We start from the raw sequence: 72,089 nt of genomic DNA on the forward strand, positions 1-72,089 counted from the left end.
AAGACAGGAATTGTTCAAGGAACACAAATTTGACATTTCACAGAGAAAACCTTTCCTGCCACTGAAAGAGAACCATTTGGTTTCAAGAATCCTAACTACACAGCAGACTTCAACAGTATGTGAAAGGACATGTTCTTAATCATCCTAGAATATGGCCAGAAAATTCATTTCAGAGTGTTCTAGGCTTTTGTAATGACTTCATTCTACACAAGAAGCTTGTTGAATCTTCTGATTTTGCCATCACCACTCCCAGAGAAGACTCCTCCCTTCTCAACAAAGGCAGGGGTTGCAGGTGATGTAATAACAGTGATAGCAAGAAATCTATTATCTTCTAGATTACACAATGATGCAACTTAATGTTTTCTATCATTTACATTTTTTGAAAGGCAGATTTTCCCCAGAAATATATCTATGTAAATAATTTTTTAAATTTCTAAGAAATGCCTTGCCATTCATAGGACTTACAGACATAGAATATCTTAATTAGCAACATATCCCAAACGTTGACATTCTACCTCATAGGAATATAACCTGAACCCAAATCCAAACTCTTCATTAACTGAGGCTTGTCAGAAACGACAATTTGACACCCATCTAGGTCCCAATTACCAAGCTATTCATAGTCACCAGCTAGTATGTTAGAATATTGTATCAAGGGGGAAATTACTGCATCAAGGAATACTGGACTGGGGATTAAAGTCATCAAGTTCTGCCTGTTTGATTTTTATGACCCTTGTAAATTGCCTTGTAAGTGGTTTTATCTATTCAATGTAAAAATATTTGTTAAATGTTCACAGTGTGCCAGACACTGGTTGAGGGCCTGGGGACATGGTGATGGTGGTTTCACATTGCCCTTAGCTTAGTAAGGGGACTGAGGAGTGAGCCCGTCTTTTCCCGGGGTGCTTCGGGAAAAGACAGAAAGACAACTTCCTATAGGAGAAAATATTTAAGTTGAGCCCTAAATAAGGGAGACCCAGAAGACATGGGAGAGTGAGGACAAGTATTTCAGTTAGAAAGAGCAGTTTATGCCAAGTCCTGTTGGTAGGGATGAAAAGACCAAATTCAGGGATCTGCCAGTGATTCAGGGTGCGGGGTGTGCTGGTGAGCCTGGAGAAGTGAGCAGGAGCCCCAACCCCAAAGGCCTTGTGTTCCATTGTATAGGACAATCTGCAGCACCAATGGGTCAAAGCAGGCAATTCTAGGACATCCACATAGGACGGGACCTCTGTCATCAGGAAGCTGGAGTTCAGAGGAAGGATTTCAGTCAAGATAAAGGGATAACCATGGCAAGCCAGCATTCCAGTCCTAGAAAGCCTGAATTATTATAGTCTTTAGGCAGAAACTAGGGCACAGGGAACAAGATGAGAGAAACACTAAGTAGAGACTGAGGTTCAGGGACAAGGAAGAAGTTCAGAACTCTCTTGCTTCTCCCACATAGGCATTGGCTATAATTTGGAACTAAGTGCTGAGCTAGAGCTTCTCAAATGTCCCTTTCCTAGAGAGAGGGACTGGGTTGGGCGGGAGAGATCATGCTGAGCCTTCAAGAATCAGAGGAAGGGGCCTCAGGCGCAGAGAGAGGAGACAGAGGCAGGAAGTTGGTAGGCCTGTCTCTTGCAGCAGTGTGAGACCATGGAGACCCAGACGCAGACTGGAATCCCAGACCTGAGCTGATTAGCTATGTGCCTTGGAGAAAATTACCTTCTTAATTTCTCTCAGCCACTATTTCCTCACCTACAAAACGGGAATAATAATGCTTTCCTTGCTGGACTGTTGTGTGGCTATACATAATAGAAGCAATGTGTCTGGTATCTGGAAGGCATTCATTCCATGGTTGCGATAACTAGTAGCTTTCATTAAGAGAGTGGGTTAATAGTTATTCTTTGGGAAACCTTCATTAACCTACAGGAAGAAATAACTAATGATTATCTTTACACTAACTTTATCTGGATCTCTTTTAAAGCATATTCATTTCACTTGATGTTAGTTATATTATGATAATTCAGTATTAGTAGGTTTTATATTATGCTCTATCCATTTTGGTATTCCCTAGAGTGAATAGTACAACCTGGCACGTGATAGTGCCTGTCAATAATTGTTGAATGAATAAATAAACCCTTTGGAAATAAAATATGGGTCACAGGGCCATTTCTAAAAGTTGCTTAGATTATTGCTTTCTAGTGTTTAATCACCCAATTATTCAACACACATTTATTGAGTACCCATTTTATTCTTCACATTGTGCCAGGCTGCTCCATCCATTACCAATCCCTAATGCTTTATCAAAGAAGGAAGGATTACTTTTAGTTTACATTTTGTTTGCCTTTCATTAATACAAGAGTTCCAAGGAAAGATCAGTTTGTGGATTTTTTCAGTGTGAAATTGTTAGATTAAACCACAAATGCATCCTGAATCTTGGCTGTTCAAAAGGAGAGTGAGAGAAATCATGGAAGAGTGTCTCCCCAGGGTGCTATCACATGAACCCCAACGGCCTGAGAAACCGGGGGGTGGGGGGGTGGGGGGGATGTCCCAGGACAACTCATGGCCAATAAATTCCTCCCTCTGCCAAGCTCCCTGACCCTCTATCAAAGCATTATCTTTGCTTCACAGTCTTTAAATTTGTTCTAGGAGAAGCTCAAAACATAGCCCAGAATAACTGTAATGAACTGACTTTCCAAATGGTCTTTACAAGAGCAAAAAGCCCCGTAAGACTCAGTAAGAGATTGTGTTTCATTCAATTGTAAAACGGAGATGACTTTCTTGGGAGTAGGGAGCGTCCAAGATTGTTTTTTAATTGCAAAGATTCTCAATAATAAGGTAAAATTTATATAGGCACATACTGATTTAATAATAAACGTCCTAAGTTAAAAAATGATATGAAGTATCCAGGATGATTTTAAGTTTCTTATAATAGTTGAAATTCAAAAAGAAATATAATTACATTTTGCAGAGGTGCCACTGTTATTAATCTGTTTTCCCATCATCTGCAGCAGGGTAATTTTCAGCTCTCCTCAGCTGCTCAGGCTCTTATTTCATACTTTATTTGATCTTCTGTCTTAACTAAATAAACAGATTAACTTGTATTTGAGAAGGAAAAGATGGAGAAACGACAGAGAGAATGATTCAAAAGTCAGCTTTCAATATACAAATTGGATAATTCCTTTACCAGAACACTTCCATTCATAGCTTTGCCAAATTTCACATGCCAAGATATCTGAAATTGCAGTACAAGTTTTTAACTGCTGTGCATGTAATCAACGTCCTGATTTATAGTATCTGTAACAATTAGATATCCAACAAATCCATGGTAAAGTGGATTCTGTATAGCAAAGTCTGTCTCTGACCGCGAAGCAATTAGTAGCCCAAATCTGAGTATTTCTTTTATTTTGAGTTTCTTGTTCTTTTAAAATATCAGATTTGATGAATAAAAGATAAATGCCATGTATTAATGGCATTTTTTGGTAAAATATATCATTCAGTAGAAAAGAAGAAACTTGCTTATTAGTGGTGGTCAAAACCTTAAATTGAAAAGAATCAGTGAATTTAATGTTCTATACTCTAGAGATGGGTAACACATGACAAGCATGTTTAAGATAAACAGCCTCGTAAATTCCACCACATTCAATGCTATAGAAAAAACCTTAGAGTGTATGAAAAGTAACCAAAAAGATAGAAGAGAAGAAGGGAAAGAAGCAAAGGAAGAAAGGAGAAAAAGAGAGAAAGGAAGGAAGGAAGGAAGGAAGGAAAGAAAAAGAAAGAAGGGAGGGAGGAAGAAATCTAACAGAGAATTTTTTTCTAAAAGGAGCTGGACAAAACTGGTCATTTGTCAAATTATCTCCAATTTATTTAATATCACATCTGTCATTTAAATATGCAAAAACGCACACAATTTTTTCTTTCTGGAATAAAAAATATCAGAGTCAATTAGCTAGTGATGCTAATTTAATGCTTTATAAAATATTTAATACTTTATAAAACAGAATGAAAACATGTGTTGTGATTAGCAATGTGCTTATGAAATGATGGCCATTTCTTCCTATCCCCTGTCCCTACTCCTTAAATCACATCTGCTTTCCTTACTGAAGAAATAAGCCTGTGAAACAGTGGCGACTGTACAGCTGAGGAGGAAAAGTGTGTTCCTTTTTATCTGGTGCATCATCAACCAACCTGTCAGCCACATTCCAAATGTAGAATCTTTATTTTGCATGATGATTCTAGAAGGCCATAAGCACAGCTTGGCTGACTGATTCCCAGTGGAGTTTGAAGTGCTGACAGTAAGAGAACTAATGTTTAGATTTATAAACTGAGTGAAGTTGATGTGGAAATCACTGCAAATGAATAAATATAGAGCCTTGCATTATCATTTTTATCAACTCACTTTGCTCACTATAACCCTTTCTATGTAATTACCCGCAATGAATGTGAGTTGTACCTACAGCAGACATATGTACCTACAACTGCCACATATGTATGAAATATGTAGCCTCTTCAAGGGAAAGAAACACACCAATTTATTCAGCATACAGATTGCAAATACAAAAGACAAGCCAGCATCCTGTGTAATAGGAAAGAAAGAGGCCATGGCTTGTATAATTCATATGCTTAAATGAGTCAAGCAGTATTCATAACCAGGAGTGAAGATAAAACCAGTATTTTATTGATGGCATTATATAAATGCTAAAATGTATATATTTTATATACTAAAAAGGGAAGATAAAGAAAAGGTAAATCAAGAAAAATTGTCTTGTTGGTTCAACAGGCCACATTTCATATTGACTGGAGTATATATTAAGCTGGCCTATTGCAATTGCATTGACATAATTATTAAAAGTGGATATATTTGAGCAGAAAGATGTATTAATTGATATTAACAGCTATCAATCTTTTTATCTCATTTATAGCTTTCATTTCCATGAACTAATAGATATTTTATGCTTACAAGATTTCCTTATGAATCAATTTTGTATTGTTTATATCTGGATAACATCACGGGTGGGCAGATTTCACTTACAACCCTTTTGGTGTGAGAATCCAGCCATAGAGGACAATACCACCCCACAGATGCCACTGGATCTCTGCTGTCCACGTCATGCCTTTTTTTTTTTTTTTTCCTGCTCTCACTTTTCGACTGCTGATTTGGGCTGGCATGGCCAGGATGCACGGCGGCATGTGGCTGCAGTTAGGGGCAGATGCTAGGAACGTCTAACTTTGCTGAAAAGGCTGTTTTTAGATTGTTTGAAGGTACATCCAAGGTTACATTTTGCATTATCATCACTAAGTGCATACAATGCAAAAATGCATGTGTAAAAATTACCTTTTCTTTCCAGTGCATGAAAATACTAAGCAAAAGTTAAATATTAACAACAATTTCAATATAAAATTCTATAACTCAGCTAGGATGACATGGGTTTTATATATAGCATAATACCTTATGTATGAAATACATATGCTTTTTCCTGGCACATTATCAAAGCATCTCAATACCTTATGAAAAAGGATAAAAGAGGTAGACAGCTCTTCCTAATTAATTTTTTTTTAAATGCAAGTATATGTTGTTTCCTGGGGCATTGCTTGATGTTTTTAGTTTCTTGTTATGCATATTATTATTCTGTTTCTAACATAAGTTTCACAAGACTTTGTACTTATTAAGAACCAAAACTATAGCAATATAATAATATTAGATTACATTAGAAATCATTTATTTGAAATTAGTAAAAATAATTAATATTCACTTTCTGGATAATGAGAATATTTCTATACTTTTTCCTTAACTAAATTAAACATCTTTCCTGCTTTTCAAACTATAAAATCCTTATGTATTTCATGTTATTGTGTAAAAATAAAAATTAATGTGGTCTCTTAAGGACTTTTTCTGTTCCAAAAGATACAAGTAGAATGGGTTCAATATTTATTTTTATCCAATTCACTCCAGACCTAGACAAAAATCTAGAATGCTTCCCATTAAGATAACTTGAAAAAATTGGTTCACTGGTCGTCCTTAGGTTCTGTCTGATTCTAGAGAAATGTCCAAGATAGAGTAAAGACACAGCAGTAAGGTATAAGGCAAAAAGGATCACTTGCTTGAAAGAAGAGACTGTAGTCCTTCTCTTAATGTGACTTTGGAAAAACACAAACTTTCAGTGTCTGGTTGCCTTGGTATAAACCAGAGAACTGCCCAAACCATGGCTTTCTCCTTCACAAGGCTATGGCAACATTTAACTCAAAATATTATGTAATTATAAAGCATTGGTACCTTTAAGAACTCAGTTTATTTTTCAGCCAAGAGAGTATTATAATAAAACAATTGGTGGTCAATAATTTAACAACATGAAAAATATACTGGCTATACATGAACCAAGAAATTATACAAGTCCATTCTATAAAATTGTGGCTGTATTGTTCGTCCACGGGGGAGGAAAAATATCATAAAATAGTAGATTTTAACTAGAGAACCTAAGTTACACTGCAAATACTCCTAAAATTTTAGAAGAAATCACCAAGGGTAATTTAATAATATCATATATATTTTTTTAATTTTACAAATAATAATTAGAAAAACTGGCACATTCTTGGAGGTTGGTATTATTATATTGTTAATTTTACAATCAAAACCTCTCTCTTTGTCAGTGACCATGACAATTACTAAGACACCAAGTCACAGGCCTCTAGATTAATCAACAATGTTTACATGACATCAAATAGGAGCCAAGGTCTTCTAATGCTGTTGCTGGATGAGGAGAGTTGGGGAAAGTACAGAAGATTAGTACCTATAAAACAGTCACAAAACATGGTCCCTGTCTCCAGGAGTTTACAATCCTGTTGAGTGAATAGAACAGGTTAGTGATAAGCTGTGGCAGCAAGCAAGGCCAGAAAATGCCAGGAAAGCTCAGGAGAAGGAGAGAAGATCTGGTGGGGTGATCAGGTCTACTTCCTCGAAGAGAAGGTGTTGGAGGCAGGCTCTGAATTAGGAAATGGTTGTAGAGGAGTAGGGACAGGAAGGGGATATGACTCAAGATAAATATAGCAGAAATCGGGAAATAGTCTTTTCTGCCATAAAAATGCAAATATTTAAAAATTGAAGCAAACTGGTCAAAGGTGGACAACGATTTCAAGTATGATTTCCATTGTGAAAACATGTTGGGGATTTCCTCTTTCTCCTTGTTCTACCAACTGTGTCCACTCTTTACTGGCTGGTGTTGTCTACTAGTTCCTCTTACTCTAGTACCAGAGTAGAATCCTAAGAGGTTACTATTGTTTTCTTTGTGTTCAATTTTAAGGCAATAAGATAATGTGGGAGCCAGAAACTTGGAAGTTCACTTGATACTTTCTTCCTTTTCCCATGTGTGTTTTACCTTCTCCCCACATATGATCACTCACCAAATCCTGGTGATTCCAGATCTCAAATTCAATCAAATATGTCCAACCCTCTTCATCCCATATCTGCCACTCCAGTCCAAGCCCCATCCTTTTTCACTGTAATGGATTCTTAATAGGTTTCTCACTCCCAACAATTGTACCCCATAAACATATCCTCCTTAAAACTAGCAGAATAGACAGCCTTGCCACCCTCACCTTTCCTGCTCCAGAACAGCTACTGGGGGAGTGGAGACAATACAGAGCAGCTCCCAGAGCCACGACGGAGATCAAGGGGATGGCGTACCCCATCCTGGAACGGCTGACTGTCTGGGAGAACCAGCTCCGGTGAGATCACCGAGGGGCACGGGCTTTCCTGGGTGGGACGGCAAGTGGCCGGAGTCCCTCCCTTCCTCCTTCCCAGGCCAGCTGGCAGAATTGGACAGGCGGTCCCCTTGGGCCGCAGCGGCTGGCACCCCCACCACGCGAGGCCCCCCGGACCAACTGAGAGAGTTCGGTCGGAAATCCCCAGACTGCGGAGAACAGTGACCAGGGGGTCCCTTCCAAACACATGACTCCCCGGTCCAGCTGGGAACAGTGCACTCTCCCAGGCTGTGACAGCTGGAGCCCTCCCGCCATGCTTGGCGCCCTGGGCCGACTAGGTAATTCGGCCAGACGCTCTCCCCTGCTGCGGCGGCGGGCGACCCTCCCTGCGTTCGGAACCCTGGGCCGGCTGGCACTCTTCCAAGATGCTTCGGCTGCCGAACCTCCCCTACGGTGAGAATTTTCCAGAGTTAAAGGACACACAGCAACTTTCACTGGTGGAACCCGGAGACAAACGTGTGCCATGAGCACCACCTACTGGGCAGGATAAGAAAAACAGAACACAGAGATTTCACAGAAAAATCTTTCAACCTGTGGGGTCCAACACCCAGGGAAATCTGACTAAATGCCCAGACGCCAGCAGAAGATAACGGATCACGCTCAGAAAACTGAAAATATGGCCCAGTCAAAGGAACAAACCAATAGTTCAAATGAGATACAGGAGCTGAAACAACTAATGCTGAATATACGAACAGAAATGGAAAACCTCTTCAAAAATGAAATCAATAAATTGAGGGAGGACATGAAAAAGACATGGGCTGATCAAAAAAAAGAAATAGAAAAACTGAAAAAACAAATCACAGAGCTTATGGAAGTGAAGGATAAAGTAGAAAAGATGGAAAAAACAATGGATACCTACAATGACAGATTTAAAGAGACAGAAGATAGAATTAGTGATTTGGAGGATGGAACATCTGAATTCCAAAAAGAAACAGAAAGTATCCAGAAAAGAATGGAAAAACTTGAACAGGGTATCAGGGAACTCAAGGACAATGTGAACCGCACAAATATATGTGTTGTGGGTGTCCCAGAAGGAGAAGAGAAGGGAAAAGGAGGAGAAAAACTAATGGAAGAAATTATCACTGAAAATTTCCCAACTCTTATGAAAGACCTAAAATTACAGATCCAAGAAGTGCAGCGTACCCCAAAGAGATTAGACCCAAATAGGCATTCCCCAAGACACTTACTAGTTAGAATGTCAGAGGTCAAAGAGAAAGAGAGGATCTTGAAAGCAGCGAGAGAGAAGCAATCCATCACATACAAGGGAAACCCAATAAGACTATGTGTAGATTTCTCAGCAGAAACCATGGAAGCTAGAAGACAGTGGGATGATATATTTAAATTACTAAAAGAGAAAAACTGCCAACCAAGACTCCTATATCCAGCAAAATTGTCCTTCAAAAATGAGGGAGAAATTAAAACATTCTCAGACAAAAAGTCACTGAGAGAATTTGTGACCAAGAGACCAGCTCTGCAAGAAATACTAAAGGGAGCACTAGAGTCAGATACAAAAAGACAGAAGAGAGAGGCATGGAGAAGAGTGTAGAAAGAAGGAAAGTCAGATATGATATATATAATACAAAAGGCAAAATGGTAGAGGAAAATATTATCCAAACAGTAATAACTCTAAATGTTAATGGACTGAATTCCCCAATCAAAAGACATAGACTGGCAGAATGGATTAAAAAACAGGATCCTTCTATATGCTGTCTACAGGAAACACATCTTAGACCCAAAGATAAATATAGGTTGAAAGTGAAAGGTTGGGAAAAGATATTTCATGAAAATAACAACCAGAAAAGAGCAGGAGTGGCTATACTAATATCCAACAAATTAGACTTCAAATGTAAAACAGTTAAAAGAGACAAAGAAGGACACTATCTACTAATAAAAGGAACAATTAAACAAGAAGACATAACAATCATAAATATTTACGCACCAAACCAGAATGCCCCAAAATACGTGAGGAATACACTGCAAACACTGAAAAGGGAAATAGACACATATACCATAATAGTTGGAGACTTCAATTCACCACTCTCATCAATGGACAGAACATCTAGACAGAGGATCAATAAAGAAATAGAGAATCTGAATATTACTATAAATGAGCTTGACTTAACAGACATTTATAGGACATTACATCCCACAACAGCAGGATACACCTTTTTTTCAAGTGCTCATGGATCATTCTCAAAGATAGACCATATGCTGGGTCACAAAGCAAGTCTTAACAAATTTAAAAAGATTGAAATCATACACAACACTTTCTCGGATCATAAAGGAATGAAGTTGGAAATCAATAATAGGCGGAGTGCCAGAAAATTCACAAATACATGGAGGCTCAACAACACACTCTTAAACAACGAGTGGGTCAAAGAAGAAATTGCAAGAGAAATTAGTAAATACCTAGAGTTGAATGAAAATGAAGACACAACATATCAAAACTTATGGGACGCAGCAAAGGCAGTGCTAAGAGGGAAATTTATTGCCCTAAATGCCTTTATCAGAAAAGAAGAAAAGGCAAAAATGCAGGAATTAACTGTCTACTTGGAAGAACTGGAGAAAGAACAGCAAACTAATCCCAAAGCAAGCAAAAGGAAAGAACAAAGATTAGAGCAGAAATAAATGAAATTGAAAACATGAAAACAATAGAGAAAATCAATAAGACCAGAAGTTGGTTCTATGAGAAAATCAATAAGATTGATGGGCCCTTAGCAAGATTGACAAAAAGAAGAAGAGAGAGGATGCAAATAAATAAGATCAGAAATGGAAGAGGAGACATAACTACTGACCTCACAGAAATAAAGGAGGCAATAACAGGATATTATGAACAACTTTACACTAATAAATACAACAATTTAGATGAAATGGACGGGTTCCTGGAAAGACATGAACAACCAACTTTGACTCAAGAAGAAATAGATGACCTCAACAAACCAATCACAAGTAAAGAGATTGAATTAGTCATTCAGAAGCTCCCTAAAAAGAAAAGTCCAGGACCAGACGGCTTCACATGTGAATTCTATCAAACATTCCAGAAAGAATTAGTACCAACTCTCCTCAAACTCTTCAAAATAATCAAAGTGGAGGGAAAACTACCTAATTCATTCTATGAAGTCAACATCACCCTCATACCAAAACCAGGCAAAGATATTACAAAAAAAGAAAACTACAGACCAATCTCTCTAATGAATACAGATGCAAAAATCCTCAATAAAATTCTAGCAAATCGTATCCAACAACACTTTAAAAGAATTATACATCATGACCAAGTAGGATTCATCCCAGGTATGCAAGGATGGTTCAACATAAGAAAATCAATTAATGTAATACACCATATCAACAAATCAAAGCAGGAAAATCATGTGATCATCTCAATTGATGCAGAGAAGGCATTTGACAAGATTCAACATCTTTTCCTGTTGAAAACACTTCAAAAGATAGGAATACAAGGGAACTTCCTTAAAATGATAGAGGGAATATATGAAAAACCCACAGCTAATATCATCCTCAATGGGGAAAAATTGAAAACTTTCCCCCTAAGATCAGGAACAAGACAAGGATGTCCACTATCACCACTATTATTCAACATTGTGTTGGAAGTTCTAGCCAGAGCAATTAGACAAGAAAAAGAAATACAAGGCATCAAAATTGGAAAGGAAGAAGTAAAACTATCACTGTTTGCAGATGATATGATACTATACGTAGAAAACCCAGAAAAATCCACAACAAAATTACTATAGCTAATAAATGAGTACAGCAAAGTAGCAGGCTACAAGATCAACATTCAAAAATCTGTAGCCTTTCTATACACTACTAATGAACAAGCTGAGGGGGAAATCAAGAAACAAATCCCATTTACGATTGCAACTAAAAGAATAAAATACCTAGGAATAAATTTAACCAAAGAGACAAAAAACCTATATAAAGAAAACTACAAAAAACTGCTAAAAGAAATCACAGAAGACCTAAATAGATGGAAGGGCATACCGTGTTCATGGATTGGAAGACTAAATATAATTAAGATGTCAATCCTACCTAAACTGATCTACAGATTCAATGCAATACCAATCAAAATCCCAACAACTTATTTTTCAGAAATAGAAAAACCAATAAGCAAATTTATCTGGAAGGGCAGGTTGCCCCGAATTGCTAAAAACATCTTGAGGAAAAAAAGTGAAGCTGGAGGTCTAGCGATGCCGGACTTTAAGGCATATTATGAAGCCACAGTGGTCAAAACAGCATGGTATTGGCATAAAGATAGATATATCGACCAATGGAATCGAATAGAGTGCTCAGATATAGACCCTCTCATCTATGGACATTTGATCTTTGATAAGGCAGTCAAGCCAACTCACCTGGGACAGAACAGTCTCTTCAATAAATGGTGCCTAGAGAACTGGATATCCATATGCAAAAGAATGAAAGAAGACCCATCTCTCACACCCTATACAAAAGTTAACTCAAAATGGATCAAAGATCTAAACATTAGGTCTAAGACCATAAAACAGTTAGAGGAAAATGTAGGGAGATATCTTATGAATCTTACAACTGGAGGCAGTTTTATGGACCTTAAACCTAAAGCAAGAGCACTGAAGAAAGAAAGAAATAAATGGGAGCTCCTCAAAATTAAACACTTTTGTGCATTGAAGAACTTCATCAAGAAAGTAGAAAGACAGCCTACACAATGGGAGACAATATTTGGAAATGACATATCAGATAAAGGTCTAGTATCCAGAATTTATAAAGAGATTATTCAACTCAACAACAAAAAGTCAGCCAACCCAATTACAAAATGGGAAAAAGACTTGAACAGACACCTACCAGAAGAGGAAATACGGATGGCCAAGAGGCACATGAAGAGATGCTCAATGTCCCTGGCCATTAGAGAAATGCAAATCAAAACCACAATGAGATATCATCTCACACCCACCAGAATGGCCATTATCAACAAAACAGAAAATGACAAGTGCTGGAGAGGATGCCGAGAAAGAGACACACTTATCCACTGTTGGTGGGAATGTCAAATGGTGCAACCACTGTGGAAGGTAGTTTGGCAGTTCCTCAAAAAGCTGAATATAGAATTGCCATACAACCCAGCAATACCATTGCTAGGTATCTACTCAAAGGACTTAAGGGCAAAGACACAAACGGACATTTGCACACCAATGTTTACAGTAGCGTTATTTACAATTGCAAAGAGATGGAAACAGCCAAAATGTCCATCAACAGAAGAATGGCTAAACAAACTGTGGTATATACATACGATGGAATATTATGCAGCTTTAAGACAGACTAAACTTATGAAGCATGTAATAACATGGATGGACCTAGAGAACATTATGCTGAGTGAGTCCAGCCAAAAACTAAAGGACAAATACTGTATGGTCCCACTGATGTTAACGGACATTTGAGAATAAACTTGAAATATGTCATTGGTAACAGAGTCCAGCAGGAGTTAGAAACAGGGTAAGACAGTGGGTAATTGGAGCTGAAGGGATACAGACTGTGCAACAGGACTAGATACAAAAACTCAAAAATGGACAGCACAATAATACCTAATTGTAAATTAATCATGTTAAAACACTGAATGAAGCTGCATCTGAGCTATAGGGTTTTTTTTGTGTTTTTTTTTTGTTTGTTTGTTTTTTTACTATTATTACTACTTTTATTTCTTTTCTCTATGTTAACATTTTATATCTTTTTCTGTTGTGTTGCTAGTTCCTCTAAACCGATGCAAATGTACTAAGAAATGATGATCATGCATCTATGTGATGATGTTAAGAATTACTGAGTGCATATGTAGAATGGTATGATTTCTAAAAGTTGTGTTAATTTCTTTTTTTTTCTTTCCATTAATAAAAAAAAAACAAAAAAAAACTAGCAGAATAATAGATTTAAAACATTAATTTGTCAGATAATTTCACTATTCTTAGGGAAAGGATCCAAAATATTGATCCTTGAAATCCTATATGGCCTAACTTTTGCCAACTTTTTTTTTAGAGAAGTTGTGAGTTTACATAACAATCATGCATAAAATCAGGATTCCCATATATGATTCTATTATTAAAACTTGCATTGATGTGGATAAATTTGTTACAATTGATGATAACACGTTTTTATAATTGTACTCCTTTTTTTTTTCACATGGGTAGGCACTGGGAAACAAACCCAAGTCTCTGGCATGGCAGGCGAGAAGTCTGCCTGCCGAGACACTATGGCCTGCCCTGCAATTGTACTCTTAACCGTAGTCCATGGTTTAACTTAGGGTTCATCGTTTGCATAATGTAAACATGGATTTTTTAAATTTTTTATTCTGTTATCATACATACAATCTCACATTTCCCCTTTTAATCACATTCAGATATATACTTCAGTACTGCTAACTATATCCACAATGCTGTGCTACCATCACCAACTTGCCAAATGATAGTAATCCTAAAGCATTGCTATCATTTAGAAAAGGAAACCTGTACATTTGAAGCCTTAACTTCCCATTACCTATCTCCATCCCATCCCCTAGTAACCTATATTCTAGTTTCTGACTCTATGAGTTTGCTTATTCTAATTATTTCAAATCAGTTAGATCACATAACATGTGTCCTTTGGTTTCTGGCTTATTTCACTCAACATGATGCTTCGAGGTCCATCCATGTTACCACCTGCATCGGAACTTTACTCATTTTTACCACTGAATCATATTCCATTGCATGTTTATACCACATTTTGTTTGTTCATATTCAGTTGATGGACACTTCGTTGCTTCCATCTTTTGACAATTGTGAATAATGCTGCTATAAACATCAATCAGTACATCAGTATGAAGATATCTGTTTGATTCTCTGCTTTCAGTTCTTTTGGGCATGTACCTATAAGTGGGATTGCTGGGCCATATGGTAGTTATATACTTAGCTCTCTGAAGAGCTGCCAGACTATCTTCCACAGTGACTGCAGCATTTCATGTTGCCAACAGAAATTAATGAGTGTTCATATTTCTTTGCATCCTCTCCAACATTTATTATACTCTTTTTTTTTTTTTTGAGAATGGCAGCCATTCTAATGGGTATTAAATAGTATCTCACTGTGGTTTTGATTTGCATTTCCCTGTTGGCTAATGATGTTGAGAATCTTTTCATGTGCTTTCTGACCATTTGTATATCTTCTTTGGAGAGAGGTCTATTTAAGCCTTTTGCCATTTTTTAATTGGGTTGTTTGTTTTTTTCACTGTTGAATCCTTAGATTTCTTTTTATATTCTGGACATTATCCTTTATTTGATATGTGATTTCCAAATATTTTCTCCCTTGTGTAGGCTGTCATTTTATTTTCATGATAAAGTCCTTTGAGGCACAATTTTTTTTTTTTGACTTTGAGGAGGTTCCATTTATCTATTTTCTCCTTTATTGCTTGGGCTTTGGATATAAAGTCTAAGAACCATTGCCTAGCCAAAAGTCCTGAAGATGCTTTCTTCTACAAGTTTTATAGTTTTGATTCTGTATTTAAGTCTTTGATCCCTTTTGAGTTGATATTTGTATGAGGCGTGAGGTAGGGGTCCTTCTTTTTCTCAAATGGAGATCCAGTTTTCCCAGCACCATTTGTTGAAGAGACTACTTTCTTCCAATTGAGAAGTCTTTGCCCCATCTCAAAAATCAATTGGTCTTAAATATGAAGGTTGATTGATTGGTATGTCTATCCTTGTGCCAGTACCATACTCTTTTGACTTTGTAATAAGGTTTTTTGTTTTGTTTTGTTTTTTAGAGTAAGCACATAGAAAGTTTATTGAATACACAAGTGAGAAGACATGTAGGCATTTTCACTAGGAAGGAAAGAATGAACGGAGAGTGGCCTCAGTAAGTTCTAATAAGAGGAAGTATGAGTCCTTCAACTTCATTCTTCATTGTCAAAGTGGCTTTAGCTCTTTGGGGCCCTGTACTCTTCCATATAAATTTGATGATTGGATTTTCTATTTCAACAAAGAAGGTTGTTGGAATTTTTATTGGAATTGCATTGCTGTTTTGGGTAGGATTAATTATATTTAGTCTTCCAATCTACGAACATGGGATGTCCTTCCATTTATTTAGGTCTTCCTTAATTTCTTTTAGCAATGTTTTGTAGTTTTCTCTGTATAGGTACTTTACATCCTTGGTTATATTTATTCCTAGATATTTGATACTTTTAGTTGTTATTGTGAGTAGATTTTTTGTGTGTGTCCAACTGCTCATTGCTGGTGTATATAAACATAACTGATATGGGAATGTTGATGTTGTACCCTGCCATTTTCTGATTTTTTTTTTTTGGCATGGGCAGGCTCTGGGAATTGAACCCGGGTCTCCAGCATGGCAGGCAAGAATTCTGCCATTGAGACACCGTTACACCACCCAAAGAAGGTTGGTTTTTGTTTTTTTGGCATGCACAGGGTCCAGCACAGCAGGCAAGAATTCTTCCGCTGAGCTACACTTGCACTGCCCTAGCTGAATTTATTTATTAGCTCTAGGAGCTTTTTGGATTTTTCAGGACTTTCTGAAAATAGGGGAGGTTTTTACTTCTTCCTTTCCAATTTGGATTCCTTTTATTTATTTATTTGCCTAATTGCTCTGGCAAAAACTTCCTGTACAATGTTGAATAACAATGGTGACAGTGGCCATCATGTGGGCTTTCTCACAGGGAAAGCATTCAAAGTCTTTCACCATTAAGTAGGATGTTAGCTGTGGGCTTTCCATATATGTCCTTTACTATGTTAAGAACATGTCCTTCTATTCTAATTGAACACTAGTGTTTCAAGTGTTTTTATCAAGAAAGGGTGCTTGTGTCTTGTCAAATACCTTTTTATATCAATTGAGAGGACAATGTGTTTTTTCCCTTCATTCTGTTAATGTGATGTATTGCATGAATTGATTTTCTTATATTGAACCAACCTTGCATATTAGGGATAAATCACACCTGATCATGTTTTATAATTCTTTTGATACGCTGTTGGATTTGGTTTGCTAGTATTTCTATATCTCTATATTCATATATAAAGATTAAGTATCTCTATTCATAAGAGATATTGGTCTGTAGTCTTCTTTTCTTGAGGTGTCTTTATTCGGCTTTTGTATGAGGTAATGTTGGCCTCATAGAATGAGTTAGGGAGTATTCCTTGCTCTTTAGTATCTTTGAAGACTTTGAGCAGACTTGGAGTTAAGTCTTATTGGAATGTGGTAGAATATCCCTGTAAAGCCATCTGGTCCTGAGCTTCTCTTTCTTGGGGGGTTTTTGATTACTGAGTCAATCTGTTTATGACTAGCTGTAGTTTTGAGATCTTTTATTTCTCCTTGAGTCAATGTAGGTACTTTGGGGGTTTCACAGAAGTTGTCAATTTCATATAGGTTATCTAATCTATTGGCATAAACTTTATCATAGTATCCTCTTAGAGTCCTTTTCATTTCAGTGGAGTCAGTAATAATGACTCCTTTTCATTTCTGATTTTTGTTATTTGTAGTCTCTTTATTTCTTTGTCAGTCTAGCTTAAAAGTTTGTTGATTTCACTGATCTTTAAAAAAAAACACTTTTGGTTTTGTTAATTCTCTATTGCTTTTTTCTGTCTATTTCATCAATTTCTGCTTTGGTTTTTGGTTTTTCCTTCCTTCTATTCCTTTGTGTATAGTTTGGTCTTTTTTTTGAATTTTTCCAGTTTTAATGCTAGGCCTCTGATTTGAAGTCTTTCTTCTTTTTTTAATGCTTGCATTTAGAGCTATAAATTTCCCTCTCAGCACTGCCTTCACTGCATCCCATAAGTTTTGGTATGTGTATTTTCATATTCATTCCCTTCAAGATATTTCCTGATTTTGCTTCTGATTTCCTCTTTAACCCATTTGTCGAGATTATGTTATTTAATTTCAGCATATTTGAAAATCTTTCATCTCCCCCTCTTATTGCTTTCTAGTGGCATTTCATCATAGTCAGAGAATATACATTGTATGATTTAATATTTATTTAATTTATTGAGACTTGTTTGTGACTCAATGTATGTTCGTTCTATCATTGAGAATAATACATGTGCACTAGAGAGAGTGTGTGTTTTGTTTTTGTTGGGGGCACTGTTTATATATATCTATATCTGATAAATCTTGTTGGTTTAGAGCATCACTCAAGTCATGTATTTATTGATCTTCTGACTAAATGTTCTATCCATTGTTGAGAGCTGTATATTAATGCTGCTTACTATTAATGTGGGACCATCTAATTGCTTCATATATTTTGGGACTCTGCTGTCAGGCACATATATGTTTATAATTGTTATTTCGTCCTGTTTAATTGTCCCCTGTATCAATATTTAGTGACCATCTTTTTCACTCATAACTGTTTTTTACTTAAAATCTATTTTACCACATATTTGCACAGTATATTTGTTTCTATCCTTTCACTTTCCACCTGCTTGCATCTTTGAATTTATGGTGAGTCTCTTGCAGACAGCAGATAGTTGGGTCATGCTTTTTTATCCATTCTTCTAATCTCTGTCTTTTGACTGGAGAGTTAACCATTTGCATTTAAAGTAACTAATGATAATGCGGAACTTTTGTTTTAGTTTGTTAAAGGTGCTGAAATGTAATATACCAGAAATGGAATGGATTTTAAAAAGGGAAGTTTACAGTTCTAAGTTCAGGAAAACATCCAAATTAAGGCACCAACAAAAGATTACCTTCACTCAAGGAAGGCTGATGCCATCCAGAACACCTCTGTCAGCTGGGAAGGCACATGGTGATGTGTGCTTTCTCTCCTGGCTTCTTATTTCATAAGGATTCCTCAGGGGTGTTTTTCTTCTGCATCTCCAAAGGTCTCTGGCTGTTTGGGCTCTGTCAGCACTGAAACTTTTTTCAGAATGGTTTCCTCTTAAAGGACTCCAGTAAGCAACCCCACCTTGAATGGGTGGAGACATATCTCCATGGAAACCACCTAATTAAACAGTACCATCCACAATTTGGAGGGTCACATCTCCATGAAAAAAATAAGAAGGATCCTACCCAGCAATATTGAATGAGGGTTAAAGAAAATGGCTTTTCTGGGGTGCACAACAGTTTTAAACCCAGAACAACTTTCTTTTGCCATTTTGCTATTTAACCTTTTTATGTTTATACCTATTTGTCCCTCAATTATTCCGTTAATGCCTAGTTTTACATTTATTTGCTTTTTGTGTTGTACCATATTGAGTGCCTTCTCTTTTCTATCTGGATATATTTTTAATTAATTTTTCTTGTGGTTACCATGGGGTTAAAATTTAACATCCTAAACATACAGCAATTATATCGGGCTTAATACTGTTATTTCAATAGCATGCATATATACTTTTCCTACAAACCTCTGTTGCCCCTCCTTTATTTTGTACTTGTTACCATTTATATCTTTGTACATTTTCTGCCCAAAACCATAGATTTATCATTACTTTTTATACATTTGTATTTTATCACCTATAGAAAGTAAGAAGTGGAGTTGCATACAAAACAATACACTAAAATAATACGGGCACTTATAATTGCCCAAATGAATATATTTACTGCAGGTCTTTCTTTCCTTATGCTGCTTTGAACCACTGTCTAGTGTCTTTTCCTTTCAGTCTAAAGAACTCCCTTTAGCATTGCTTATGGGACAGGTCTAGTGGTGGTGAACTCGCTCCATTAGCTTTCATTTATTTAAGCATTTCTTAATCACCCCCCCATTTTTAATTTTTTTTTTTTTTTTTTTTTTTTTGCATGGCAGATACCCGGAATCGAACCCGGGTCTCCCGCATGGTAGGCGAGAACTCTGCTGAGCCATCGTGGCCCGCTCCACTCCCCCATTTTAAAATGAAAGTCGTACCAGATATAAAATTCCTGGTTGGCAGCTTGGTTTTTTTTTCCAGCACTTTAAATATTTCAACCCACTGCTGTCTTGTCTTCCTGGTTTCTGATGAGAAATTAACACTAAATCTAGTTGGGACTTCCTTGTACATAACACATTACTATTTTTTTGCAGATTTCAGAACTCCCTCATTGTCCTTTACATTAGATAGTGGGATCAATATATGATGGGGTGTATTTTTCTTCATATTTATCCTGTTTGGTAGTTTCTCGGCTTCTTGCATGTGCACATTCATGTCTTTTGCTAAGTTTGGGAAGTTCTCTCTCATTATTTCTCTACCTACTCCTTTGTCCCTTTCTCTTTCTTCTCTTTCTGCAAATCCATAATGTGTATATTAGTATACTTGATGGTGTCCTAGATGTGTCTTAGCTATTTTTACTTTTTACAATTCTTTTTTCTTTCTGCTCCTCAGCCTGACTCGTTTCAAGTGTCTTGTCTTCAAATTCACTGATTCATCAGCCAACTCCAATCTGCTCTTGAAACCCACCTGGGAGATTTTCATTTCCATTATTTTGGTCTTCAGCTCCAATAGTTCTATTTGGTTCCTTTCTAAAATTTCTGTCTTTTTACTAAGATTCTCATGTTGCTCATTCATTATCTTCCCGATATCCTTGAATTCTTTCTCTGTACTTTCCTTCATCTCCTTGAACATTTTTAAGATCATTTTTGTAAAGACCTTGTTCATATGTCCACATTCTCGTCTTCTTCACTGTTTTTTGTTTTTCTGGATTTTTATCCTCTTCCTTTGAACGGACCATCATTCCTGATTCTTTGTTCATCTTGTACTCTTTTGTTACACATTGCAAATTTTAATATTTTTAAATGTTAACTCTGGAATTTATTCCCTGAGATGCCTGTTTCTTGATTTTGTAACCAGCTGGTGTTATAAGACAAATTTTCTTGGCCTGTCAAGGTCTGCTCAAGGTGAATGCAGTGTGCAGTTTTCCCTGTCTTTCCAGCCTGTGCCATGCTATCCCACAGCACATTGCACTTCTCTTTGTCATAAAGCTCATCACATTGCATAATTTCCTAGGTCATGCCTATTTCATTCATTGCTATGTCCCCAGCATTTAATACAGTTCCCAGACCAGAGAAGGCACTTAATAAGGATAGAATGATTAAATGAATGAAAATCTAATTTGAAATACAGATGTTTAAACACTTGGCTAGAATATCAGTAGACTGTATTAAATATACTTGAATATTTCCTATCTTCTTTCTTTCTCCAAGCTATTATCTTCAAAGAAATACTGATAGCACTCACTGATTGGAATTAATGAATTCTCTAATGAACTACAGATATTCTGTTGACAAGCTTTGGAAAAGTTGGAAGTTAGAAGCAATGGGTGGGATTTGCCTTCAGCTGGCCTTGAAGAGAAACAGGAAATGTATAATCTGGGGAGACAGAGCTTGTATGGGGAAAAGAGTCTGATACTGGAATGGAAAAGACATCACTCTGAAATAAAGTGAAGTACCACAGTATATATAAAGTCAAGATGAAGGGACTATAAATAAAAAAAAAAACTAAGAAAACTTATATTAGAAATGGTGTATTTGTGGTGAGGATTAGAAGTGGGTTTCTAACTTGCTTTATTTTTAAAAGAGAAAAAAATAGGTAACTAATACTGTCAATACTCAGCAATTTCTCCTTGGTAGCTCTTTAGAAAAGCTTTGCACAGTGTACTACAAGGTGTGCACATGAATACCTTGTTCAGGGCAGGAAAAATAATGGAAACAAACCAAATATCTATCAACAGGAGAATGGATAAACACATAGTATATATTCATACAATGGAATACTACACATCGGTGAACATGAATAAAGCAATAGGTACCCTTTTGGAGTATACTTACAAAAGTTAAGGGACTGATTTTAAAAATTAGGTTAGCCTTACCTCTTGGGAGAATGCAAAAGGATGATATTCAGGAAGAGTAAGAAGTATATTTCAACACTGTTGGTACTGTCCTATTTCTTCAGTTGAATGGTCAGTTCACAGACATTCATCTCATTGTAATGCTTCATATTTTACACATAAATTACATATATCCTTTTGAAGGCATCAAATACATTAGAATACATGAGGATAATTTAGCAAATACCTCCAGCATATAAAGATTAAAGCAAAGTCTCTGCCGTAAAACATATGAATAAGAAAAACAAACTCAAAATAAAAGAACAGAATATGGTAATTTGAGGAAAGTAGGTTAAAAATGCAGCATAAATTGCAGGTCTATATGTATGAAAGAAGTGGTATTTATCATGATTATTCAACAATATTCATAATTTACTGAAACTCTTTCTCCCCTGGAATATCAAGTTTAAAAATAGAAATGGGATTTCAAAAGAATTAGAAAACACAGAAATAGCTGACCAATAGCATATCTTTAAAGGACAATAGTTTGTTGGGGTTATAGCCCCAACCCCTGGATAAAAATTAACCATTATTATGGTAATCTGTGAAGACAGTAATTGAGCACGTGCTGGAATGAACACAGCTCCTACTGAGGTGGGGGGACTTGGCCTGGAGTGAAGTGGAGTCTAAAATAGAGCCTGGCACATAACCAGACGGTAAATATGTATTGAACGAAAGTTAAAAGAGAGACCAGAGCAGCCCTTCTTGCTATGGTCTCCCCCTCACTGCTCCCCAAGAAGTAGAGGAAGCTTCTAGTAGGCAGTGCCCATCCGTGTGAGTTGTAAACCTCACTCTGGAATTAGATTGAGGATAGCACGACTGGTTCAACACCTTCAAACCTCATTCCCAGGCAGTCACGAGAAGCATGGGAATGAAAATATTCTCCTCCACCCTGTAGAGAAACAGCAGATCAAAATTTTAATATTAATTGATTGTTAAACTCAATACGGATGTAGGTAAAATAAGACAATTTGGAAAACAGATATGTGAAAAAAAAAGAATTAATGATTATGTGCATATACTTAAGATGGTGTTCAGGTCGTAGCAGATTCCAATGATCCATGTTTGCCAAGTAGCTACGATTTTGCTTTCTTTCCCAAGTGAATAGTCATAATTCCTAAAATAAATCACCGAATAAAGGCTCTTTTTTTATTTCCATTAATCAGTCACTCTCCCTTCTCAGTTCTTCCTGCAGACCAGCATAATTAAAAATCAGACACAGTGATAGAGCAAGAAGCTTGCCTTCCTGTGATTTCTGTCTTAAATCATCATCATCATCATCATCATTATCATCATCATCCAAAGCCATCTAGCTGGTCCTTCCTGGAGAAATACTCATGCGTGATACTGTCATTTAAAGCTTCAATTTAATAACAGAAAGAGAAGAGTAGCATAATATCAGAGGCATTAACCAGCAACACTACAATAAGAAGCTCATAAATATATAGGGACCTGCCTTGCATTTATGCAATGTAGAATATTATTTAACTGCTCTGTTTAAGATTTTTGATGAAGGTGGAGATGAATTGAATGAGCTTTTACTGCTGGTTGAAATATGCTGCTAATTACCCGGGATTGATGACTAAAGGAGTTCATTTTGTAGCATAGATTAATACATGCCGTATACACCATATGCCAATGTAATGTAGGCTGTGTCACATGATGAAGAGTAGTCTTTGTGTTCAAAAAAAAAAAAAACCCAAAAATCAAAAAACAAAAAACTACCTCACCCTGTGGCAAATTTTTGGCAAGAATTATTCTGATTCTATCGATAATAAATATGACGACTATCATTTCAAATGTACTGCCATATTTTAAGAAAGTTAAGCTCTTGAACTGCATATTGATACTTTCTTGTACTTTATGCTTCTATAGGTGCCAAAGAAAAGTATTTAAAAACAGAGCCAGATTTAGGGTGGTGCAATGGGGGCTCAGTGGTAGAATTCTCTCCTGTCACGCTGGGGAGCCTGGTTGGGTTCCAGGAGTCAGCCATGCCAAAAAAATAAAGCAAAACAGAGAGGTGGGGCTCTTTCCACAAAACACCACCACGAAGAAATGGATCCCAGGGGACTGCCAACACAGCGATAATTGCATATCATCAGTTTTATTTACCCAGAAAAACAGTTCTCATCCAAACTAGGTATTCCCAAAGGCTTTGAATTAGCTACTCGAGTACAGAAACTGATCCATGAAGGTGTAAAACTTGAAACCCACAAAAGAATGTCAAGGGGGGAAATCTGCCTCCAGCCTCCAGTGCCCAAACCACAGCCCTGAGGCACTGGCCTGTTCAGTCCAAGGCAAACTCCGCTTGGTTCACCCTCAAGTTCCCCAACTGCCAGAGCTCCACCAGTCATGTCTGTTGCTGCCACTTCTGTGACGCTGATTGACAGCCTCTCCCCTCCTGCCCCGCGAGCTCCGGCCAGGCCCTGTAGGCTGTTTTGTCAGCTGCTCGGCCCGGCCCTGGGGCGACCGCCGCGGCGGGCTGCGGGCTGGCTCAGTCGCTCCGCGCCGCGGGTCCCGCCCGGCCGCGACCTCACCCGCTGCTCGGCCTGACACTCTGCCTCCCGTCTGCAAATAACACCGGAGAATTCAAACTAATCGGTTCAGCTTCCCTGAGGCAAAGGAGGAAAAAAAAAGATTTCTTAAAAGGAAAAGGATTAAGAGGGAAAGTGAGCAAAGGCTTTCCCGGTTTCCACTTAGGGAACCTTAAAGAACACGATCAATTGAACAAATGCGTCATCTAATCGGGAAGAAAGCAGGATAGGGGAAGAGTTGCGTTTTGTGGCTTTGTACTCTTGTAAGGTCACGTAACAGAATCATCTAATAGACTGACAACTTCTGAAGAATTAGAAAGTGGAGGACACTTTGTTCACTCTTTCACATCCCCTATCTTGCCATTTTTTCTTTTTCTCAAAAGGTCACTTTTTGTTGTTAGCCACAATCCATCACCCTGCACACATATAAAACAAACAGATGAATTGTACTGCTTTTCCATTCTGCCATTGAAGTAGTTATGATAATAGGCTACCTTAAAATAAAAGAGGGAGCTGGAAAGCCACAGATTGCTTTGATGAAGATAGAATACCATTCGATTCTATCATGAAAGCTCTATATTTCCAAATTGGTAATCCATTTACCAAAACTACATTAGAGAAATGTTGTTGAAAATTCTGACATTCTTTGTTTTGGCCTGTTTTCATGTTAAGTAGGTTTTCCCAACAGTTCTCCAAGCTGTGTTATCTGGGCTTCCCAAGCCCTCTTCCTCAGAATGCTATCTGCTTGGAAATTAGGTAGCCCAATGCAACTGCTTGTCAATTGTAATTTAATTTGAATCTCACTTAAGAAAGTGTTTTCTTTGGCAGGGAGAAATCTTCAAGGAAAAAGATCCTTTCAGGTCTTGATTTGTATAACGAACCCTTTGCACTTGTTGGGTCATTAGATCTCGCTAGTTTGTAATACAATCAGAGTCAGCATTCTACTTTTAAGGGTTGCTTGGTAATTTGCTTGTTAATATATTAGCACACAGCATTGATCAAATGGCTAATCCAATCACACGCTTGTTATTGATTCCTTATTGATTACTCAGCCTGGTGATCACTTTTGTTGGGTTTAGTCAATAGCAGATGCCGAGTAGCCTTTCACACACCTAATTAGCTTATGAAATAAACCAAACATTTTGCTTGCCCCTGAAGGCAAAGATCAATGGAAAGCTTTGGGGCTGAATTCAGATGATTTTTTCATCAACTTTTCTTCTCTTCTGCAGCCACTCAAGTTCACATTAACACTACTTCTCCAGTTTGAAGACATCTGAAAAGCAGCTGCCAAGTCTGAGACAACAAAGCAGCTGTATGCCATAAATCACAAGGGTGAGGGATTCTGGGTTGCACATTGGCATGTGGTCTGTCAGTCCAGAAAAATAGAGACATAAAAGAGCAAAAGGTCAGAGGTACAGAGTTTGCAAGTCTGAACTTGTGCTATATTTCATGCAAGGAAACCTTGGCATTGGTGGCTCTTTCCAAATGCTCTTTAACTTTACCTTGTTGATATGCACTTGATCAGATCCTACTCATCTGATTGGGCTAACCCTAGCTTCCTGCTATTCACCTTGATACCCTTCATTTGACCATGTGCCTCTAGGCCATCATCCAAGGACTGGTCCCTCCAAGGGAAATTGGGTTCAATGACAGCTTTCCAGTTGTATCAAAAGACTCTGACCCTTCTAAGATTACTTGTGCTACTTAAACTTTACAATGAAAGCAGTATCTCAGATTGTTTGGCTATCCGACATGACTCTAAAGAAGGATCCATTCTCCCAATCCTAATCCCCACTTTTCCCATTGCCCAGGTGGACCTCATCATAGAGATATTTTCCCAGGGGCCTGAGTAATAACAACTGTTTTTTGATTCAGAGCAGAAAAATGAATAGAATGGTTTTCCTGGAAGTTCCTAACAGGTAGTTGATTTCTTAGAAATTTAATGTCGCAAATGGTAATGACTACCAGAAATGGGAAGTTCCAAGTTCTAACACTTAGTACCAGGCTGGTGGAGTGTGACCATGTCTCTATTGGCAAGTGAAGTATAGAACTGAAACATGCTCCTAAAAGCAATTCCAGAATGTTCCTGTCTGAATTGCCAGTTCTGGAACAGAGAATTCACCAAATGTCTTTCGTTTTAAAAGAAAGGTAAATTTCCAGAAACCATCATTGGCTTATGTGCCTATATGGCAAATTTTCTTGAGGATTTAGGAAAGCAATAGATTTATGGCCTAAAACAACTGATCAAACAACCAAACCCACAAACCTGGTAGGGCAGACTAAATACTTCATTTTTTGACAGAACATATGGGCCCAACTAATTTTTTCTTAAAAATTATCTAGATAACTTCACCAACTTTTCCTCTTTCCTTGGAGATCCATAAACACAATAAAAATCAAAGGGATCTTTTAAATGTTTACCTGTTTTTCAAGGATCTATATATATGTGTTTTTTTTGTCTTTTTAAAAATTTTCTCCACAGGCTTTTTTTCTTTTAAGTAGTATATTTGGGCTACTTAGCTTTTGTTTGTTTACATCTTAAAAAAAAAATAGTTATCAAAAACAATATAGAATGATTACTTCACATTTAAAAGTATTTATACTCATTTATTTTCTTTTGCAAAACAACTTATTTATTTGTAAATTAAACTGAGGTAGAGAGAAAAGAGATACTTAACCTGAAGTGGCATGATTTAGCAGAGTTTGGAATAAAACACAGATTCGTACTTCTAGGAGAGAGTATGGAATGAAGCCTACCTCCTTTCCAAAACAGATTGTGAAAACTGATCTGAGGCAAAACTGAAATAGGTGATTAGGCTGGTGAAGCCCCATAGATGCTCACTCCCAGATCTTCACTGTTCTCTCTAAGGCACAGGGTGAGCAAATATTATTAAGCTCTGGAGCCACCTACCTGCATGCAAATCCTGACTCTGTCATCTACTGACTGTGTCCCTGGGTATCTTCCTTCACCTCAGTGCCATCTTCTGTAAAAGAAGGACAATGATAGAATCTGCCTCATAAATTTTCTATCAGTACCAGCTGATTCAAAACATGTAAAAAAAAATTAAAACAGTGCCTGGCACATGGCAAACAATACAGAAATTTGGCTATTTGAACCATTATTATCTGTCTGAAAATGTTCCCTTCCTGATATTTCTTCAATCAGTCATATTACCCATCTCAGGACCTCCTCAAGGTAGGAGAACCTCCACTGTGAGTAGTTGGCCACAGAAGAAAGAAGCCTAATAAATACCTTTGCAGATAAGGAAATTATTGACTGATAACACTGTAATGTGTCCTTTCCAGAGTTATTTGTATTTAAAAACAAGCTGCTCAGAGGCAACACAGGAACCCTTTTATAATCCCAAATTTAATGGTTGTGGTTTCAACTATTCAATCCCTGGTTTCAATCTTGGCCCACTGTCAGATTCAAATTTGAAATCAGTATACTGGGGGACTCAACTTAATCCTGCATCTCCACAAAAGACGGCCAAGCACAGGAGCTACTGTTGAGAGTAAAGAGAAAGTCAGAGACCTAAAAAAGTGATGGACTTTTACTCCTCCAAAAATGGTCTTATTGGGGAGATTACTATACTTTAGTCCAGACACCTGATCAGGTGGAGAAGAAAGGCTTGTAAGTTTACTGCTCAAGTATTTATTACTCATAAAAAGAGCCAGGGATGCCACTATACACAGTTTCTTCCACACTGAAATCAGAATATACATAAGCAAATCAAGATATAATCAGTCTGCAGAAATAGAGGGATAAATTATCCTTCTGTGCAGATCTGTAAAAATAGACCACTAATTTCAGGAACATGGATCAGCAGCAAGACACTTAGAAGATCAGTTTCTGGAAGCTTTCTTTCTGTGCTGTAAGTCTATGATTCTGTCATTTTGTGGTTTTATATTTCTAATTTTTTACTCACTGCACTGGTGAATTCAAGCTGGGAAAAAAAGCACATAATTTTTTACAACCAGTTACAACATTTAATCATCCAGCACCTACAATAAATAGTTTTTTCATCTTGTAAGATAACCACAGCCTGCCTATCACTAAAAATAATTGTTGATTCTTTGATAATTGCATATCATATCACTCACATTTAAATAACATTCTTTTATGTTGCAAGCTCCTAGAGTATAAGAACTGTGAGAAATGCGCAAAAAAGACAACAAAATTTAGTGACTCTATCAGAGCTAACAGGATTGTGAAAATCTGAATTTTAGAGCTGAGAACCAAATGCATTGCTTCAAATTAAAGTTCAATTATTTTTTCAAAATACAACTACTTCAAATTTTTAATTAATTCAGATAGCTATGAGTTAAGGAAATCACTTAAATACTCAAAAAATATCAATGGACTTGAAAAGAGTTACATTTAAAATTTTTAAAGTGTACATTTAAAAGAATGAATAAATATTTTTAATCCTAATAGCCAACAATTATATTTTGTATAAACTTTACTTTTAAAATCAGATAATTTACAAGCATGAAATATGTATTCAGCCTACCTAAGAATAATCCTGGCATTGAATGAAGTAATGACTAGAAGAACGTATAAAATACACATATTATGTGTAAAATATACAACTATGTATAAAATACACAGACACAAGTTTTCAAATGATAATAATTGCAATCATTAAAAAAAATTAAGTGACATTTCTTCCATAAATATAAATGAAAGCAAATCGTGTGATAAAAGTGTATACTAACAATTATGAAATGCTTTCCTATTTCATTTTGTGGGAGAGGTGATTTGTTTTGGTTTTGTTTTATTTCTTAATGATTTAGGTTAAAGGATGGAAGACATTTGAAACTATTAATTAAAATGGAAATAGACATTAAAATGTTTTAAAATTGAGTGTAAAACATATTTATTCATTGTAGTGAAACCAAAGTTGTAAGTAGTAAGCTATTTTGTATTTAACAAGATTAAAGTGAACACATTTTAAGCAATAAAAACTGGCTTTTTAGTGGGTAAAACATAAACCTGATGTCTATATGAACCAACCCTTTGATCAAATTGCAGAGTTCTTGCACTCAATGAAATTCAAATAAACTTCCTAAACAAGTTCATTGCAATGAATGGTTTGTGAATTGTAATCTTGTTTTCAGGCATTATTTAAACATATTATGCTAATTAGGAGCTTACTAGTAAATTCTAAGTTCCTGCTGTATCTTATATATTTCAAATATACTTGCAATTTTTAAGAAATCTGAAAGTTTCCCAAATCTGGCTGGAAAAGTGTTTTTATTCCTCTATAGCATTTCCTTTTAGAAAGCACACATTTTAACCAAGAAGGTGACATACAACATCAGGTTTGTCAGAACAAAAAAGTTCATAAAACTGACACATGATCTGGTGGCACTTTCTGGAAAAGTGATTTGGCAGTGAGGTCAGAGTGCTCATCGTAGGGGCCTTGGAAGATGACCTTTGTACCTCAGTCTTCTACCATGGAGAAGGTGGCCAAAGAGAAGGGCCAGAGTTAACAAATAAGCCTTTTCCTTTTTCCCTTTGTCATGCCCTTCTAGGGAAAGAAAGAGAGGGAAGGCAGGAGGGAGACCGAAACAGGCAGTCTAGCTAAGTGCAAGCATTGGTCATCAGCTACCTCTCTGTGGAAAGCCATGCAGTTATCGATGCAGACCAAGGAATTTTTTTAATCCAAAATAGAAATTTTGAATTCATATTCTTGAATCAGCTAACCAGTCTGCCTTACATTTAAATGTGCATTAACCTGGGTGGGCCAAGGTGGCTCAGCAGGCAGAATTCTTGCTTGCCATGCCAGAGACCCAGGTTTGATTCCCAGTACCTGCCAAGGCAAAAAAAAATTTAAAAAGTGCATTAACCTAACCAAGATATTTTACTCTCTTTTAAAGAACTATTACATTTGTTCAATTACATGGACCTTTTACTGTGAGCCTTAAACGAGAGCCAGCACATCACTGTATTTTTTCCTGTGCTACACTGAAACTCTATACAAAATAAAGAGGCAAATGGCAAAGAAACAATTTGGTTTATGTGGTACTTACCCAAAGGAAAGTTATTTTCAAAATATGTGATGAGGTAGGGAAACACTAAAAGTTAAAGAAGCAGTATTAGCAATAGCTAATACTTATTCAGCACTTGTGCAGGGCAGGGCATAGTATCAAGACATTGATAAGAATCAACTCATTAGTTCCTCTCGATATCCTTTTGAGCTATTTACAGATGATGGAACTAAGACTTAGAGAAGAAAATAACTTGTCCAAGGTCATATAGTACCTACTGAAGTTGAACATCAAGGCCAAATCAGAACAGACGCAGGGCTGGTGAGTGGTGGGCAATGGGCTACCAATTTGTACAGCTCTCTTCAAGACCTGCATTCAGATGATGAATCCAACTCCTGAGTGCACTCAGCTATCAACAATTGCATTCCATTCCATGTGCTATGTTTACAAATCATATTTCTAAAAGATTTTTCCAAGACTGAGCCTAAAGGACTTTTTATTAAATCTAAATTAACCAGAATATCGACTTAATCAGAAGTCCCTGTTCCTTGGACGTTCCTCCCAAACAAGATTTTGTTGTGTAAGAACTCAATAGAACACTACTAATTAAAAATCAGGGAGAAATGATGCTTCATGTCATTGGAATACTTTAAAAGTTGTAACTGAAGTTTCAGAAGATAGAGTACCTTAGCCCGTAGTTAGCTGCCACATAGCATTCCCCTACAGAAAATAAAACAAAATGTTTGATACATACAAATGTGCTAAGTACAAGTGAGGCGTACCTTTGCCCTCCAGTACTCTGCTGGAACATCCGTTCTATGCCAGTTTCAGAGGAAGGAGCCCAGTGGGGCAGCTGCTTATAATACCCTCTGTTACATAGAGGCCATTATTTATGAAATCAAATGCAGTTGGAATACGGCACCTAACAGTTCGTCCTTTCTGAAACAAAAGATCAAAGATGCCTATAAATCTGGAGGATAGAAACAAGAGAGGGCTCCCACTATGACCAGTTTTTCATATTTTTAATAAAATTTCTACATCTTTAACCACAGCTATTTCCAGTTTGTAAAAGACAAAGTGCTGGAAAGCTGATCCTCGTTCAGTAATTAGATGCAGCCGCAGCCAAAGCTGGGAGTTTGCAGGCGTCAAGGTCAGGCTGGGCTAGGAGAGCTGAGCGCGGCTTCTCATCCTTGTCATCGTGTTCCCCTCACGGGACCGTCAGCAAGACCTGGCTGACTAACAGAGGACAAATTTCATGCTGGCTTGAACCTAATACCTCTCTGTTTCTACTGCATTTTTATTTACAAAGAGACGTACAAAAAAAAAAAAACAACTAGAATAAGGTTTCAAAGTTTTTTCGGGGGAGTGAGGGTTGGCTACAGGTTATTAGGGGAACATAAAACCAAAAAACACAAGCCTTGGCCTCATTTTGAGTAATTTCAGAAGAAAACAAGCCTTTTCAGAAATGTATGCTCTAAAGGAGCTGATTGCCACACTGGCAATGTGGATTTGCAGTGTGTATAGGGAAGAGGCAAATCTAAATTCACTTCACATTTCTGCTGTTTATTAGTTGTATAGTCTTAGGCAAGCCATGTAATTTTTCTATTCCTTCATTTCCCCAATTTATATTTGGCATACTAAAAGTGATTACCTCATAGAAGAGGAATAATTAATTGAGATACATTATGGAAGGAAGTGCCTGGCATACAGTAAGTGTTCATTAAATGCCAACTGTCATTGCTATCATTGTTTTATATGCTTTGCAATTGGGTTGAATTTCACTGAGATGCCAGAGGATCCTCCATCCCTCCCTATCTCCCTTTCTCTTATCTATTCCAGCTCTATTCCAGCTCTATTCTTTCCTACCATATTTGGAATTTTACGAGCACCTGATTCCAAAATATCTCACAAATGGATATGCAAGTGATTCTGGTAAGCTAAAATGGTAATCTGATCAGTATTGGCCTGTTGCCTCAGAAAATGCAAAGTTGAAAAGATAAGAGATTTGGAGAAAGTATGCAATGGAATTTGAATTCTCACTGGATCAAGCCATTGCGAATGTTTTCATAAGCCATGTTCAGAGTCAATTAGAGAAACTGTAAAGACAAATTTAAGAAAGCTAAGAGAATGGGTAATATGTACCATTTACAGAAAGTCTTTTATACTTTGGGACATTTTAAGTGATCCTACAAAAAGATCTCTGGATTTGACATTAAGTTATTGCTTACTAATTTGCAAGGTAAAGAGGAGATGGGATGAAGATATCATTAGCTACAGAGTGAAAATGAACGCAAATTAAAGAGTTATATTCTTAGGTTGGGAAATGTGCTTGACTTCAAAAAGTGTTGTGGGATTCACGCATATGCCTGCCTTTATTTAACGAAATATAACATGCTACTGAAGCGTTGCTTTCCACCAATACTTTATGCCAGAGTCCAAGAAAAGCTGAGGATTAATAGCAGAGAAAACGGTGTCTGGCTGAATAAACATTGCACAAACACTGAACTCTGTGTGGGATCATTAGGTTTTTTTTATCATACTATTTCTAGAATTGAAAAATCATAAATCCCCTTCCAGCTTAATTCTTCTATGAAACAAAAGCATTACTCAGACCAGTTGAGATGTATTCTTCGGGATTTGGACATCTCTTGAATGTCAAACAGGTTCAGTAGACACCAAATACAGATTCTCCCCTTCATGTGGAAAGGTTAAGTAAGAAAAGACTTCATGTGGGGATACTGCCCCATAATTCATGGTTCTTTTAATTTAATCCGAGTGTGCTTCAATTTACATATAGACTGAAATGCAGACTCAGAGAAAATAATCTATTTTTGAGTAAATCAGCATTTGGTGGGAATAAAACTAACCATTTTAAAAAGTAATGAACATTTTCTAAATATATATGCATTTGAGAGAAGTTGGCTTGATCATAAGATTAACGTTATTTGAAAATGTGCTATACATATAAACATTATAAATATATTCTTTTATTTTAAAATATTCTCTACAGCCTTCTGAAATTTTGAAAGACTTATGGTCTTTAATACCCTATAGCTTTTAACCAGACAAGCATGTTTTTCTGGAAGATATTCCTTCAGTAGAATATAAATTAACCACAGACATGATGAAATGGTCAGAGCTGGCAGGAATGAGAGAGAGCTGGATGATATTAGGAAATTAAATGAATAAAATATGGTGAACCTTTATCAACAAATACTTAAGCTGAGAGTTATTTTTATTGTAACCTTGAAAGAGGAGAATGTGATTGATAAATAACATTTGAATATCTGTTACTTGTTAATTATGACTATGTATCCTCAATCTGATTGATTTATAAGAATGCTTATAACACTATTATTTTCTTGTCCCTTTTCAAGAAATGATTGTAGTCACTTTGCTCAAAAGTTTAATTCAAACCCTAATTCTTTCAGTCCCCTTGAGAAGTCCTTAAACAACTGTACTTAATTTAAACTTCAGCACAATTTATGCTGATTAACCTTAAGCATAAATACAGAGAAGTAGTACAACTAATATTTAAGACAAAGAATTGTAGAAGGAGAAGATTTGTATTTTTTTTCACAAAATCTAAAGTCATCTTTGCCCACAGATTAGTTTGGTGCCCACTTTCATGAATCAGATCTGGAAAGAACCATCCCAATTTCTCCCCCAGAACTTCTTACTTATGTCTGAAACTCTGTCATTTAAACTTTATTTTCTTTCTGTATTTTCAAATAACTTAATTGTCTATGTAGAAAATCATAAGGTGTATACAGAAATGCTACTAAAACTAATAAGTGAGTTTAGCAAGATCACATGGTCCAAGGTCAGCATCAAAATTAATTGTATTTCTACATATTAGCAATGAACAATTGAAAATTGGAACAAAAATACTATTAATGACAACATTAGAAAATATGAACTATTTATGCAACATTTTAAAAATATGTACAAGACCTGTACATTGAAAACCTTCAAAGCATTGTGAGATAAATTAGGGAAGAATTAAATATGGAGAGATACACGATATTCATATACTGCAAACTCATTACCATCATTTCTTGAAAGAGCGGTCTATAGATTCAGTGCATTTTCAATAAAAATCCCTATGGGTTTTTGGTAGAAACTGGCAAGCTTATTCTTGAATTTATATGGAAGTGCAAAGGACCTAGGAAAGCCGAAATCACTTTAGTGAGGGTCAGGAGAATAAAAACAAACCAAGTTGGGAGGCTTCCTACATCTGATTTAAAGAAATCACTGCAGTGAGAAAGTTAAATATAGTATTGGCATAAGGATAAACATATAGTTCAATGAAAGACAAACTGCCTGTCTCAAAATTTTCCTCTGTTAGGCCTAACCCACTTCAGCTGATTATATCTTCTTTGATCAAATATTGATCAACTCGCTGCCTCAGTTTCCTCATCTACAATATAGTACCAATTCATGACTCCAGTAATATATTTGAGTAAAAATAACAGAAGTTTCACAGTGATACTGTGAAACACAGTGATTAGGTGTAGTAAACCTCACCATAACACTATAAATAAACAGGATCCAAAATTTCAGTCAAGTAAAATTTGGTGTTATTATTGCAAGACTAATAAACCGAGTAGGGCAAGTCTGCTATGGAGGACACGACCCAATTGTCACTTGTGTTATAGCCAAATTTGTGTTATCACAGGACATATTATCATAGGGATTCCTCGTACATAGAAGAAATCAATATTACCATTCATTTTTGTTGGGAAAAGTTAGTCTGTGAAGGGCTAGTCTCTGGTATCATATTTTTGGGTACATTTACTTAGAACAAACCATGAGATGTGGCATTATACAAACTATCTCCATGCAAATTCAATTCAAATGATTAACTATCAATAAGCTTAGTGTTTCAATTCCATAGCAAACTTTTATTGAGTATTTATTAAAGGGCAGGCATTATAGTAAATGCGCACGTGTGTTATCTCATTTAAACTCTCTAACAACTCTTTGAATTAGGCATTATTATATCTTTTTTTTTAACTGACATAACTGAAGCTCAAATAAATATTTGCCAATAGCTGAGAATAGCAGAGACAAGATTTGAAACCAGGTCTTCTAGCCCCTGCACACCCTCTACTACAAGTCTCAGTTGAAATAACTAAAAATTCTTTCTTCTTTAATAGCCTCTTTTAACCTTACTGTTTTGTTCTCAAGTTTTACTAAACTGCATATCTGTAAGTATCAGTAGCTGAGAGAAGTATAGTGGGGTACATTGGAACAGGTGTAATGGGGTACAATGTATGCACTAGCTTCATTGTAAGGTATATTTCCCACAAAATGGGTACTGTGAGCCCATTTTGCAGAGGAGGGAACCCAAGGCTCTGAGAAATTAAGTGGCTCACCTAAGGTTACAGTTATTACATACTGTAGACAATCTGTCTGGTCCAATCCCAATTCATAGTGCCAGCACCTTTCTAATTGTAGATAAAGACAAAGGCAACAGCCTATAGATACCGCACTTGTGTATTTGAGAGTCATCTCTAGAATAAGTTAAATTTTATAACGACAAAATTAACTAAAATGACTTGCAATCTCATGCAAGAAATTCCGTAATATCCATTCCTTATACCAACACGTTTGAACAGGACGCAAACAAAACAAGAATGTAAATTAGAGCTAAATTGTACTTAATCGATCAAATATAAAAATATTCACATAATCATTATAATAAAAAGAAAAGCATCTTTAATAGATGAATATTAACAGAATATTCTATTAGCATTCATCAAATGTTCCTAAAACATATAAGGTTATACATGTTTTACAAAAGAATATCAGCCAGAGATGAGGTCATGCCAGCAATTGACTTCTCTTCGCGTCAGACTGACCTGGCCTTAGCTATAATTTCTGGTGAAAGAGCCAGAATCATATCCAGTCATTTAGATATGTGGATATCCAGTCCAGTCACTAAGGATAATCACAGCAGCCAGATGAACACTGGGCAGGATGCTTCTGAGAAGTGCGGTGCACTGCTCCTCTTTCTCAGTACTCTGTGAAGGACTCATTAGGGGAGCCAGCCAGGGCAGCTCCAGAATTTCCATGCAGGAGAGCAGAGGGGCAAGAGGGGTCTTGATCTGCTGCCTTGGCATTTGCCTACACTTCATATTAGGCTGAAGAACTATAAATTGTCCACATCAGAGGTGGGGTGGAGTGGAGGACCCAGTCTTGTGGAGATAATGAAAGGAGGAGGTGTGAGTTTCCCAGCAGCACATTTCTCTCCTGCCTCAGAACAGAGACTACCTGCTGGGTTTCCTGACGCCCTGCTATGGCAGCAAATGAGTTCATGCCCCTCTGGGGCTTTGCCTAAGAGGTATTGCCTGCAGTATTTGCAGAACTTGTAGCTCGGAGCAAGAGACAACTCGGCAGAAATCGAAGGGACCAACTATGGAGGACAGACTGGACTGAGAATAATTCAGTGGATGTCATTGTGGAAAGATAAACCTTCAGTAGATTCCCAGGACCGCGCCCTGATCCCCACCCCTGTACCCTGCCCACTATCGTACCACCTGGAACTCATGCCAACTCTGGAGAAAGAGGTGGATTCTCTGAACTGACTGAGAGTTTTTGCAATAGAGCAGGGGATCATCATAGAAAAATTTAAAATTTTATCTTAAAAATAATAATAAAGCTAGCTCTCTTACACATTTTAATTCATTCAGTGAGTTTTGTCTCCCACACCTGTAATGTCCTGACTGCCTGTCTGTCAGACACCTGGAATTGACTGTTCCCAGGTTCTGTTTACTCTTGTCTGCTCATCCCTTCCTTTGCCATTCCTGTAAATCCAATTCACTGTTCCATCACTAACATGCTGTGTAACTAAAAATGAGAGCTAACTTTTCTGTCTCTGTTTCCTTATCTGAAAAATGTGAATAGTAATATGTCCCCATTATCCTGAAAATCAAATGCCATTGTTCACACTGACTCCAGCTCTCTAAGCCAGTCCTAGCCATCTACACCCCATGAAGGCCCCTCCAGAAAGGCAAGGGCTGACCTCCACTGTGTTTCCAAGAACTCAGCCTCAGCCTCACTTCCAGCCCTCCTCATTCTTAACCCATTTGCCCCTGGCCTGCCTTTGATTCAATCTCATCCCCATCTGGTCTCAAACTCTTGATCTCTGACCCTGCCCTCGCTCCTACCTTTGGCCCCATAGACTTGATGTTTATGCATGGTCTCCCCGGGCTTGGCCTTTGATGCTCTCCTATGGACTTTGACTTGACTTGTACGGCTGGCTCTCAGGTCTTATTCTGCCTTGGGTATAAAATTCCCTGTCCCAAGTTCAGCCCTATTAAATGCAAGTTCTCATCCTGGAAGTTCATCAAATGTCTTAGTCTGGCCACCCTGACCTCACTGTAAATGGTGAAGTTGGGAAGATAAAATGGAAGGGAAAGCTCATTGAAAGGCTTTAAATAAAAAGCATGCTGTTGGTGATCACCACTCCTCTAATTAAACATCCTGTCCCTAAAAACGGTCCACAGCTGTTCCTGCCCATTGCCACCTAAAATCCTCTGACTGATACCATCACACCCTCCCCCACCCTCCTGATAACAATCCAGTCTCTGTGGTGTAGCCCAAAAAAGGCATTTTTAGGCTTAGCTATTTTGTGACAGCGTGTCATAGAAAAAGTCAGACATGTGGCTATGGAGTCAACCAAAGTTCAAATACTATCTCCACAGCTTACCAGTTATGAGCCACAGCGTCACTCATAGGGTTGCGCTGAGGCTTAACATAGGCAAAAACACTGAGCCCAGAGCCTGGTACTTAGAAGAGGCTCAATATTAGTTTTTCCCTAACCTACCTTGCCTTACTTAGTCTTACTGGACAGGCAATGTGGTACCTGAGGAACACACCCTGCGACCTTCGGTATTTAGAGAGAATACAGCTGGATGGGCAATGTTAATGAGCAGTTTAGGACGCCACCTCCCATTGCTTCACTGTGTCCTCGTTAGCAATCCCCTACTCTCTGCCTGAAAGCTGCCTCTTGGGTTGCTGACAGGCATCATATGTTGATGACTGCAAAGATAGGATACCAATCACTTGTGTGTTCCAACTCTGGGATAGTTACTTGGGAAGAAAGTAACCACTTTGCACATCTTGGTGCTCAGGTTTAGGTGGGCTTTTGCATTACTCATTAATTTGGCCTCTCAGCTTTCCCTCCAAACTGAATAATTTGAAACTCAAATCAAATAGGCTATTGGACCTCTTCCACACCCAGAAAGCAGGAGTAGGGGGTGATGTGCTTAATACTCTTTCAAGGTCAAGTTAACAACATCCCTACTGTGCGCCTGCAAGGGGATTCCTTGCATTTATGGGATCAAAAATGTGGTAGGTGGAGAAAGGTAAAGGTTGACCTATTAGCCCCCAAATAAATTAAGAGGCAGCCATGGTGTTCCTGACCATTCAAAGTGAAGCATCCCTTCTAGTTTCTCCAGTTAGGGGCCAGGAGGTCAACGCTCTTTCCCATCTCTTGGGACTGGAGTGTTTGCCTTTCGCAAACACAAAGAGTCACCTCTGAGGTCATTATTATCACATTCTTATCACCTCCAACAGCTGCTTGCTGCTTAAGGAGCAGGACTCTCTAAGAACTACAAAGAGCAGGGCCATCATAGAGAAGGAATTTGAGATGAAGGATGGATGAGAAGATTAAAATTACATCCACACCTATATAGTTAAAGTAAAAAGAAAACTCTGAAAAGGTTTCTTGCTGCTCTTGTTCTAAACCTGTGTATTCAACTTTTACCTTGTTTCTGTTTGATTGTTGTTTTTTAAACAGAATTTACAACTTTCAAGGATGGAAAAAAACAACTACACAATGCCTGAATCTGAGCATGTAAAAGATGAATCAGTATAAAATGCCCTTAAAAACATACTATTTGGGCAGGCCACAGTGGCTCAGCAGGCAAGAATGCTCGCCTGCCATGCCAGAGGACCCGGGTTTGATTCCCGGTGCCTGCCCATGTAAAAAATAAAAAATAAAAACAAAAAACACACTATTTGATTCATAAAGTCAGAAACTAGAATATAGGTTATCAGCGACCTAGGCAGGGTGGGAAATGGGGAGTTAATGTTTAATTGGTAGGAATTTTCTGTTTGGAGTGATGGAAAAGTTTTAGCAATGGATGGTGATGGTAACACAACATTATGAATTTAACACCACCGAATTATATATGTTGATGTGGTTAAAAGGTGAAAGTTTAGATCGTACATATGTTACTAGAATAAAGATTTTTCAAGAATGTAGGAATGTGCAGCACAAACAGTGAAGACTAGTATAAACAATGGACATAGTTAATAATACAATCATGATAATATTCTTTCAACAATTGTAACAAAGACACCACACTAATGCAAAGTATTAATAATGGGGAGAACTTTGGGGTGGGAGGTGGTGTAGATGGCAACTCTGTATTTTCTGCAAGATTTTTCTCTAAACGTACAACTTCTCTAATTAAAAAAAACATGCTAAGTGTAACAAAAAATAGTGTGAAGTATTGAAAAGTTACCGTAGTTGTGTCTTGAAAGGATGGAATAACCTAAATTATAAAGTGATAGAGGTCTCTACCGAGATTAGGTAATTTATGGTGTTTGTACAGGGAGAGACATTAGCCAACTACAATTCATGCTAAGGAAGATTTTGAACAAAGTCCAGATGGTGTTTCAGCAGTAAAATGTAGTTATCCTGGGACTATCTGGTAAACTACAAAATCACTGAAGTCAAGCTCACTGTCCTTTGTAAGAATCAAGTTCAACAGAAGCAGAACCAAAAACAATGGAAAACAGTTGTACAATATTTTTATGTTAGGAATGACATTGTTATCTTTATTTTATTGCCTAATTTTTATTTAATGTACAAATCACATTTTTATTGCATTAAAGGGAACAAAAGGGGGAAATTCCACTTTCTCAGCATCCTAATACACACAATTACATGCACACATAATTCAACACAATTGAAATCAAAGCGTAGCTTCAATTTGCATTCTGTTTCTTTAACTAAATTTTAAATAATTATTTGTTACTGTCATTTCGGGTGGTGTCCATAGCATTCTAATTTAAATACCATAATCTAGAATTCAAGTTCTCTCTGAACTGGCCATTAGGAAGCCTCTAGTTTTTAAATTCTATTCCCAAATTAAAGTACAAAGAATAGCTCAGGAAAATGCTATTATCTCTTCTTGAAATTTTTTCTTAGACTCCATAGTCTTTCTAAAATGTGATGATATAATTACAATATTCCCTTCAAATAAATTTTGGAATTTCTAAAGAAAAACAAATTGTTTTTATGTGTAGCATTTCTCCACATCTGTGTTTACATCGCCACCTTAAAATTTTCCATTTCATAAAACTGTCAACAAATCCTATTGGGCTCAGATGACTGCTCACAGTAAGTTCCATTTAACTTGGCTCCAATCAATTACGGGAATATAGATGATTTACAATCCAAATCATTTGAGCTCATACATTTCACATAGGGTAAAACAGAGTTGACAACCTCACTTGAAAATGTTAAAAGGGTGGTCCATGTTTTCATGCACTAGTAAGTGATTTCTCAGTTAAATCTGAATGAATTTGAATATGTAATAGAGCCAAAATAGCACACAAGTCTGGATTTGGTGGAATACACAGCATGGGATCATTTCTATACCTAGATTAAGCATTTCATTAATTAGCTAAGTCTCCACTCCAATTTTCCCTTTTTGTTCTTTATTCAGAAACTTCCTTCATGCTACAGTTCTCTTTTCTATTAATAGAGGTATAAAAACATTCTTTTTAGAACCTATAGAAGTTTTCATTTTAGAACTGCCAACAGAAATATGCTTGTGACAATTTTGTATGGTTTCTAAATTGTCTAAAAGCTCACTCTATCCTTCAGTTGCTTTTCCCTCCTTTTGTTCTCCTTTTCAGCGGTTGTTCACTGAAGGAGGGCACAGACAGGCAGAGCACACACGCCTTGTCATACGAGACAGGACCCGAGGATATGCGGCCTGACACAAGAGAACAAACTTCGAATTGTCCTCTTCAGTAGTAATTGGTGAGCTGACTCAATTCATGAGCATTAAAGAGGGATTGGTACTGATAACCTTATGGAGAGATTCACCTTTGAATTGTTATAAAGATCAAGGGGTTGGGTGGTAGGGATAGAGGTATGGGTCTAAATTTGGAACTAAAAACAGAAAGAGAACTCAATTAATTTTCACAGAAATTAAGCTTATAGTTCAAAATCAGTCATTAGAATAATATTCACTACAATTAGAGAGAAAAAAAGATAGACACATAATGCTATGCATCCCATAGCTAGATGGGGATATAAATTTACTATTGCAGATACTGTTAAGCTAATCATTATGCTTTTGTTCTCTAAGATTTATCTCATGTGAAATAGAAGAGACAATGAAATCAGATTTAGGAAAGAAATTTGCCTGGCAGATTAATCACTTTAGAAAAGAAATATCATTTCACATTTAAAAATAAAATTCTTGGGCGGGCCGCGGTGGCTCAGCGGGCAAAGTGCTTGCCTGCTATGCCGGAGGACCTCGGTTCGATTCCCGGCCCCACCCCATGTAACAAAAACGGAGAAACAGAATACAATAAAACAAGAAAATGTTTAAAAATGTTTCCCTTTCCTCCTTCCTTCCTTCCTTCTATCCTTCCTTCCTTCTCTCTGTCTTTCCTTTAAAAAAAAAAAAAAAAAAAAAAAAAAAAAAAAAATAAAAATATAATAAATAAAGCATCAAAAGAAAATGGGGGCGGGCCGCGGTGGCTCAGCGGGCAAAGTGCTTGCCTGCTATGCCGGAGGACCTCGGTTCGATTCCCGGCCCCAGCCCATGTAACAAAAACGGAGAAACAGAATACAATAAAACAAGAAAATGTTTAAAAATGTTTCCCTTTCTTCCTTCCTTCCTTCCTTCTATCCTTCCTTCCTTCTCTCTGTCTTTCCTTTAAAAAAAAAAAAAAAAAAAAAAGAAAATGGCTGTTTCCATCTCTTTGCAATTGTAAATAATGCTGCTATAAACATTGGTGTGCAAATGTCCGTTTGTGTCTTTGCCCTTAAGTCCTTTGAGTAGATACCTAGCAATGGTATTGCTGGGTCATATGGCAATTCTATATTCAGCTTTTTGAGGAACCGCCAAATTGCCTTCCACAGTGGTTGCACCATTTGACATTCCCACCAACAGTGGATAAGTGTGCCTCTTTCTCCGCATCCTCTCCAGCACTTGTCATTTTCTGTTTTGTTGATAATGGCCATTCTGGTGGGTGTGAGATGATATCTCATTGTGGTTTTGATTTGCATTTCTCTAATGGCCAGGGACATTGAGCATCTCTTCATGTGCCTGTTGGCCATCCGTATTTCCTCTTCTGGTAGGGTCTGTTCAAGTCTTTTTCCCATTTTGTAATTGGGTTGGCTGTCTTTTTGTTGTTGAGTTGAACAATCTCTTTATATATTCTGGATACTAGACCTTTATCTGATATGTCATTTCCAAATATTATCTCCCATTGTGTAGGCTGTCTTTCTACTTTCTTGATGAAGTTCTTTGATGCACAAAAGTGTTTAATTTTGAGGAGTTCCCATTTATTTATTTCTTTCTTCAGTGCTCTTGCTTTAGGTTTAAGGTCCATAAAACCACCTCCAGTTGTAAGATTCATAAGATATCTCCCTACATTTTCCTCTAACTGTTTTATGGTCTTAGACCTAAATGTCCATCAACAGAAGAATGGCTAAATGAACTGTGGTATATACATACGATGGAATATTATGCAGCTTTAAGACAAGATAAACTTATGAAGCATGTAATAACATGGATGGACCTAGAGAATATTATGCTGAGTGAGTCCAGCCAAAAACTAAAGGACAAATACTGTATGGCCCCACTAATGTGAACGGACATTCGAGAATAAACTTGAAATATGTCACTGGTAACAGAGTCCAGCAGGAGTTAGAAACAGGGTAAGATCATGGGTAATTGGAGCAGAAGGGATACAGACTGTGCAACAGGACTAGATACAAAAACTCAAAAATGGACAGCACAATAATACCTAATTGTAAAATAATCATGTTAAAACACTGAATAAAGCTGCATCTGAGCTATAGGGTTTTTTTGTTTGTTTGTTTTTTACTATTATTACTACTTTTATTTCTTTTCTCTATATTAACATTTTATATCTTTTTCTGTTGTGTTGCTAGTTCCTCTAAACCGATGCAAATGTACTAAGAAACGATGATCATGCATCTATGTGATGATGTTAAGAATTACTGAGTGCATATGTAGAATGGTATGATTTCTAAATGTTGTGTTAATTTCTTTTTTTTTCTTTCTTTCTTTCCGTTAATAAAAAAAAAAAGAAAAGAAAATGGAAACAATTGGCTTCACTTAGGAGTATGTTAGCAAATACCTATGAGGGCATTAGAGACTTAAAAAAAAATAGTGCCTTAGAGATGACTAAAAAACAAGACTACACTCTGAAAAAGAAGGTGCTGTGGTTAAGTGCCACTCAAGGGTTTCAACTGATGTTGAGTAAAACGTTTGAGTCTTATATGATTTTCTGTATTTTTAAAAGAAAAAACTATTGAGAATTCATCACAATTATATTTATGTGCTGGCCTATAATGATTTCTAAGAGTTACTGGTCATATTCAGATTATATTCAGATACTACTATATCAAGCTATATCCCCCTCTTTTTTTGTTAAGGTTTATATTTTTTGTTTTTCTTCTAGTATATACTTTTTAAACTACGATATTTTTAAGGAAACACATGGTATAGTTTATAAATAAATTTGCTAAGGAAAGATAACCTGATTAAACTGATTTAAAAGGCTCATCTTGGTCTTAGAGAGTTCCAACAAATTTAATGACTTCTAATATGATTTAAAGATTGACAGGTGCTTATTGATTTCAAGCGTATGTACAGAAAGCATGATGCTGGATTTGTGGAAATCTTCCATGTTTCTAGGAATGGCAAAACCACTTGGAAAGGTGGGATGGAAATTTTGGTTAATGCAGTGGCTGGAAGGAGAAAGGAAGTGGCATTTAAAGCCCAGGAGCCAGAGATATTCAAAGTCCACGATGCTCCAAACAGTTCTGAGCACCAGAGAAATACCTAACACAAAACACCAACTGCCCCATCACCCACCTGAGAAACACTCCATGGAGTAACCAAAGAATTTGAACGTGGAACTACAGATCCTGGATTCACTCATTAACATATCACTGTGGAGAACTAACTATATGGCAGATACAACATTAGGGATGGCAGAGAAACACAAATGAATAAGATTCAGGCCTACCCTCAGGAACTCACAGTGTACTGGGGAAAAATGATATGAAAATCAGCAGTCATACTCTGGAATAATGATTGTTGTGGTAGAGTACAGAAAGAAGGAAGAAAGGTGTTCCAAGGGGAACCCAGAATACAGGATGGCAGGAATTATTAGGAAATACCTCCAAGAAGAGACAACATCTAAACCACATACTCATTAAGTGTTCATTTGTTCACAAATATTTATGGAGTGTAGGTACTGCACTACATGCTGTAATTAGACTGCTGAACGAGACAGGTATTGCCCCATCCTTCATGGAACATATATTCTAGAAGAGGTGATAGTCATTAAACCAAATATTGATAATGTGATAAGGCCATGAAAGAAATGGATTGTTCTGGTGGAAAATAATAGAGTGGTAGGGGAATGATTGTGTGGTTAGAAAAGTTCTCTCTAAAAAGTTGATAGTTGAGTTATGACATGAAGGATGAGGAGGAAGACAAATGAAGTAGTAAAGGAGCGTAAAGAGGATCCCAGGAAGAAGCAACTGCAGGTATCAAAAAACAGCTTGTCATGCTTTAGGAAACTGAAGGGCAATGTGAATGAAGTATAGCACACAATTGGGCGAGGAGAGTAAGGGAAGTTTGGAGAGAGGGGCAGGAGCCAGATTCTTTAGGGCATTGGAGGCCATTGCAAGAATTTTTAACTTTACTGAAAGTCTAAAAAAATGGGCTCTGAGGGGGTGAGCAATGGTGGTTCAGTGGCAGAATTCTTGCTTGCCATGCCAGAGACCCAGAGTTTGATTCCTGGAGCCTGCCCATGCAAATAATAATAATAATAATAATAATAATAATAATAATAATAATAATAATAAATGTTTTGAGGGATTTTAAGAGGAAAAAATGGCTTGATCTGATATACTTTTCTAAAATGCTATTTTAACTGCTATTTGGAGATTGAAGTTTAAAGGGGCTGAAATGGGACCAGGGAAGCTAGCTATTTCAATTATCCATATGAAAGCAGATTGGAATTGATCTAGGTTGGCAGCAGTTGAGATGTAGAGAATTGAGAGGTACTTTGAAGGTAAAATAGATGGGATCTGTGGATGAATTAGAAATGGAAAGTAAGAAATGGCTCAAAACCTAGCTTATTCCTGGTCTAAAACCTGTGTGGTTGGTGGTTTTAGTTATTGAGATGGTGAAGAAAACAGGAGGAGCCAAGAATAGATGGGGGAAATGTCAGACATTCCTTTTTGGACTTGTTAAGGTTGAGAAGCTTGACACATCCAAGTGGGAACAAAAGAGAGAGTTCGGCTGGAGATAAATGTAGCTGCTATCAGGTTATAAATAGTATTTAAGACTATGGACCTGGATGAGATACCCAAAAGAGAGAGTTTAAAGAGTAAAAAAGGGTCTGGGATCAAGCCTTGAAGAGGCTTGAGATTAATTAGAGGGAAGAGGGAGCAAAGAAGCTGGAGAAAGACAATCAAGGGAGTCTGAGAAAATTCAATGAGGTGCCATAGAAAATTCAGTGAGGTGCAGTCTGAGAGAGACAATCAGGGAAGTTTGAGGAAAAGAAAGGTAATGGAGAGGAGTAGGAATGGGGGAAGAAAATTTTGGGCAGCGATATGAGACATGAGTGAGAGAACACAGGCAGGTTTGCGGATACAAACTAGTCAGTCTGGACTGAAGTAAAGGAAATATCTGAGGAGCTGGTGGATGGATATCATTTGGGAAGGTAATTAGGAATCAGATTATGATGGACTGTATTTTCATTCTAAAGAGTTTAACTATGTCATGAAAGCATTAGGGATCCAACAGAGGATTTAAGGTAACATAGTTCTATGTGTTTTAGAACAAATCTTCTAAACACACCAAGGAAGAGAGGGAAGGAAACCAATTATAGAAATTCAGTTCAGTGACTTCTCAGTAGCAGAAGGAATGGGGATAGAGAGGAGGAAATAGATTGAAGAAGTATTTAAGAGGTTTTGGAAACGGGAGGGATGAGTAAAATCTAGGATGATTTCCAAGTTTACCCTTTCTGTGATTCCAAGATTTCTGGTACCATTAACCTAAGTAAGGAAAACAAAGGTTTGAAGAGGAAGAGAATGTATTTGAGTTTGAAGTGTCTGTTCAAATGCACCTGGAAATATGGCCTGCAGCAAAGGTAGGTGGCCTACAGTAGAAATGTATTTGGGAATTCTAGGTTCATGGATAGTAGTTTATAACCATAGAAGAGGATGAGAAAGAAAAAGATTCAGAATTTAGCACAAAGGAATCCTGCACTCAAAGGGTGAGCTAAGGAAGGACTAGTCAGTAAAATTGGAAAAAAATCAAGGAAAGGATGTGTGCATGTGCATGTTTATCTAAATATTAATAGTCTATATCTATATTGTGCTTTTATTCATATACATTCATGCATTTTCTTTCTTGATGTCTCTGTAACATCTGATACTATTAACCACACCCTTTTTTTCTCATTCTTTGACTTCTGTGACATCCTTTCCTTGATTTGAAGTCAAAGAATGAGAAAAAAAAGGGTGTGGTTAATAGTATCAGATGTTACAGAGACATCAAGAAAGAAAATGCATGAATGTATATGGATAAAAGCACAATATAGATATAGATTATTAATATTTGAATAAACATGCACATGCACATCTACATTTCTCCATTGTTCTATTAATAAAATGATTTTCTAAGTTTTAAAAATTAAACTGAGAAGCATAAAAAAGAAAATTTCAATTATGGACAAGGGAAAGTAAAGACACCATTTCGGAATTTTTTTTGTATGCTGTATGGCAGGGGTCACATTTCATTCCTTTTCCATGTGAATATCCCCTTATTGCAGCCATTTTCTAAATTTTTGTTTGTTTGGTTTTTCATTTGTTTGCTTCCTTGTTTGCGTCTTTGGGAAGTACATGGGCCAGGACTCGAACCCAGGTCTCCCACATGGCAGGCGAGAATTCTACCACTGAACTACCCATGCACTCCTGGTAATCAGCTTTCTATATTGTTGTAATTTAATCTACATGAGTGTATGAGTTTTTGAGTATGTGATATGAATATTACGTATTGTGGTAGTTAGATTTAGTTGTCAACTTGGCCAGGTAATGATACTCTATTGTTCTGTCTCTGTGGACTTAAGTCATCAGTGTGTGAAATTCATATATGGTTGATTGCATTTGCAGTCTTGGGGAGGGCCTTCCACAATGAGTGAGATTTAATTTAATTAGCTGGAGGCTTAAAAGAGAGAGCTCAGAAGGGAGCTCAGTGCAGCACAGCCCAAGGAGTTCATCATATCTTAGCACTTGCAACTCAGCCCAGACATTTGGAGATGCCAAAAGGAAATCACCCAAGTGAAGGCCGTTCAAACCCAGAAGACAGGACAGTAGGCCAACAGGCATCATTGTGAGTCCATGTCACAGAGAGCCTCAGATGAAAGCTAGCTGCCATTCCTCTGAAGAACTATAAATTTTTAACTAAATAAATCCCCATGTTAAAAGTTGATCCATCTCTGGTATGTTGCACTCTAATAGCGTTAGCAAATTAAAACATGTATAGTATCAAGAAAAACTAAATGATGATGCCAGATATAAGTACTGAATGAATAAAAAAGAAAGAAGAGAGATGCTACAGAAATTGCATTCATTGTCACCTGCTAACATTTAGGCTAATTTATAATTCTATTTCATTTGGTAATTATGCATGCTATGACATAAGTACAAGAATTTTTATGTAAAATCATTTATAAATATCATATATAAAAATCATTTATTGAACTCTATTCTTGAAGCTCTATGCTTGATGGCTATGTAGAATTATCTGCTATGCCTAGCTTCAGAGAATTAGTGAGACCAATTGTCAGAAAAAAAGCCACTCCTTCAACCAAGTAAACCCTGAAAGCTTATAAACTAAGTCCTGAAATAAGAGATTCCAGAATGAGGGAGCAGCTGGGTTCTAATTGGGATTGTCTCATATCAGTCACCTCAGAGGCCACCAGGCAAAATGGCAGAAGTAAGTCCTGCATTGTTAGTATTTACTTTAAATGTAAATGGATTAAACTTTCAAGCCAAATGGCAGAGATTGGCAGAATGGATAAAAAAGCATGACACAACTCTATGCTGCCTGCAAGAGACTCATCTGAAATTCAAAGGCACAAGTAGATTGAAAGTGAAAGGATAGAAGCAAGTATATCATGCCTGTAGTAACCAAAAGACATCTGTGGTAGCTGATAAAATAGACTTTAAGTCAAAATGATAAACAAAGAAGATCAGTATATAGTGATAAAAGGGTCAATTCAACACAAGACTTTAAATATGTATGCACCTAACAGTAGAGCCACAAAATATATGAAGCAAATATTGACAGACAGGAAGAGAGAAACAGACAGTTTTATATTAATAGTAGCAGACTTCAATATACCATTTTCAATAATGGATAGAACATTTAGACAGAATATCAATTGGAAATAGAATACTTGAATGATACTTTAAACCAAGTAGACCAAACAGACATATATAGACTATTTCTCCCAACAGCAGCAGAATATGTATTCATCTCTAGTGTGCATGGATCATTCACCACGATAGATCATAGTTAGGTAAAAAAAAAAAAAAAAAAAAAAGTCTCCATAATTCAAAAATATTGAAATCATACAATTTATATTCTCCAACCACAAAGGAATGAAACTAGAAATCAATATTCAGAGAGAGAGAACAAGAAAATTCACAAATAATGTGGAAATTAAGCAGACACTCTTAAACAAACAGTGGGTCAAAGAAGAAATCAAAGGGGAATTTAGGAAATATCTTGAGGCAAATGAAAATGAAAACAAAATATCCAAACTTATGGAATGCTGCAATAGTAGTGCTGAGAGGGAAATTTATAGTGCTAAGTGTTTACATTAAAAAAGAAGTGGGAAGATGGCAGAGTAGGAGGCCTTAGGAAAGAGTCCCTCCAACATGATAGTTACTGAACAGACATGAACTGTCTGAATAAACTATTTTGAAACTTTGGAGTTAAGTGAAACACTTGCAGCCTCAAAAGAAGAGCTGGATGAAAAGGCTGGTAAATTGTGGTAAATATCAGTGAATCTCATGCTTCTTACAGTGGCAAAAATTCCCTATCCCTAGTGGCAGTTAGCAGGGAGAGCCACAGTTTTGCTCCTGGTACAGCTTACTGGTGGCAGGGTGGGATGTAAAGACCTAGCCTTCCAAACTCTGTGGAGGTGTTGACTGATTACTACACACTGCTTTTGATCAGCTACCTCAAATCACTAGAGGCTGGCTTTGAGGGTTGCCATTCTTCAAATCCCCCTCAGGTAAATGCAGAAGAGGAATCTTAAAGACAGTACTCTTCTTCAACACTATAGTTAAGGGCTATAGTAACTGCACAAGTGCTGAGTCAGGAAAACATAGTTCAAAAGATATAGGAGAAGCTTCAGATACTCTTGCTGGTACTTCCACCACACCCTCCCATCATGGTGTGGAGCAGCCTGCCCACCCATTATGGGTCCATGGCCTTGTTCCACAGGGATAAGAGTAACTTCTCCATGCATTCTGGGGCACCTGTTTGTCAATGCCAATCTAGTCTGAAAGGCTGAAGCAGGAAACTTTTCTCATGCTCACTCTCCCACAATTTGTCCTGAATGCAAAGAAGCAACTTGCATAGAAAAAAATCAGTAAGTCAAAGTGGCCTGGAATAAAGGTTTATCTGCTTTAAGTAACACAATAGAGCATCCAAGAGAGGGCAAAAGTCTATTTCAAAAGCCTATTTCAAAAGGCATTTTAACACCTATAAACCATTACAAGGGAAATTCAAAAGCCTCCATAAAGCAAAAACCCAGGAAAGGAATCAGGCTCAAAAGAGGAACAGGACCTTCTATTTGGCATTTGCCTTAGGATGATCCCTTCAAAAGGAGGGCTAAACTCTGAAGGAGACCATTAGCTGAAGCAAAACCAATTTGCAAAGACTGTGAAAACTGCTATTTGCTTTGGTTTGTTTGTTTTGATAACCTACTGGCACTCAAGAAAATCTCTATCATAACACTAACTGGACACAAACTTAAGGAACAAACAGCATAGGGATGAAATCCTAGGGTTAACACTTTGAAATATTAAAATGTACAGTGTACAACAAAAGATTACAAGACAAACAAAGAAACAGGAAATGGTGGCCTATTCAAATGAGCAAGATAAAAATCCAGAAAATATCAACGAAGAGGACCAGACTTTGGACATATTGGACAAACCCTTTTATAAAATGATCCTTAATATACTCAAGGAGATAAAGGAAAACAGAGAAAAATGATACTATATGAGGAAAATAATTAATGAACAATATTGAATTTCTTAGAGATTCTCAGTAAGAACCAAACAGAAATACTGGAGTTGAAGACCATAATAACTGAAATGAAAAATGCCCCATACGCTTTCAATAGCAATTTGCAGCTGGTGAAAGAAAGAATCAGTGATTTCAAAGCCAAGACAACTGAAATGGTTCAGGCTGAGGATCAGAAAAAGAAAGGATGTGAAAAAGAGTGAACAGAACCTAAGAGACCTATGGGATACCATCACGCAAACCAACAAAATCATTATGGCCATTGCAGAAAGAAAAGAAAGAGGGAAAGGGGCAGAAGTAATATTCAGTGAAATAACGGCAGAAAACTTTCCATATTTAATGAATAATATGGTTATGCATAATCAATAAGTCTAACAAACCCCAAAGAGGATAAACTCAAAGAGAACTATACCCAGACATATAGTAGTCAAACTGTCCAAGGACCAGGACAAGGAGAGAGTTCTGAAAGGTGCAAGAGAAAAGCAACAAGTTATATACAAGGAAATTTGAATATGATTAAGTTCCAGTTTCTCATTAGAAATCATGGAGGCAAGAAGGCAATTATATAAAATATTGAAACTGCTGAAGAAAAATATAATAATTTCCATCAAGAATTATATGTCAGTGAGACACTCAAAAGGAAGGAGAGGTTAAAACATTCCCAGATAAACAAAAGCTGACAGAGTTCATCACCAGTAGACCTGCCCTATAAACAATGTTAAAGGGAGAAAAAGGAAAAGGAAAAGACACCAGCCAGTGGAGTGGAGTGACATAAAGATATAAAAAACTCTACTAAAGTTAACCATTTAGGTAATTACAAATGTCAGTACTATTATAATGTATTTTTTTTTAATTTTTATTTTTTTTATTTATTTATTTTTATTAATTAAAAAAAGAATTAACAAAACAATTAGAAATCATTCCAATCTACATGTACAATCAGTAATTCTTAATAACATCACATAGTTGCATATTCATCATTTCTTAGTACATTTGCATCGATTTAGAAAAAGAAATAAAAAGACAACAGAATAAGAATTAAAGCAATAATAGAAAGAAAAAAAAACAAAAAAAACAAAAACAAAAAACCTATACCTCACATGCAGCTTCATTCAGTGTTTTAACATAATTGCATTACAATTGGGTAGTATTGTGCTGTCCATTTCTGAGTTTTTATATCCAGTCCCGTTGTACAGTCTGTATCCCTTCATCTCCAATTATCCCTTCTCTTTTTTTTTTTTTTTAATTAACGGAAAAAAAAGAAATTAACCCAACATTTAGAGATCATACCATTCTACACATGCAATCATTAATTCTTAACATCATCACATAGATGCATGATCATCATTTCTTACTACATTTGCATTGGTTTAGAAGAACTAGCAACATAACCGAAAAAGATATAGAATGTTAATATAGAGAAAAAATAAAAGTAATAATAGTAAAATCAAAACAAAACAAAACAAAACAAAACAAAAACCTATAGCTCAGATGCAGCTTCATTCAGTGTTTTAACATGATTACTTTACAATTAGGTATTATTGTGCTGTCCATTTTTGAGTTTTTGTATCTAGTCCTGTTGCACAGTCTGTATCCCTTCAGCTTCAATTACCCATTGTCTTACCCTGTTTCTAACTCCTGCTGAACTCTGTTACCAATGACATATTTCAAGTTTATTCTCGAATGTCCGTTCACATCAGTGGGACCATACAGTATTTGTCCTTTAGTTTTTGGCTGGATTCACTCAGCATAATATTCTCTAGGTCCATCCATGTTATTACATGGTTCATAAGTTTATCTTGTCTTAAAGCTGCATAATATTCCATTGTATGTATATACCACAGTTTGTTTAGCCACTCTTCTGTTGATGGAGATTTTGGCTGTTTCCATCTCTTTGCAATTGTAAATAATGCTGCTATAAACATTGGTGTGCAAATGTCCGTTTGTGTCTTTGCCCTTAAGTCCTTTGAGTAGATACCTAGCGATGGTATTGCTGGGTCGTATGGCAATTCTATATTCAGCTTTTTGAGGAACCGCCAAACTGCCTTCCACAGTGGTTGCACCCTTTGACATTCCCACCAACAGTGGATAAGTGTGCCTCTTTCTCCGCATCCTCTCCAGCACTTGTCATTTTCTGTTTTGTTGATAATGGCCATTCTGGTGGGTGTGAGATGATATCTCATTGTGGTTTTGATTTGCATTTCTCTAATGGCCAGGGACATTGAGCATCTCTTCATGTGCCTCTTGGCCATCCGTATTTCCTCTTCTGAGAGGTGTCTGTTCAAGTCTTTTTCCCATTTTGTAATTGGGTTGGCTGTCTTTTTGTTGTTGAGATGAACAATCTCTTTATAAATTCTGGATACTAGACCTTTATCTGATATATCATTTCCAAATATTGTCTCCCATTGTGAAGGCTGTCTTTCTACTTTCTTGATGAAGTTCTTTGATGCACAAAAGTGTTTAATTTTGAGGAGTTCCCATTTATTTATTTCCTTCTTCAGTGCTCTTGCTTTAGGTTTAAGGTCCATAAAACCGCCTCCAGTTGTAAGATCCATAAGATATCTCCCAACATTTTCCTCTAACTGTTTTATGGTCTTAGACCTAATGTTTAGATCTTTGATCCATTTTGAGTTGACTTTTGTATAGGGTGTGAGAGATGGGTCTTCTTTCATTCTTTTGCATATGGATATCCAGTTCTCTAGGCACCATTTATTGAAGAGACTGCTCTGTCCCAGGTGAGTTGGCTTGACTGCCTTATCAAAGATCAAATGTCCATAGATGAGAGGGTCTATATCTGAGCACTCTATTCGATTCCATTGGTCGATATATCTATCTTTATGCCAATACCATGCTGTTTTGACCACTGTGGCTTCATAATATGCCTTAAAGTCAGGCAGCGCGAGACCTCCAGCTTCGTTTTTTTTCCTCAAGATGTTTTTAGCAATTCGGGGCACCCTGCCCTTCCAGATAAATTTGCTTATTGGTTTTTCTATTTCTGAAAAATAAGTTGTTGGGATTTTGATTGGTATTGCATTGAATCTGTAAATCAATTTAGGTAGGATTGACATCTTAACTATATTTAGTCTTCCAATCCATGAACACGGTATGCCCTTCCATCTATTTAGGTCTTCTGTGATTTCTTTTAGCAGTTTTTTGTAGTTTTCTTTATATAGGTTTTTTGTCTCTTTAGTTAAATTTATTCCTAGGTATTTTATTCTTTTAGTTGCAATTGTAAATGGGATTCGTTTCTTGATTTCCCCCTCCGCTTGTTCATTACTAGTGTATAGAAATGCTACAGATTTTTGAATGTTGATCTTGTAACCTGCTACTTTGCTGTACTCATTTATTAGCTCTAGTAGTTTTGTTGTGGATTTTTCCGGGTTTTCGACGTATAGTATCCTATCGTCTGCAAACAGTGATAGTTTTACTTCTTCCTTTCCAATTTTGATGCCTTGTATTTCTTTTTCTTGTCTAATTGCTCTGGCTAGAACCTCCAACACAATGTTGAATAATAGTGGTGATAGTGGACATCCTTGTCTTGTTCCTGATCTTAGGGGGAAAGTTTTCAATTTTTCCCCATTGAGGATGATATTAGCTGTGGGTTTTTCATATATTCCCTCTATCATTTTAAGGAAGTTCCCTTGTATTCCTATCTTTTGAAGTGTTTTCAACAGGAAAGGATGTTGAATCTTGTTGAATGCCTTCTCTGCATCAATTGAGATGATCATGTGATTTTTCTGCTTTGATTTGTTGATATGGTGTATTACATTAATTGATTTTCTTATGTTGAACCATCCTTGCATACCTGGGATGAATCCTACTTGGTCATGATGTATGATTCTTTTAATGTGCTGTTGGATACGATTTGCTAGAATTTTATTGAGGATTTTTGCATCTGTATTCATTAGAGAGATTGGTCTGTAGTTTTCTTTTTTGTAATATCTTTGCCTGGTTTTGGTATGAGGGTGATGTTGGCTTCATAGAATGAATGAGGTAGTTTTCCCTCCACTTCGATTTTTTGGAAGAGTTTGAAGAGAATTGGTACTAATTCTTTCTGGAACGTTTGGTAGAATTCACATGTGAAGCCATCTGGTCCTGGACTTTTCTTTTTAGGAAGCTTTTGAATGACTAATTCAATTTCTTTACTTGTGATTGGTTTGTTGAGGTCATCTATGTCTTCTTGAGTCAAAGTTGGTTGTTCATGTCTTTCCAGGAACCCGTCCATTTCCTCTAAATTGTTGTATTTATTAGCGTAAAGTTGTTCATAGTATCCTGTTATTACCTCCTTTATTTCTGTGAGGTCAGTAGTTATGTCTCCTCTTCCATTTCTGATCTTATTTATTTGCATCCTCTCTCTTCTTCTTTTTGTCAATCTTGCTAAGGGCCCATCAATCTTATTGATTTTCTCATAGAACCAACTTCTGGCCTTATTGATTTTCTCTATTGTTTTCATGTTTTCAATTTCATTTATTTGTGCTCTAATCTTTGTTATTTCTTTCCTTTTGCTTGCTTTGGGGTTAGCTTGCTGTTCTTTCTCCAGTTCTTCCAAATGGATAGTTAATTCCTGAATTTTTGCCTTTTCTTCTTTTCTGATATAGGCATTTAGAGCAATAAATTTCCCTCTTAGCACTGCCTTTGCTGCGTCCCATAAGTTTTGATATGTTGTGTCTTCATTTTCATTCGCCTCGAGGTATTTGCTAATTTCTCTTGCAATTTCTTCTTTGACCCAGTCGTTGTTTAGGAGTGTGTTGTTGAGCCTCCACGTATTTGTGAATTTTCTGGCACTCTGCCTATTATTGATTTCCAACATCATTCCTTTATGGTCCGAGAAAGTGTTGTGTAAGATTTCAATCTTTTTAAATTTGTTAAGACTTGCTTTGTGACCCAGCATATGGTCTATTTTTGAGAATGATCCATGAGCACTTGAGAAAAAGGTGTATCCTGCTGTTGTGGGATGTAATGTCCTATAAATGTCTATTAAGTCTAGTTCATTTAAAGTAATATTCAGATTCTCTATTTCTTTGTTGATCCTCTGTCTAGATGTTCTGTCCCTTGATGAGAGTGGTGAGTTGAAGTCTCCAACTATTATGGTGTATGAGTCTATTTCCCTTTTCAGTGTTTGCAGTATATTCCTCACGTATTTTGGGGCATTCTGATTCGGTGCGTAAATATTTATGATTGTTATGTCTTCTTGTTTAATTGTTCCTTTTATTAGTAGATAGTGTCCTTCTTTGTCTCTTTTAACTGTTTTACATTTGAAGTCTAATTTGTTGGATATTAGTATAGCCACTCCTGCTCTTTTCTGGTTGTTATTTGCATGAAATATCTTTTCCCAACCTTTCACTTTCAACCTATGTTTATCTTTGGGTCTAAGATGTGTTTCCTGTAGACAGCATATAGAAGGATCCTGTTTTTTAATCCATTCTGCCAATCTATGTCTTTTGATTGGGGAATTCAGTCCATTGACATTTAGTGTTATTACTGTTTGGATAATATTTTCCCCTAACATTTTGCCTTTTGTATTATATATATCATATCTGATTTTCCTTCTTTCTACACTCTTTTCCATATCTCTCTCTTCTGTCTTTTTGTATCTGACTCTAGTGCTCCCTTTAGTATTTCTTGCAGAGCTGCTCTCTTGGTCACAAATTCTTTCAGTGACTTTTTGTCTGAGAATGTTTTAATTTCTCCCTCATTTTTGAAGGATAATTTTGCTGGATATAGGAGTCTTGGTTGGCAGTTTTTCTCTTTTAGTATTTTAAATATATCATCCCACTGTCTTCTAGCTTCCATGGTTTCTGCTGAGAAATCTACACAAAGTCTTATTGGGTTTCCCTTGTATGTAATGGATTGTTTTTCTCTTGCTGCTTTCAAGATCTTCTCTTTCTCTTTGACCTCTGACATTCTAACTAGTAAGTGTCTTGGAGAACGCCTATTTGGGTCTAATCTCTTTGGGGTGCGCTGCACTTCTTGGATCTGTAATTTTGGGTCTTTCATAAGAGTTGGGAAATTTTCAGTGATAATTTCTTCCATTAGTTTTTCTCCTCCTTTTACCTTCTCTTCTCTTTCTGGGACACCCACAACACGTATATTTGTGCGGTTCATATTGTCCTTGAGTTCCCTGATACCCTGTTCAAATTTTTCCATTCTTTTCCCTATAGTTTCTGTTTCTTTTTGGAATTCAGATGTTCCATCCTCCAAATCACTAATTCTGTCTTCTGTCTCTTTAAATCTATCATTGTAGCTATCCATTATTTTTTCTATGTTTGCTACTTTATCCTTCACTTCCATAAGTTCTGCGATTTGTTTTTTCAGTTTTTCTATTTCTTCTTTATGTTCAGCCCATGTCCTCTTCATGTCCTCCCTCAATTTATCGATTTCATTTTTGAAGAGGTTTTCCATTTCTGTTCGTATATTCAGCATTAGTTGTCTCAGCTCTTGTGTCTCATTTGAGCTATTGGTTTGTTCCTTTGACTGAGCCATATTCTCAATCTTTTGAGCGTGGACAGTTATCTTCTGCTGCTGGCGTCTGGGCATTTATTCAGATTTCTCTTGGTGTTGGACCCAGCAAGGTTGTAATATTTTTCTGTGAAATCTCTGGGTTCTGTTTTTCTTATCCTGCCCAGTAGGTGGCGCTCGTGGCACACGTTTGTCTGTGGGTCCCACCAGTAAAAGGTGCTGTGGGACTTTAAACTTTGGAAAACTCTCGCCGTCCTGGGGGTTCGCTAGCCCAAGCGGCTTGAGCCGGCCCGAGGTCCGAACGCAGGGAGGGTGTCCGAACGCAGGGAGGGTTGCTGGTCGCCGCAGCCAGGGAAAGAGCCCGTCCGAATTTCCTAGTCGGCCCTGGGCAACAAGCGTGGCGGGAGGGCGCCAGCGGCAGCGGCCCGCCCGAGAGAGTGCACGTTCCCCGGGAGTCACGGGGTCACCGTTCTCCGCGGCCTGGGGGTTTCCGATCCAATTTTCTCAGTTGGTCCGGGGGCTGCGCGTGGTGTGGGCGCCAGTCGCCTTGGTTTCAGGGGACCGCCTCTCCAATTCTCCCAGCCGGCCCGGGAAGGGGGAAGGGAGTAACTCCGGCCGCTTGCCACCCCGCCCGGTAAGGCCCGCGCGCCTCGGCGATCTCACCCGAGCTGCTTCTCTCAGCCAGCCAGTCGTTCCAGGATGGGGTACGCTGTCTTTTTTATCTCTGTTGTGGCTTTGGGCGCTTTCTGTATCGTTTCTACTCCCCTAGTAGGTGTCCTGGAGAAGAAACTAAGATCCGCGCGTCTTACTAAGCCGCCATCTTCCAGGAAGTCCCAGTAGCCATGTTTATATAATGTATTTTTTGATATGTAATTCCACTCTTCACTTCTTACATGTCCTACATGTTCTAAAATGCAAATGCATAAAAAGTAATGATGCATTACTCTTTTGTACAGGCAAAGTTCAAAAATATAATTTATAGCAAGTACTCTAAAAAAGGTTAGCAGACACAGAGGTATAGGGACAGTGTTTAGGTATGCTACTGAAGTTGAGTTGGTATCAAATTAAATATGATTGTTATAGATTAAGGATGTTAAATTTTAACCCAGTAGTAACCAGAAAGAAAATATATGAAAAACATATTCATAAAGAAATGAGAAGAGACTCAAAATGGTACAGAAAAAAAAATAAAATAAATATGAAAAGAGGCAATAACAAAGAATTGAAGGTCATAAAAAGTATAAGATTTACAAACACAAAATAGCAAAATGGCAGAAGAAAGTCTTGTATTATCAAAAGTTATTTTAAATGTAAATGAATTGAACTCTCAAGTCAAAAGGCAGAGATTAGCAGAATGGATAAAACTGTATGACACAACTATATGTGTCTACAAGAGACTCAACTTAAATTCAAAGACACAAGTAGGTTGAAAGTGGAAGGGTGGAAAAAATATACTATGCATGCAGTAACCGAAATTGAGCTGGGGTATCTATACTAATATAAGATAAAATAGACTCTAAGTTCAAATGTTACAAGGGACCAAGAAGATCACTGTTAAAGGTGTTAGTTCAACAAGAAGACATATAAATTATATATAGTTATGCACGTAACAGTAGAGGCCTAAACTATATGAAGAAATATTGACAGATATGAAGAGAGAAACAGATAGTTCTACATTAATAGTGGGAGACTTCAATACACCACTTTCAGTAATAGAACATCTAGACAGAAAATCAGTAAATAGACTTGAATGTTATTTTAAACCAACTAGACCAAACAGACATATATAGAATATTTCTCCCAACAGCATCAGAATACACATTATTCTGTAGCGCACAAGGATCATTCTCCAGGATAGACCATACGTTAGGTCAAAGAGTGTTAGTAAATTTTTAAAAATTGAAATATAATTATCTTCTCTGACTACAATGGAAGGAAGCTAGAAATCAGTAACAAAAGGAGAGCTGGAAAAGAGATAAATATGTGGAAACTAAACTATGTATTATTATAAAACTAATGGTGCAAGGAAGAAATTACAAAGGAAATTAGGAAGTATCTTGAGGTGAATGAAAATGAAACCTCAACATAATACAATTTATGGTATGCAGCAAAGGCAGTGCTAAAGGAGAAATTTACCTCTAAAAGCATACATTAAAAAAGAAAAAAGATATCAAATTAGAGAATTTATCTCACAACTAGAGAATCTAGAAAAAGGTGAGAAAACTGAAGCCTAAATGAGCAGAAGGAAGAAAATAACAAAGATCAGAGTGGAAATAAATGGGCAAGTGAATAATTAGATAAATAGGAGAATAAACAAAACCAAAAGTTGGTTATTTGAAAAGACCAATAAGTTATAGTATAACTATAATAATATTCTTTCATCCATTGTACCAAATATACCACACTAATAAGGTGTTAATAACAGGGGAGGGAGTGTACAGGACTCTGTATTTTCTACATGGTTTTTCTGTAAACCTACAACTTTTCTAATAAAACAAAGGAAATATAAATAAATCATAGACTTAAGGGAAAAAAGAGGAAAAATTTAAATCAGAACCTAGCCTCACAACTGGAAGATCTAGAAAAAGAAGAGAAAACTAAAGCCAAAGTGAGTGGAAGGTAAATAACAAAGATTAGCACAGAGATCATTGAAATAGATAATCGATGAAACTAAAAATTGGTTCTTTGAACAGATTAATAAGATCAACAAATCTTTAGCTAGACTGAAAAAGAAAAAGGAAGAGGACACAAATAATTAAAATCAGAAATGAAAGGGGGGACATTACTACTGACCCCCAAAATAAAAAAAAAGGTTATAATAGCATACTATGGACAAACACACATCAATAGATTAGAACTCCTGATTGTAATGGAGAAATCCTTATAAACACACAAACTACTTGCACTGACTCAAGAAGAAATAGAATATCTCAACAGACCAATAGCATGTAAACAGATGGGATAACTAATTAAAAACCTCCCCGCAAAGAAAAACTCAGGACTGTAAGAGTTCACTGATGAATTTTACCAAATATTACAAGAACTAACACCAATCCTGTTCAAACTCTTGCAAAAAAAAATTGAAGGGGGTACATTTCCGAAGACATTCTATGAGGATATCACCCTAATACCAAAGCCAGATGAAAACACAAGAAAAGAAAAATTACAGAACAATATCCCTTATGCAGGAAGAAACAGAATAGCAAGACAATACTAGCAAATTGAACACAATAGCACAAACGAATTATACACCATGATCAAGTGGGATTTATCCCCATTATGCAAAGGTTGCTCAACATAAGAAAAATCAAATAATGTAGTAAAACATATTAATAGAATGAAGGGGGGAAATCCACATAATCATCTCAATTGACACAGAAGCAGCATTTGACAAAATCCAGAACCCATTTTTGATTAAAAAACACTTAGAAAACCAGAAACATATGGAAGCTTACTCAACATAACAAAAGGCATATATGAAAAACACATAGCTAACATGATACACAATGATGAAATAGTGAACACTTTCTAAGATCAGGAACAAGACAAGGATGTCCACTGTCACCACTGTTATTCAACATTGTATTGGAAGTTCTAGCCAGTATTCTTATGCAAGAAAAAGAAATAAAAGGCTTCCAAATTGTAAAGGAAGAAGTCAAACATTCCTATTTGCAGATCACATAATCATATGTATAGAAAATCCTGAAAAATCCACAACAAAGTAACTAGAGATAATAAGCAAATTCAGCAAAGTGACATGGTACAAGACCAATAGGCAAAATCTATAGTATTTCTATGTACCATTAATGAACAATCTGAAGAGGAAATCAAGAAAATTCCATTTTTAACAGTAACTAAAATAATCAAATATATAGGAATAAATTTATCCAAGGATGTAAAGAACTTTCTACACAGAAAAGTACAAAAGCATTGCTAAAAGAAAGTAAAACAAATCTAAACAAATGGAAGGACCTGGATTGGAAGACTAAATATTGCTAAATTGTAAATCCTACCCAAAGCAATTTGCAGACAGGTCAATCCCAATTACGATTCCAACAGTCTTCTTTGCAGAAATGGAAAAGCCAATCGAGAAATTTATATGAAAAGGCAAGGGACCCCAAAAAGTCAAAACTATCTTGAAAATGAAGAACAAAGTTGGAGGATTCATATGTTCTGATTTTTAACCTTATTACAATGCTACAGGAATCAAAATAGGATGGTATTTGGCACTAGGAAAAACATTAAACAAATGGAATTGAATTAAAAGTTCAGAAATAAACCCTCACATCTATGGTCAATTGATTTTTTTAACTTTTTTATTGTATAGTATAACATATATACAAAGCAAAGGAATACAAAAGCAATAGTTTTCAAAGCACTCTTCAACAAACAGTTACAGGACAGATCCCAGAGTTCGTCATGGGCTACCATCCGATCCTCTCAGATTTTTCTTTCTAGCTGCTACAGAATATAAGAAACTAGAAGGCTTAAATAATTTTTCATCATCACAATCAACTTTTTTCCTTCATTTTTGTGAAATATAACATATATACAAAAAAGCAATAAATTTCAAAGCATAGCACCACAATTAGTTGTAGAACGTATTTCAGAGTTTGACATGGGTTACAATTTTAGGTTTTTACTTCTAGCTGCTCTAAGATACTGGAGACTAAAAGAGATATCAATTTAATGATTCAGCAATCATATTCATTTGCTAAATCCTATCTTCTCTGTATAACTCCACCATCTTTGATCTTTCCATCCTTCTCTTTAGAGGTGTTTGGACTATGGTCATTCTAACTTTTTCATATTGGAAGGGTCTGTCACTAATATGGGGTAGGCAGATGGAACTATCTGATATTCTGGAGAGGCTGGGCTTGGTTTCAGGACTTATCTGGACCAGGGACCCATCTGGAGATTGTAGGTTTCTGGAAAGACGCTCAAGTGCATGGAACCCTTGTTGAATCTTATATATTGTCCTAAATGTTCTTTAGGATTCTTTGGAATGGTCCTGGTTGGGGATTGGTAGATTATAATAGGTAACAAGGCCTAACTGAAGCTTGTATAAGTGCAATCTCCAGAGTAGTCTCTCTACTCTATTTGAACTCTCTCAGTCACTGATACTTTATTAGTTACACTTCTTTTCACCCTTTTGATTAGGGTGGAATTGTTGATACCATGATGCCAGGGTTGGAATCATACCTGGGAGTCATCTCCCATGTGGCCAGGGAGACTTTCAACCCTGGATGTCATGTCCCACGTAGGAGGCAGGCAATGATTTCACTAGCAGAGTTGGGCTTAGTGAGAGTGAGGCCACATCTGAGCAACAAAAGAGGTCCTCTAGAAGTAACTCTTAGGCATGCCTATAGCAGTCTAAGATTCTCTGCTACCTACATAAGCTTCACAAGAGTAAGCCTCATGATTGAGGGCATGGCCTATTGATTTGTGTGAACCTAAAAGTTGACACAGTATCAGGGGGATTCCCTCAAGGGACTTTGCCAATACTTTCGATTATCTGCTTAATATACTCTAGGATGCATCCAGGCATTACAATAATCTATACAGGATCAAAGGACCTCTTTTTTATTCTGGGCTCTCTGTGTTTTGATTGTTCAAATAAGCTATATCGATAGATTGAGTTAGATAGTGCGCAACAGAAAATTTCAGTTCCAGGCCAAATAAACCTTTCTTCCATTGCCTCAAAGAGTATGTGTGGTACTAAAATGTAGATGCTGTCTTCCTTACCCCTGTGTTCTGAATTACTTTAACCCCAACCTGTTTGGCTTCATTCTTATCTCTAAATATATATATTTTATATATATATAAAGCAGTCTCTCAAAATCCTGAAATAATAATCACCACTCCAGACTTAATGTGTCTGCTCTAAAAGCCTACAATCTAGGCCCCTGTTTTCTTATATTGTTGTTCTTTTGTTTCTGGCTTATTTTGTCTCACCAAATGTCCCACATGTTCATTTACATCATTGCATGCCTCATGACTTTGTTCCTTTTTGTAGCAGCACAACCTTCATTCATAAGTATATGCCATTGTTCACCAATCTACTTAGTCAGTGCATCCTTCAGCCACCTGCCTTCAATGGGCACCATGTATAGTGCCCAAAGTCCACAGTCCATCAATATTCTCAATTTTAGATAATTTCATTGTTCCAAAGAGAAAGAAAACCAATAAACACACTCTCGCCAAACAGGAAATCTAAACCTCCTCTTAACTCTTTTCCCTCACCCCATTATTTACCTCTGCTGTTGCTGTGGTAGGGCTAATGGTTTCCTTTTGAACATAGCTCAAAGCATGCAATAGTAGTTTTTCTCCTGTACCCTGGACTTAAACACTCCTTGTACACAAATCATATCTTTGAATTAATTCTTGCAAGAACTAATTCATGTCTCTAATGTTAATCAGTGGGACATGTAGGTCTATACAACCCCTTTCAATCTTGTTCATCTTCAGTATGGTAATATTACTTATAGACCCACTAGAGAACCATCTTCACTTCTATATATTCCCTTACATTGGAGTTCAACCTCATTAGCTTACAGTTCACCCATCTCTAGCTTCTAGTATCTCTAAATCCCCTATATTTTATATTATAAGCCTCTGATTATACCTTTACGCTGGTCATAAAATTGGAATCATACAGTATCTATTTCATTCAGCATTATGTCCTCAAGGCTCATCCATCTAATCATGTGCTCCAGGATATCATTTTGTCTTATTGCTGCATAATATCCCATCATATGTATATACCACATTTTATTGATCCACTTGTCTGTTGATGAGCATTTGGTTTGTTTCCATCTTTTGGTGATTGTGAATAATGCTGCTATGAACATCGGTGTGCAAATGTCTGTTTGTGTCATTGCTTTCAGCTCTTCCGGGAAGCTCTTCCGGGTATATACCAAGTAGTGCTATTGCTGGGTCATAGGGCAACTGGATATTCAGATTCCTAAGGAACTGCCAAACAGTATACCATAGTGGCTGCACCATTATACATTCCCAACAGCAGTGCATAAGTGTCCCAGGTTCTCCACATGCTCTTCAACATTGATAGTTTCCTGTTTGTTTAATAGCAGCCATTCTTATACATGTGAGATGGTATCTCATTGTAGTCTTGATTTGCATTTCCCTTATAGCTAATGAAAATGAGTATCTGTTCATGTGCTTCTGAGCCATCTGTATTTGCTCTTCAGAAAAATGTCTATTCATATCTTTACCTATTTTATAATTGTGTTGTTTTTTCTTTTGTTGTTGAGTTGTATGATTTCTTTGTATATACAGGAAATCAAACCTTTGTCTGATATGTGATTTCCAAATATTTTCTCCTATTGAGTTGGCTGCCTCCTCATCTTTTTGACAAAGTCTTTTGAGGTGCAGAAGCACTTGCTTTTGAGGAGTTTCCACTTATCTATTTTTTCTTTTGTTGCTTGTGCTTTGGGTATAATGTTTAGGAAGCTACCGCCTATTACTAGATCTTGAAGAAGTTTCCCTTCATTTGCTTCTAGAAGCTTTATGGTGCTAGTTCTTATATAGGCATTTGATCCACTTTGAGTTCATTTTTGTGTAGGATATAAAATATGGACCCTCTTTCATTCTTTTGGCTATTGATATCCAATTCTTCCAGGCCCAATTATTGAAAAGACTATTTTGTCCTCATTCAGAGGATTTGGGGAGCCTTGTCAAAAATCAATTGACCAAACAGCATGGTACTGTCATAAAGATAAATATACTGACCGATGGAATCAAATAGAATGTTCAGATACAGATCCTCTTATCTATGGACAATTGATCTTTGATAAGGCAATCAAGCCAACTCACCTGGGACAGAACAATCTCTTCAATAAATGGTGCTTGGAAAACTAGATATCCACATGCAAAAGAATGAAAGAAGATCCATATCTCACACCCTATACAAAAATTAACTCAAAATGGATCAAAGACCTAAACATTAGATCTAAGACCAGAAAACTTTTAGAAGAAAATGTAGAAAAATATTTCATAAAACTTGTAATAAGAGGTGGTTTTCTAGATCTTACACCCAAAGCACAAGCATTGAAGAAAAAAATAGATAAATGGGAACTCCTCAAAATTAGACATTTTTGTACATCAAAGAACTTTGTAAAGAAAGTAAAAAGGCAGCCTACACAATGGGAGACAATATTTGGAAATGACACATCAGATAACAGTCTAGTATCAAGAATATATAAAGAGATTGTTCAACTCGACAAAAAGACAAACAACCCAATTACAAAATAGGCAAAAGACATGAACAGACATTTTTCAGAAGAGGAACTATAGATGGCTAAAAGGTACATGAAAAGATGCTCAACTTCTCTGGCTATTAGGGAAATGCAAATCAAAACCACAATGAGATATCATCTCACACCCACTAGAATGGTCATTATCAATAAAACAGAAAACAACAAGTGCTAGAGAGGATGTGGAGAGAGAGGCACACTTACCCACTGTTGGTGGGAATGTAAAATGGTACAACTGCTGTGGAAGGCAGTTTGGTAGTTCCTTAAGAAGCTAAGTATAGAATTGCCATATGACCTGGAAATACCATTGCTAGGTATCTATTCAGAGGACACGAGGGCAAGGACACAAATGGACATTTGCACACCAATGTTTATAGCAGCATTATTTACAACTGCCTAGAGATGGAAGCAGCCCAAATGTCCATCAACAGATGAGTGACTAAACAAGCTGTGGCATATACATATGATGGAATATTATGCAGTTGTAAGGCAGAATAAAGTCATGAAGCATGTAACAATGTGGATGGACCTTTAGGACATTATGCTCAATGAGATTAGCTGGAAACAAGAGGTCAGATACTGTATGGTCTCACTGATATGAACTAACATTAATGAATGAACTTTGAAAATTTCAGTTAAGAACAAAGATCACCAGTTGATAGAAAAAGGGTAGATATTGGGTAATTAGAGCTGAAGGGATACAGATTGTGCAACAGGACTGATTGTAAAATTCAGAAATGAATTTCACAATGATACCTGATTATAGCACAATAATGTAAGTACACTGAATGAAGCTGGATGTGAGAAGGATAGAGGGAGGAGGGCTGGGGGCACATATGAAACCATAAGGAAATATTGATTATAAAGACTGAGATGGTATAATCTAGGAGTGCCTAGAGTGTACTGAATGTACAGTGACTGAATGTACAAATTAAAAAATGTTTTTGCATGAGGAAGAACAAAGGAATGTCAATATTGCAGGGTGTTGAAAATAGATGGACATCCATATTTTACAACTTCAACTTCTGTGTGAAACAAAAACAAAAAATGTTTATTTGGTACAAAATTTATATTTTGACTAGTGCATTTCCTAATACAACTTATATGGACAGGTTAATTGAACACCATAAGACCATGGAACCTTGAATAAGGCATGAGATTTTGTAAGTTTGTCTAGGTTAATATGATGCCCTGATAAATCCCAGAGTGATCTGAACAATGAATAAAGAAGTATTTGCAAGTCCCCTTTGGGGAATGGTGAGAAAGGGGGAAAATTCAACTTCCCCATTTGGAGAATTCCTGATATTCTCACAAGCAATGGGGAACAACCAAATCAATAGGCTGAGTCCTCAAGCTTGGAGATTTTTCCTATGAAACTTATCCCCACAAAGAATAAGCTAAGCCTACTTAAGATTAGGCCTTAAAGTCATCCCCAAAGAACCTCTTTTGGTGCTCAGATGTGGCCTTTCTCTGAGCCAACACAGCACATGAACTCACTGCCCTCACTCACTACATGGGACATGACTCCCAAGAGTGTAAACCTCCCTGGCAACATGGGACATAAATCCTAGAATGAACTGGGATTCAGCATCAAGGGATTGAAAAACCTTCTTGACCAAAAAGGGGAAGAGGGAAATGAGACAAAATAAAGTGGCTGAGAGATTTCAAACAGAGTCAAGAGGTTATCCTGGAGGTTATTCTTATGTATTATATGATATCCTCTTTTTAGTTTAAGGTGTATTAGAGAGGCTAGAGGGAAGTGCCTGAAACTGTAGAGCTATGTTCCATTAGCCATATTTCTTGAAGATTATGCAATGATCTTAGCTTTCACAAAGTGACTGTGTAATTGTGAAAACCTTGTGTCTGATGCTCCTTTTATCTATATATGGACAGATGAGAAAACATATGAATTAAAAATAAATAAATAATAATGGGAATAAATGTTAAAGTAAATTGAGTAGATTGAAATACTAGTGGCCAATGAAAGGCCACAATGAAAAGGATATTAAAAAATAGGGGGAACAAAGGTTAAAATATATTGGGTAGATGGAAATACTAGCAATCAATGAGAGGGAGGGGCAAGGGGTATAGTATGTATGAGTTTTTGTCTTTTCTTTTTATTTCTGTTTCTGGAGTGATGCAAATGTTCTAAGAAATGATCATGATGATGAATATACAACTGTATGATGATATTGTCAGTCATGGAATGTTCATATGTTAAGAATGTTCATGTTTGTATGTTGTGTTTTGTCAATAAAAAATATATATTTAAAAAAAATCAGTTGACAATAGATTTGTGGCCTATTTCTGCACTCTCACTTTGATTCCATTGGTCAATACTTCTATCTTTGTGCTAGTACCATGCTGTTTTGACCACTGGGGCTTTACAATAGGTTTTAAAATCAGGGAGTTTAATCCTTCCACTTCATTCTTCTTTTTTAGGATGTTTTTAACTATCCAGGGTCTTTTTCCCTTTCAGATGAATTTGGTAATTAGCTTTTCCAAATCTTCAAAGTAGGTTGTTGGAATTTGGATTGGTACTATGTTGAATCTGTAGATCAATTTGGGGAGAACTGACATCTTAACTAAATTTAGCCTTCCTATCCATGAGCAGGGAATGTCTTTCCAACTATTTAGATCTCCTTTGAATTCTTTTAGGAATGTTATGTAGTTTTCTGTATACAGGTTCTTTATGTCCCTAGTTAAGTTCATTCCTAAGTACTTGATTATTTTAGTTGCTATTTTGAATGGAATTTTTTCCTTTACTGACTTCTCAGTGAGGCCATTTCTTGTGTATAGAAATGTTACTGATTTTTGCATATAAATTTTATATTACACCACCTTGTTGAATTTGTTTATTAGCACAAGAAACTTTGCTGTAGATTTCTCAGGATCTTCCAGATATAGTTTCATATCACCTGCAAATAATGAGGGGTTTACCTCTTCCTTTCCAATTTGGATGCCTTTTATTTCTTTGTCCTGCCTAATTGCTCTAGCTAGAACTTCTAGGACAATGTTGGATAATAGTGGTGACAGTGGGCATCCTTGTCTTGCTCCTGCTCTTAGGGGGAAAGCTTTCAGTCTCTCTCCATTTAGTATGATACTGGCTATTGGTTTTTCATATATTCCCTTTATCATATTGAGGTAGTTACCTTTGATTCCTATCTTTTGGAGTGTTTTTATCAGAAAAGATTGTTGAATTTTGTTGAATGCTTTTTCAGCATCAATTGAGATGATTATGTGATTTTACCCTTTCAATTTGTTAATGTGCTGTATTACATTAATTGATTTTCTTGCATTGAACCATCCTTGCTTTCCTGGTAAAAACCCCACTTGATCATGGTGTATAATTCTTTTAATGTGTTATTGGATTCTATTTGCTAATATTTTATTGAGAATTTCTACATCTATGTTCATTAGGGAGATTGGCCTGCAGTTTTCCTTTCTTATAGCATCTTTACCCAGTTTTGGTAATAAAATTATATTAGCTTCATAAAATGAGTTAGGTAGAGTTCCATTTTCCTTAATTTTGGGGAAAAGTTTGAGCAAGATTGGTCTTATTTCTTTTTGGAATGTTTGAAAAAATTCCCCTGTGAATCCATCTGGCCCTGGGGTTTTCTTTGTAGGAAGATTTTTGATAACTGATTGAATCTATTAACTTGTGGTTGGTTTGTTGAGATTCTCTGTTTCTTCCTGAGTCAGTGTAGCTTGTTTGCGTGTTTCCAGGAATTTGTCCATTTCATCTAAGTTGTCTAGTTTGTTGGCATATATCTGTTCATAGTATCCTCTTATGATTTCTTTTATTTCTTCAGGGTCTGTGGTAATGCACCCCTTCTCATTTCTGCTTTTATTTGCATCCTCTCTCATTTTTGCTTTGTCAGTCTTGCTAGTGGCCCATCAATTCTATTGGTTTTCTCAAAGAACAAACTTTTGGTTTTATTGATTTTTTTCTATTGTTCTTTTGTTCTCCCAATCATTTATCTCTGCTTTAATATTTCTCTTCTTCTATTTGCTTTGGCATTAGTTTGCTATTCTTTCTCAAGTCCCTCCAGGTGTGCTGTTAAGTCCTTAATTTTTGCTCTTTCTTGTTTTTTAATATAGGCATTTAGGGCAATAAATTTCTCTCTCAACACAGCCTTTGCCACATCCCATAAATTCTGATAAGTATATTCCCATTTTCATTAATCTCCAGATAGATACTGATTTCTCTAGTAATTTCTTCTTTGACCCACTGGTTGTTTAAGAGTGTGTTATTTAATCTCCATATATTTGTGAATGTTCTCATTCTTTGGTGGTTATTGAGATATGGCTTCATCCCACTATGATGAGAGAAAGTCCTCTGCATAATTTCAGTGTTTTTAAATTTATAAAGACTTATTTTGTGCCCCAGCATATGATCTATCCTGGAGAATGTGCCATGAGCACTAGAGAAAAATGCATATCCTGGTGTTTGAGTGTGCAATGACCTATATATGTCTGTTAGGTCTAATTCATTTATCAAATTATTTAACTTCTCTGTTTCCTTGTTGATTTTCTGTCTGGTTGTTCTATCTATAGAGGAGAGTGATGTATTGAAGTCTCCTACTGTTATTTTTCACATCTATCTCTCCCTTCAGTTTTGCCAATGTCTGTCACATGTACTTTGGAGTTCTTTGATTAGGAGCATAAACATTTATGATTATTATATCTTCATGGTGAATTGACCCTTTAATTAGTATATAGTGTCCTTCTTTATGTCTTATGACATCTTTATATTTAAAGTCTATTTTGTCTGATATTAGTGGGCTGGTGGGGTGGGGGTGCCTGGAGTATGGGAAAAGGGAGCCGGTGATGGAGTTCAGGTGTGTGGGGTGTGGGTGAGTCGCCCATCACAGGGCTGCACTGGTGAGGTTAGCACATGCAAGGAACACCACCTGGCTTACTTCCTAGTCCTGTCTCCCATCCATGCACTCCTGTGGGCTCCAGGGCCACTCTATGTGGTTCAGAAGTCTCTCTCAGGTCAGCCACATTCCCAAATTGCTGCCTTAGTTGCCCTCCTATCCCTTCTCTAACTTTTCCGTGAAGTGGGATTGATCTTGAGCTAGTTTATTTGGCCATCTTCCCATAAGTTTTATTAATTGACTTTGTACAAGAGTGCTAAATCCATTCATTGGGGAAAGACTAGTCTCTTCAACAAAAATGATATCCAAATGCAAAAGAACGACTGTAGACCCCTACCTCACAACATATACAAAACTTAACTCAAAATGGATTAAAGACCTAAATATAAGATCCAAAACTATAAAACTTCTAGAAAAAATATAGGGAAGCATCTTCTGGACCATGTTTCAGGTAATGGTTTTTTTAGACTTTACACATAAGCATTAGCAACAAAAGAGAAATAAATGTGTTCATAAAAATTATAAACTTTTTTTTAGCAAAGGAATTCATCATGAAAGTAAAAAGACAATCTACAGAGTGGGAGAAGATATTGGAAACCACATATCTGATAATGGCTTAATTTTCAGAATATATAAGGAAACCCTCCAACTCCACAAGAATAAAAAACAAATAACCCAATTAAAAATGGGGAAAAGACTTGCATAGACATTTCTCCAAACTAGATATACAAATGGGCAAAAAGCATAACATCATTAGCCATTAGGGAAGTGCAAGTCAAATCCACAGTGGGATATCATTTCACACCCACTGAAATGGTTACTGTTTTAAAAACCCAGAAAATTACAAGTGTTGGAGAGAATGTAGAGATATAGGAACATTTGTTCATTGCTGATGGGAATGTAAAATGATGTAGCTGCTGTGGAAAACAGTTTTATAATTCCTCAGAAAGTTAAGTACAGAATCACCGTAGGACCTTGAAATTCCACTCCTACATGTATATCTGAAAGACTTGATAGAGACTTGAACAGTTATTTTTACACCAATGTCCATTGTGTATTATTCAGTTTTCAAATGATGGAAGCAACCCAATTATCCATCAAGACATGAATGGGTAAACAAAATGCAGTGTATACATACAATGGAATATCATTCAGCCATAAAATAAGAATGAAGTTCTGATACATGTAACAACATGGATAAACCTTGAAGGTATCATGCTGAATTAAATAAGCCAGACACAAAAGAACAAATGTTGTATAATCTCACTAATATGAGATAATTAGTATAAACAAATTCATGGGTTCAGAAACCAGAATACAGGTTACCAGGAGCCAGGAAAAGGGTAGGTTATGGGGAGTTCATGCTTTATTGGTACAGAGCTTGTTTATGGTAATGGAAAAGTTTTGGTAATGGATAGTGGTGATGGTAGCACAACATTGTTGATAATTAGTACCACTGAATTATTCATTTGAATATGGTTAAAAAGAGGAAATTTTACTAGGATAATTTTTTTAAAAAACTATAGGATTATGAAACAGAAACGGTGAACTCTAATGTGAACCATGGACAATAGTTAATAGTATAATTATATTAATACTGTTTCATCAATTGTAGAAAAGGCACCACGCTATGCAAAGTGTAAGTAATATGAAAAACTCTGTGTGTGAAGTCTGTATATGGGAATTCCATATCTTTTGGATGACTTCTCTGTGAATCTGCAATTTCTCTAGCAAAAAATGTTTAAATAAGAAAAGAATGGTAGAATGGTGTTTATGAAAGTCAAGGGAGGT

Source organism: Tamandua tetradactyla, chromosome 5 (genome assembly GCF_023851605.1).
Source record: "Tamandua tetradactyla isolate mTamTet1 chromosome 5, mTamTet1.pri, whole genome shotgun sequence".
Taxonomy (NCBI): domain Eukaryota; kingdom Metazoa; phylum Chordata; class Mammalia; order Pilosa; family Myrmecophagidae; genus Tamandua; species Tamandua tetradactyla.